At 45.3% G+C, this 71,416-nt stretch overlaps 3 protein-coding genes and 1 pseudogene across 3 annotated transcripts; 2 read left to right on the top strand and 2 right to left on the bottom strand.

Annotated features, from left to right (window-relative positions):
- Nucleotides 1–269: 269 nt before the first annotated feature.
- LOC136449740 (protein TRIGALACTOSYLDIACYLGLYCEROL 4, chloroplastic-like) lies at nucleotides 270–7,560 on the bottom strand. The gene is made up of 5 exons (XM_066449905.1): nucleotides 7,083–7,560; nucleotides 6,331–6,565; nucleotides 2,392–2,746; nucleotides 1,441–1,778; nucleotides 270–818 (listed from the first exon to the last, which is right to left on the bottom strand). Exons 1-5 carry the CDS (start codon nucleotides 7,349–7,351, stop codon nucleotides 621–623), a joined length of 1,395 nt encoding a protein of 464 aa, XP_066306002.1. The 5' UTR covers nucleotides 7,352–7,560; the 3' UTR covers nucleotides 270–620.
- A 24,717-nt stretch (nucleotides 7,561–32,277) lies between these two features.
- Nucleotides 32,278–41,368, bottom strand: LOC136449738 (uncharacterized). Its single transcript, XM_066449903.1, has 15 exons — nucleotides 40,944–41,368; nucleotides 40,639–40,736; nucleotides 39,089–39,208; nucleotides 38,461–38,550; nucleotides 38,263–38,378; nucleotides 38,092–38,191; nucleotides 37,263–37,334; nucleotides 36,986–37,033; nucleotides 36,835–36,912; nucleotides 36,627–36,746; nucleotides 36,409–36,514; nucleotides 34,730–34,893; nucleotides 32,969–33,103; nucleotides 32,627–32,757; nucleotides 32,278–32,353 (listed from the first exon to the last, which is right to left on the bottom strand). Exons 1-15 carry the CDS (start codon nucleotides 41,269–41,271, stop codon nucleotides 32,287–32,289), a joined length of 1,773 nt encoding a protein of 590 aa, XP_066306000.1. The 5' UTR covers nucleotides 41,272–41,368; the 3' UTR covers nucleotides 32,278–32,286.
- Nucleotides 41,369–41,485: 117 nt separating this feature from the next.
- LOC136449739 (T-complex protein 1 subunit beta) lies at nucleotides 41,486–45,970 on the top strand. The gene is made up of 10 exons (XM_066449904.1): nucleotides 41,486–41,693; nucleotides 42,202–42,267; nucleotides 42,399–42,510; nucleotides 42,823–42,951; nucleotides 43,404–43,475; nucleotides 43,746–43,861; nucleotides 44,032–44,108; nucleotides 44,595–45,080; nucleotides 45,178–45,493; nucleotides 45,579–45,970. Exons 1-10 carry the CDS (start codon nucleotides 41,637–41,639, stop codon nucleotides 45,723–45,725), a joined length of 1,578 nt encoding a protein of 525 aa, XP_066306001.1. The 5' UTR covers nucleotides 41,486–41,636; the 3' UTR covers nucleotides 45,726–45,970.
- A 19,490-nt stretch (nucleotides 45,971–65,460) lies between these two features.
- On the top strand, nucleotides 65,461–66,461 carry LOC136454451 (protein WALLS ARE THIN 1-like; annotated as a pseudogene).
- The last annotated feature ends 4,955 nt before the right edge of the window (nucleotides 66,462–71,416 follow it).

Here is a 71,416-nt window from a genome sequence, read left to right as displayed (position 1 = left end):
ATGTAGAAATTGAGTTGCACCGATTTTAAAGTTTTGAGGGCAAGTCACTAGAGTAAAGAGAATATACAAATTCGCTTCAGCATTCGTGACGCATAGCATCCCTCCTGGCTCCTATGAGGGCTATCACAAACCGTGACGCATAGCATCCCTCCTGGCTCCTATGAGGGCTATCACAAACAAATGCTAACGCTTCAGGATTTGTGTTGCATGATTCAACTGACTCTTGAGTTTTGTCAAAATGATGAACAAATGGATGTCTCAAAAAGGCTAATCCTTTAATTAGCTTATCCTAAACTTCATATATTTAAAATTTAAAAAATGGAGGGAACATTACTTTTGTACACCGACAAAAGGCAATCAGAAACATAATCTCACATAGGTTCACCTAGCAAGTTCACTACTCTAAAGACTCCAAACAGTATAACTTCCTTCGCAGCAAAAAAAACTGATGACTCAACCAGTAAAAGCAGGTCATAAACAGATTTTACAAGGGGGTCGATTCATCTGACCATCACGGCGTCAACCATTCATATGATCTGATCCTAGTGAAATCAGCTATGTTCGGCACTGTTCGTCCAGGAACCAGGCATTATTTTATACAAGGTTCATGATGAACAGCTTCAGGCTTCGTAGAACCGGAGCTCAACAATGGCCTCCTGATGCTTGGGTGAATACCACGCTGTGGCCTTTGCTGAACCAAGGACCTTGAGAGCCCAATCAATTGCAAAGATTGGATCATCCACGAGAACAAAATGGTCCTGGCTTCTGGGGTCAATGGCAACAGAGGATTCAACACGAAAACTGAAGGGCCCAAGTATCTGCAGCAAGAACAAGGAAGAGCTTCATTGAACACGAGAAAACTTCCATATGATACACATAATGATCATCTTGTCTATTCTTATAATTTATTGATGGTAGGCAATCAGAGAGAAATGGCCAAAAGATAACAAATCCTATGTTCTAAACTGATACCATCTATTACTACCATCATCATTGGCAATGCTGTATTCATCGTAACAAGTTTACCCCCTGGCATTTCAGTAGATGGAATTTGTTCCTCAACAAGTGTAAACAGTAGCTGAAGTCACAAGCACTAGTACTTGCATCAAACTGTAACTAATAAACCATAATTTACATTACGGCACAGAAGATAAAGAGTCAGGGTGTTTGCATATCTAAGCATAGCCTAGACTTCAAATAAGATTAAGCTCTCCTGCAAGGCAGTCATTAATATTATTAATATATAACGAAACTTTCCTGAACCATCATGATTAGTCCCAAGTACCTCAGTTTTTTTCATAACTTTCAAGTGCAATAGATTGAGATGTAAGCAGTAGCTACCAAAGTACCCATAGGAAAGAAGACAACACCCTAACCAGTGGTTAGAATTTCTAGTTAACAGGTATCAGAGAACAATGAAACGAAAAAAAAATGAATTACCTGTTGTTGAAGGGAAACAGTGACATCAGGACAAATATCGCAGAATGTCTCTACATCAGGTCTTCTAGAGAAGAAGAAATCTTGTGCAAGGCGAGAAGCACCACATAAGAACAAGGAGCCAGAGGTGATATCAAAACGGGCACTTGCCCTAGTCAAATCCAGAAAAAGCCTCTGAAAATTCCCATATTGAGCAGTGAAAGTAACAGAAGCAAAGAGGTCCGCAAAGGCAGCACATCTATTCCTTTCGTCAAACATTCTAAAAGCATTACTCTTTTGTGTTTCATCTCGTATAGCCACTCTCCTTGAACAGTCCCCCAAATATCCACTAGCTACAGCACCTGAACAAAGGAAAGGAAGGAAACTTGAGAAACATTGCTGATTACCTATAAATCCAATACAGTGCTATAAACTGATAACCATTTCACATAGCCATGCAGAGATGCACTAGATGTCAGCACCAACGGAAAACTAGGCAGTAAAGCATATAGGGAAATCAAGTCGTTCATGATACTGTATACCAGCATCTATATGAAGTGAAGGATATTATTGGCTTCCAAAGTCTTGTAATATCACACCAAAATTTTGAAAAGGCGCTAGGCACTGGTTGAGTGGCAAAGCATCGGGCTACTTGGACCCCTAGGCAGTCTAGGAAGCAATTAGACACTAGGCTTGAGTGAGGTGTCTAGTACAGTACTACCTAGGTGCCACCTAGCCACATAGGCTTGGGCTAGGTATCTGATTTTTTATACAGTGACCTCAGCAATGGGAAACAGAAGGACTAAGTTACGATCAGGTTACATTCTGGGTATCCAGGAAATGAATGGTGGTGTGTCAATGAAAAGGTTTCTGAAGCAGTTTGAGGGGCAGCAACAGAACCTCCAAAGTCCAAGCAAGTGGATGCAAGGAATTCTCATTAGGAGTATCAACATCAAATGGAAGGTGGACACTTACCAACGATACCAGTAAGAGAAACATGTGAATCCGAGAGAAATATATCATATGGCTGAACGTTTTTTAGCTTATCTTCTTTTTTCCTCCAAGCATCAATGCTTTTCTTGATGGAAATAGCCGCTTTAGCACATAGGCCAGGTAGCAGAGCAATAGGAACATCATCTGTTTTATCACCACCAAAACATTTTGGTTCCCCACTATTCTGCTGCAATAATAGATGATAACTCAATCCAGAACTGGAGCCAACTGAAGCAAGGTCAGCCGATAATGACAATGGCACATCCCAATATGCTCCCCTTTTATCAACAAATAATCCAGGCCAAGATGCTTGGAATGTAATATTATGATGAGGAAGCTGCAATAGGTAAAGAGGTGTCCTTTAATCCAAGCATTTAGAACAGTAACAATATAAACTAGTTAAGTAAACTAACAACAACAACAACATAGTCTTTCAGTCCCAAGCAAGTTGGGATATGCTAGAGTTGAAACCCACCAAGAGCCCCAAGTCATGGTTCAGGCGCTTCAATAGCTGCTTTCCAAGCACTCCTATTCAAACATAGATCTCTAGGTATATCTCAAGCTTTTAAATATCTTTTTATTGCCTCCCCCCATGTCAATTTCGGTCTTCCTATACCTCTTCTCATATTATTAGCTCGGCTTAGGACTCCACAAGGCACTGGTGCCTTTGGAGGTCTCTTTGGACATGGCCAAACCACATCAACCGATGTTGGACAAGCTTTTCTTCAATTGGTGCTACCCCTAGGCGATCACGTATATCATCGTTCCGAACTCGGTCCATTCTTGTGTGACCACAAATCCATCGCAACATACGCATTTATGCAACACTCAGTTGTTGAACATGTCGAATCTTTGTAGGCCAACATTCTGCTCCATACAACATAGCCGGTCTAATCGTCGTTCTATAAAACTTGCCTTTTAGTTTTTGTGGTACCCTCTTGTCACAGAGAATGCTAGAAGCTTGTCGCCACTTGATCCACCCTGCTTTGATTCTATGGCTAACGTCCGCATCAATATCTTCATCCCTCTGTAGCATCGATCCCAGATACCGAAATGTATCCTTCTTAGACACTACTTGACCTTCCAAACTCACATCTTCCTCCTTCTGTGCAGCTCCGCCAAAGTCGCATCTCATATATTCGGTTTTAGTTCTGCTCAATCTAAAACCTTTAGACTCAATGGTCTGCCGCCATAACTCTAGTTTCCTATTTACTCCCACCTGGCTTTCGTCCACTAACACTACATCATCAGTGAACAACATACACCAAGGGATATCCCCTTGTATGTTCCTGGTAACCTCATCCATTACCAAGGCAAAGAGATACGGGCTTAAGACTGGCCCTTGATGAAGTCCAATTTTAATCGGGAAGTAATTTGTGTTACCATCATTTGTTCGAACACTAGTCACAATATTGTTGTACATGTCCTTGATGAGGGTCACGTACTTTGATGGGACTTTATGTTTGTCCAAAACCCACCACATAACATTTCTTGGTATCTTGTCATAAGCCTTCTCCACGTCAATGAAAACCATGTGGAGGTCCTTCTTCTGCTCTCTAAACCACTCCATAACTTGTCTTATTAGAAGATTGCTTCTGTGGTTGACCTTTCGGACATGAAACCAAATTGGTTTGTTGATATCTGCGTATTCCTCGCAGGCGCTGCTCGATGACTCTCTCCCATAGCTTCATAGTGTGGCTCATCAACTTAATTCCCCGATAATTAGTACAACTTTGGATATCTCCCTTGCTCTTGTAGATTGGTACCAATATGCTTCTTCTCCACTCCTCAGGCATCTTGTTCGATCGAAAGATATTGTTGAACATCGTGGTTAGCCATACTATAGCTATATCCCCGAGACATCTCCACACCTTGATTGGGATACCATCAGGGCCCATCGCTTTGCCCCCTTTCATCCTTTTCAAGGCTTCTCTGACATCCGATTCTTGAATCCTCCGCACAAAGCGCGTATTAGTGTCATCAAACGAGTCGTCCAGCTGAACGGTGGTGTTCTCGTTCTCACCATTGAACAATTTATCAAAATACTCTTACCATCTGTGTTTGATCTCATCCTCCTTCACCAAGAGCTACTCCCTCTCATCATTTATGCGCTTGACTTGATTGAAGTCCCTTATCTTCCTATCGCGAGCCCTAGTCATCCTATAAAGTGTCATTCTCTCCTTCCTTCGTACTCAAACGTTGATAAAGTCCTCATAGGCCCGCCCCTTTGGCCTCACTCACCGCTCGTTTTGCAGTCTTCTTTGCCACCTTGTACTTCTCTATGTTGTCTGCACACCTGTCATGATACAAGCGCTTATAGCACTCCTTCTTTTCTTTAATAGCCTTTTGCACATCTTCATTCCACCACCAAGTGTCTTTCGAGTTGCATCCGCTCCCTTTGGTCACTCCAAGCACCTCTGAAGCAACCTTCTGAATGCATGTTGCCATCTTCTCCCACATACTATTTGCATCGTCCTTCATCCTTCCAAGGGCCCTCTTCAATGACCTTTTCCTTAAAGACCTTTGATGCCTCCCCTTATAATTTCCACCACTTCGTTCTAGCAACTCTAGCTTGTTTGTTCCCACGAGCTTGCACCAGAAAGCGGAAGTCAGCCACCACCAACTTGTGTTGAGCGACCACACATTCTCTAGATATCACCTTACAGTCCACGCATGTTCGTTTATCCCTCCTCATTGTAAGGACAAAGTCGATTTGACTAAAGTACTGGCCGCTACTAAAGGTCACTAAATGGTACTGTCTCTTACGAAAGAAAGTGTTAGCTATCATCAGATCAAAAGCTATAGCAAAGTCTAAGACTTCCTCTCCCTCCTGGTTCCTACTACCATATCTGAAACCCCCATGAACCGCCTCGAAACCTTGCACTTGATGTACCTACATGGCCATTAAGATCACCTCCTATAAAGAGCTTCTCGCTACTAGGGACAGCTCTAACCAAGCGATCTAAGTCTTCCCAGAAAAGCCGCTTAGCACTCTCATCATGGCCTACTTGGGGGCATACGCACTAATTACGTTTAAGACCATATCACTAATGACAAGTTTAACTAAGATGATCCTATCCCCTTGCCTTCTCACCTCCACCACACCATCCTTGAGGCTCTTATCAATCAAAACTCCTACTCCATTTTTATTTGAAGTTGTCCCTGTGTACCAGAGCTTGAAGCCGGTATTGTCCACCTCCTTCGCCTTCTGTCCCTTCTATTTAGTCTCTTGGACGCATAATATATTTACACGCCTCCTAATCGTTGTGTCCACTAACTCTCTTAACTTACCCGCAAGAGGACCCTACATTCCAGCTACCTAAACGGATCCTAGTTGGCTCGACTAGCTTCCTTACCCTTCGCACCCGCCGAGGTAGGTGTGAAGACCCTTGCTCATTTCGCACCACATCCGGGCGTCCGATGTGGCGTGCCACTAAGGATGCAACGACCCGATCCTTGCTCACTTGACACCGTGCCCAGATCGCAACACGGCGCGTCACGGGGGTGACGACCCGGCCCTTGCTCATTTAACACCATACCCGGGTTCCGACATGGCGCGTCGCTAAGAGGGTTACGCCCCAACAGGATTCTTTTGGGTTTCATCTCCATAAAAGTGGCTAAGTTTTTACATTGGCTCGCCGCGCCTAACACAACCCTCCTCCTTTACCAGGGCTTGGGACCTGCTATGCTGGGACACCAAAAGCGCCCCACCATAGGCAAAGTAAACTAAACATTCCCAAAAGAGAAAAGAAAGGGGAAAAAAACAGGATAAAACTTCCACAAGCCATTATCAACAGCTAGGTGCTCTAATCAATATACTGAAATGGAACGTGATTTATTGAGAAAACCTAGTGCAAGCAACAAGAATACCCACAAATAACTAACTGTACCAAATAGGTTAAGAGCGTTCAGATTTTTTGCCTCGTGGTGAAATATCGCTTTTCCTCGATTGCCTTTCTTGATATCAAATAGCTCCAGCAGCAAAGTGGTGTCTGGTGTGATCAAGATTTCCGTGCCTACACCTAGAGACATAACATCATGCAAGTGCTTCTTCAAATCTTTGGTCCAAGAGGCCCCTTCCTGTCGATTTGCAAATTTCTCTTTCACGACAGACACAAGCTTGTTAACATTGATTTTCTCCAAGATGGTAGAAGACCTGAACAGATCACAACAGATTGTTCGTTAACATGAGTTTGGTGAGAAACTTGTTGAACATTAAGTATAGCCTCTACTAGATATCTACATTGGGCAGGCTATTTAGTCCATTAAATTAACCAAGGAGAAACAAACAATTGGACGGTACTCCCTCTGAGCCGACAATGTTATACATAACAAACAAGAGACGGAAATGATAGCCCATTTCAGGTCACTTAAAATCAACTACTAATCAAATCGACTCACATTTCATGCACTGAAACATCAATACCAACGCATATTGATAAGGGTGGCACATAATCCTAGTGTTGACATAATGATCCAAAATTAACCAATCTAAATTCATATATGTATCAAATCCAGGGTTATCTCAATCACACTACGCACACCAAGCCCGCATTATCGTTGGCGCCTGATGCTACAAGATTGCAAGCAAAACATTGAGTGCCTCCCAACCGCAACATCCTCGGAGCAGTACAAGTATGTAAATATGTAATGGGTATGGTTCGTCACCATACCAGTTGTCCGTGATGTAGAGGATGTGGGCGTGGTTGACGGAGAGGCCGTCGCGGGTGGCGGAGAAGGTGGGGACCAGAGGGGACGCCATGAAGCGGTGGAAGAAGTCGAGCTGCTTGGGGCGGGTGACGCGGTAGCCCCGTGAGAGCCCCAGCGGCAGGGGGTCCCCCGGGACGGGGCGCACCGTGCCCTCCATCGTCACCGGGGTCTCCGCGTCCAGCTCCCACCGCCCGTCCTCGACCGACATCCATCGCATCCGCCGCAGCGACATCGGCGCCGGGCGGCGCTTTTTTGAGCCGGTGGTCCTTCCGATTTCGCGTCGGCGGTCGGCGTCGGGGTGTGCACACACAGTTGGTGGGCGAGGAGCCGGATAGGGACCTAGCCGCCAGGTGGGTAACCTTGGTCGTTGGCCCTGTTTGGCAGATGCACATGGCCGGGGCGCCGGGCTGAGGGCTCTCCCCTACCCAGCATCAGCTTAGCATGTGATTGGTTCCGGGGCCACGTGGGTTGGGTTGGATCCATCCCAGTTTTAAGGGTCCGGTTGAATCCGTATTATATTTGGGCCTCGTTTAGATTGTGAAAAATTTTTAACACGATGAATAGTAGCACTTTCATTTTATTTGACAAATATTGTCCAATCGTGGACCAACTAGGCTCAAAAGATTCATCTCGTGATTTCGAACTAAACTGTGCAATTAGTTATTTTTTTTACCTATATTTAATACTCCATACAAGCGGCTAAAAATTGATGTGATGGAGAGAGAGTGAAAAAACTTGGAATTTGGCTGGCATCTAAACAAGGCCTTGGTTCGATGGTCGGAATCATTCTAATTTTTTATTTGGTTTGAGGGATGGAATGGGTTAGGATAGATGGCATCTTTAACACCGTCACTTGCTATTTACGTGGGACCCAGCGGTTAGCCAGCTTCAACCCATCTTCCACCTCCCGTCGTTGCCCACCTAGAGGCGTAGAGCACCGCGCGGCCCCAACGCTCCGCCTCGGCGGTTAGCGCCCGCCCGCCCCGGTGGCCTGCACCTCCCCGCATCCGCTCGCCGCGCCCTAGCGAGGCCTGCGTGCGTCCGGCTTCGCATCTCGCGCCTGCGCCGTCCCGCCCCGCATCCCGAGTCCGCTCGCCGCGCGCCCAAGCCAGGCCTGCGTGCGTCCGGCCTCCACACCTTGCGCCGCCCCGCCCCGGTGGCCAGCACCGTCCCGCACCCCGCATCCGCCCTATCCAGGCCCGCCCACGTCCAAGGGAGAGAGAAGGGAAGAAACGGAGTCGCGACTACGTCGAAGTGGGTCGAGCTGGTCCGCTCGATTTGGAGAAACCAACTGAACCCGCATCCACTGGGAATATTCCCTATGCAGGTCGAACCCAACCCAGACATCCTGGAACCAAACACCTCTAAATCTAGGTTCGACCCACCCCAACCCAGTCCAACCCTCCAACCAAACACATACTTAAGGTTCTCTTTGGTTATTATTTTTTTAGTGGCTTTTCGGACAACTTAATTAAAAGCCCTATCAAATGAGCACAATGACTTCTGAAAAAAAAGTTAAACTGAAGTCTGTTTTCGTTAAGAAAATGAAGCCATTAGAATATGATTTTTCCTAGCTTCTTTATATTTTGGAGAAACCCAAGCTCTAAGGCTAAAATTTAGGGTTTATTTAACAGAGCTTCACTAGTGCAAAAAGTGAATCTACATCTGAGATTCATCCAAGTATTTGGTACAACTCCACATTTCTCTCTATCTCACTTCCATCTGGGTCCCATGCGTTAGAAAAAAGCTTTAGGCTTCTTCTTCCTCCCGACGAAAGTATTGCGCAGGAGGGAAAAAAGGCCCTCGTGCGACCGGCCAGGGACCTCGCATGGCCGTCTAGGAGGCGGGTGCGGCCGGCCAGGGGCATGCGCGGCGGGCGGCTTCGGATGCTTGCGCGGACGGGGAAGGGCGGCGCAGCGGCCAGCCTCGGATGCTCGCGCTGCCCGCCAGAGACCTCGCGTGACCGGCCAGGACGTAGGCGTAGCGGTCGGGGAAGGGTGGCGCAGCGAACGGAGGGGCCTCTCGCGGCCAGCAAGGGGCGGCACGGCGGCCGGAGGCATGCGGGCAGGCGAGGAGCGACGAGGAAGAGGACCGGAAAGAATAGAAGGAAACGTTTTTGTTCGTGTAACGAGTGGCACGGTTGGTAATTTTTCTCGACTCCACCAAACTTGGATTTGGGTAGATTCATCGTTTTGTTGGATGAGAGAATTCCTTATTTGACACTGGAAAAATGAGTCGTTCCTTTTTTGGCTCTGAAATTATCTTCGTTCCCTATTTGACACACACTTCAACTTTCATCCCTAATTTGACACTACCGTCAAATCCGTTAGCTAACGGTGTTAACTGGCTGTTAAAAAGACGTTTTTGCCCCTAGAAAAAAAAGTGGCGAAGCAAATTTGAGAGAAAAAAAAACCTGCGCCCGCCTCTTATGCATGCGCCCAGTTGCAAAAAAAGGCGCAGGTTTTTTTCCTCTCAAATTTGCTTCGCCGCTTTTTTTCTAGGGGCAAAAACGTCTTTTTAACAGCCAGTTAACACCGTTAGCTAACGGATTTGACGGTAGTGTCAAATTAGGGATGAAAGTTGAAGTGAGTGTCAAATAAGGAACGTAGAAAATTTCAGGACCAAGAAAGGAACGACTCATTTTTCCAGTGTCAAATAAGGAATTCTCTCTTGTTGGATCACATCCACGGTGGAGCTGGTGGAGCTTGAAGTGTTTGGAAAAAAATTGGATCTAGATCTAGCTTTGGTAAATCTGGAGCTGGTGGAGCTGTGCCAAACAATCCCTTAAGTTGGCCATCGTGTCAAATCAAATGTGGAGATTCTTGTGGACTTGAGGTCCTTGGGACTTCTATGCTCTAGCCTTTTTAGCTCTGCTCCACTAAAATTTATTATGGAGCAATTTAGTTTAAAGCAGGCAAATATATTTGGCATGCAGCCTAGCTCCATCTCTAAAAATAGGAGATTTCTGAGAAATGTCTTATATGCTCTTGGGCGATGTTTCTTAGACAATGCTTTTTTACATTGAACAATGTTTAGAGCGTGTTTTGACGTTTTGTAAGTATGTGTGGCAATTCACAAAATTAAGCCTATACTAGGTAACGTGCTCGTGTGTTGCTACGGGACAATAAAACTTTTGTACTAAAAACACACGAATCGCACAACAGATTATATTGCATCCCTACTATTTACAATTCCAAAAAATATATATTCTAACATCTAAATTTCTTTTTGACAAAATTAATCTACAGTTTGTTGAAAGATTACAAAGATGCCAGCCACCATGTACCCTCTAGCTATCAGATTTCGCCGTTCCTTGCCACAGCGTACTTTTAGTTTCATGAGTGTGCATGTGCCGACTCGTGGAGCCTCTATTTTGCATGTCCAGTTCTTAGCTTAAGTTGTGCCTTGCACTCAGGTCCATCTCCACCACTCAACTGTCAATACGCATTTGAAACTGGGAACAAATCCAACTATCAAAAGGATTCAATAATACTGAAGAAAATGGAAACAAAATATCAGCATGCTATGCAATGTAACTTCTGTTTTGCCAACATAAAAGAAACTTATCCGTGCTACAGGATCACACGTTCATAGTGTACAATGCCAGAAGAGCATCCTTACCAGGTTTCAAGTTTCTATATATTATGCCATTGACATGTAAACAGTCAATTGCATAGTTAATTACAGTGTGTGGTGTGTGTATCTAGTTGGCTAGGTCAAATGATGTTCAGATAAGTTTTCAATGACATTCCTGGTAGTAGCTCAATAACAATCACCATCAATGGTCCCTTCCTAGCTCCAATGAACTGCAAGAGTGCATAAACAATTATGAGAAGGTCCAAAAAATGACAATCTATGTAGCCACACAAACATGTCATTCAGACCAGGAAGTACCTTGACAAGATTCTCATGTTTCACTTTACACATTATATTTACTTCTCGACTAAAATAGCCTTCAAGTGTTGCTTTTTCTTCAGGAGTTTTTCCATGGTTAAGAACCTATCGCTACAATTTGATCACCATGCCTATTCAGAGATACAAGGAGTACAGAACTACTGAATATGACTTCAACATACTAAAAGGCAAATAAAAATAAACTAAAACAACAACTAATGCACATACTTGAAATTCAGTCCAATAAAGTAGCCAGATACATGTGAAAAATTAGGTGCGAGTATGCATGCCTCAAAAGTATCGTTACTTCCCCTTGTGGACCTTCCTAGTTTGTTCCCAACAAACATCAACTTAGGATCAACAAGCAGCTCCCTATCTTCAGGATGCCGGAGATCAAAGTAATTAGATTCTACAAAGAATTGGGCATTAGAAGAAACAAAACAATATTATAATAATAATATAATCTGTAAATAAAAAGGCAAACCGTAAGGCAGTTGTACAATAAACGCTATGTTCAGTTCATATTCAAATCAGAGGAAAATCAAAAAATATTTACCAAGCATGGTTGCTTCAGACATATATTAGTGGAGAAAGCTGAACTTAAACCACAACTTACCTTTGAGAGTCAATGCCAATATATTTCGATGGTTGGCTTTAGGACATTAGTAGTTTAAGCAGTACTGGAGCACTGCTATCAAGAATATCGCAAATGTCGGCGAAGTCATCATCGTGCCATCCAAACCAAGCATCCATCCTAGCATATTCACATGTGGCCGTTACTGATCTACCAGCAAGTAGCAAAATTTATTGAGCATAAGAACTTATTCTACATTTGATTATTTTTTTCATAGTTGCTTTGGCCACTGGTTGTGCTAAGCATCAAGCATCACTGTATGAACGGCAACCATTGATTCTTCCTGTAAAATTGCAATAATTCTGGGCAACCCAAGGAAAAAAAAAACCCCATCTTAGTTAACATATAGTCTCTGATAGCCTGATTTCACCTTTTTGGATTTGCTCATTCTAAAAACAAAACATCTCTAAAAATTAACTGGAAATTCTCTGGATGTTAGTTTTAATTATTTTGTTTTTCAGATGAAATATAGCAAAACAATATGCAGTATTCATAGTTTCCGAATTAGTTAAAACCAACTCGGATTTAGTGAGGCAATCAAAGAGATGGTCTAGAATTGAGTGTCTTACATCCTCTTTAATCTTTAGAACAATCCAAGCTAAGGGGTTGTTGAAATGACAGTCCCCTCGCTGCCTAAAGTAAAAAAACAACATTTACACATAAATAGTGATGGTGACAAAAATTGATTCATTCGTTCCAACAATAATAATCTAAAAAAGATTCCAACAATGTCTCGAGACGGTAACTAATCTATCTGAGAAAATCAAATCTTGCCAACCAAACATTTGGCTTTGACGCCAAAGAATTTTCAACCAACGGCTCAAACACTTTATAAATTGAAAGTACTAACATACAACTGAATTAACGTGTAAGACCATACTTTGTAGACAAGCGAATGTAGTTGAAACGTCCTACCTACCAGAGGAAAACAAGGATCTGTGCATTAGAATCATGTAATATACTGAAAAAGCTCATTGTTAATAGAAACTCTACACTAAATAGCGACAAGCAGGGCACAACTGACAGACTGATCTAACAAAATTTACTGTTCTGACAAAAGCTCACTGGAAAAGAAATCTACATGGCCAAAAGATTTCGAGACCAACCTAAAAACAAACATTGCATTTGCTACACAAACATTGCTTGCTCCTGCTAAGAAAAAATAAAAACAAATCATTGTTACTAACCCTTAACAACAAAATTGGTTTTACACTGTATCCCATGATAGTGCTGATTTTTTTTGACTCATTGTAATGAGAATATGAGAGTAATGTCATAGCCCAGTGTTCGAAGTGTTCTTGTAGGGGCTCTAGTGCAAGGGACACCTGAGAAAATGACACTCATGGTTTGTTAATGATTTGTTTCTGATGACACTCATGGTGACTTTGCTACGAAATTCAATCCTTCGACGGTGGCAACTATTCAATTACTGGTCTTTATAGAGATTGTAGGCAAAAATTAAAAAGAAGATATCCGAACAAAATGAAGTACTCAAACGTGGACCCAGAAGCCTTACCAACCAGCAAGGAAATCTAAAAGCTCCAGATGATTTTCAATATACTACATGCAACAATATGTTTCATCAGCCTTCTGCCTAAGCAAAATGCACCAGCAGTGAACCAGATCTTTCCTTACCTATAACCACAGAGGTAATAATGAGGCCTACACTCGATAAAAAAAACCAGTTAAACACAATGTTAAATTTTAAAAAGGTCATGAAGAAGATTAAAGGAGAGCTAACGTACTCCCCAACCCAAGGAAGGCAGATTCTGGACAACCTGCTCTTGATTTGGTTCTACTTCTCCATCACTAAAGATCAACACTCTCAACAAAGAGATATTTTCTCGACCTCGCTCTTCTAGAGCCTAATAAGAAGGCGAATACCAATCAGACTGCAAGTAGTATTATAATAAATCACTTCGCTTTGAGGAGCATAGAACAAGGATAATAATCAACGACATGCTGACATCACAGTAAAGGTAATATAAACAAACATACTATTGCACTTGACTCCTTGTAAATTCCAATGCTGTTCATGTCAACAAAAAAAATATGTTGTCGGTGCAGAAAGTGACCAACACGTAAATATTTGTAGTTTTGCCATACGTTGTGATCGGATGTGGCCTAGCACTCAATGACATAGGGTTTATACTGGTTCAGGCAATGTGCCCTACATCCAGTCTGAGTCGGTTGATGACTTTATTCCTTAGCCCAGGTGCTCAAAGTTTGCTGTGGGGTTACAAACGAGAGGGAGAAAGATGGGGGTGCGAAAGGTCCGGTCGGACTCCAAACTAAAGGGCCGAAGGTGATGGGAGCTCCTTCCCCTCTGGGGGTGGTGCCTTCCCAGCCGGCCACAAGTACAGCGGCGGCGGTGGCATCGGTGTTGGCGGTGATCCTGGTGACAACAACGGTTGGGTCGGAGGTGATCCTTGTGGCCCCTCCCCCATCGGCTACGGCAAAAGAGGAGAGGGAGATCGGGCTCCCTGCTTCGCCGGGCGGAGGGCCCCTCTACACGGCTCACCCTCCCAGTTGGAGCTAGAGGTGTTGGGGGGAGACGTTGTCAAGCCGGAGGCGAAATGTCCACCGGTGGGCCGTGAAATCGAGATAGTGGAGGTCTCCTCCGACGGCGAAGCAGGTGACATGGTGGAGCCGCCGGCACCATCGCAGGAGCTGGCGGTGGTCTAGTCATCAGCTGGGCCTTCCAGCGGGCTAGGGGCGACCGACCTAGTGTGGCCCTGCCCTGATGACCCGAGGAAGGTTCGGTTCATCCTTTGGGATGAGCAGGAGGATCAGCTCTAGGACGTGCTTGGGGGGAGAGGACTTGCGATGGAGTCCGATCTCGCCCAAACCAGGGTGAAGCTAGAGGAGGCCCTAGAGCGGGTCAAGGTCGTCCAGTACGCGGTCACGGTTGACCTACCCCGGGCCACAGAGATAAGTTTTCTACATTCATCCTTGACTCCTTGGTCTTTCGTTGGTTGCCTCAGCATGCTCGCTTCTCGTTTTGCAGGGTCTAGAGGAGATGTTGAGCCACAAGTCTCGTTTCCTCTGGGAGGAGCATGCCTGGGAGGCCGTGATGTCACAGTGGGTCACTGAGCTCGAGCGCTAGCTAGAGTCCGCCCGCTGTGAGTCCCAAGACCGGGCGGCGGAGGCGACTGAGGTGCGGGCAGCGGAACTGCTCGCGGTGGAGTGGGCGACTGCCACCGAGCGGGGGCTTGACATGATGAAGGTCCACTAGGCAGAGACCGAGGCGACACTATAGAAGTCCTTGGCAGACACCGAGGCGGCGCTCTAGAGTTCCCTGGAGGCCCTAGTGTCAGAGCGGAAGGCCTGGTCGAAGGTCGACCAGGAAGTGCTGGTGCTTCGGGGTCGGGTGCTTGAGACGGAGGAGGCGAATGCTCAGCTGCACAAGCAGGTGACTCGGCAGGAGGACTGACTTTCCATCCTTGAGAACACCCACTTCGGTATGTACCTGTTCCGCTTTTGATGTCTTGGTTTCTTCCTTTAGCTTGCTTCTGAGCTTGTCATCCTTCTTCCAAAGCTGGGCGGAAAGGTTGGGTTGCTGGAGCAAGACCTAGAGACGGCCAAGGCAACAATTGGCTAGAATGCGGAGGCGTTGGCCATGTCCCTTGAAGAGCGACATGCTCTTGAGGGGGAACTTGACTAGATGCGCAATGTTGCCCAACTCATCGTCTCGAAGGTCTTTGGGTCGGCGCCAAGTACCAGTATGCCTGCCACCAAGCTAGCGAAGGTTCCCGATGAGGTTCGGGCCCTCATCGCCGACGGGGTGTTCTACGGGACGTCAGGGGTGTTGACTTCAGTGGCGATGCACCACCCGGACCTGAACTTCGCCGCCATCTACAGTGGGTATGCCGATGGCTGGAGCGCGGAGGACATCCATGCGCTTAGGGAGAGCTTGCTGCCGCACGTACAGTTGGTGGCCGAGCAAGTCTCCACGCAGTGGGTGATGGATGCTCACCATGCGAACGCGGCCGAAGGCACGTGCCAGGAGGACGTCGCCCAGCCTGTGGATGGAGTGGAGCCCGGGTCGAAAGCGAACATCACCCCACCTCCGACCGAGCCGAATGTTGCCCAGCCAAAGGACTAGCAGCCCTACCCTCGCCGGTCGCGCCGTCAGCCGATGCCACCGAGCGGCCGTAGTAGTATTTATAGTGGAAAAAACTATCAATATATGTAAGAGATAAGTTCATGGGGAAGCCCCGATGTAAATGTTTTTGTGTATCCATGAATACAGCAACTTTGTTTTTGTGATGGAATCACTTTGTGCGGGGAAGCATGTCCCATCCGTTCCTTATTTTTACCCTAGCATAGCTCTATTTTTATTCTTCCTTTTTCGCACCTGCCCATTCGCCCCGTAGGCTGCAACCTTAAGAGCCTAGGCGTGGCCCATGAGGCTCAGCTACTCGTAACCGTAGGTAGAGGCGGGTGCGATTGGTCGGAATATTTAAAGCAAAGTTACATAAGGTAATTAAAGGAACGGACTACCCTTTTGTTTGGGTAAAAATGTATTTACCATATGATAGTAAAAAAAGAGAGGTGGTACCGCACCCCATGGAGCCCCCGAGCGACCCGGGCCGAAAGTGTTCGGGCCGGGGTGCTTTGTAGGAGCGAACGTTGAATGAAAAAAAATGGTAAGACCAAATTTTTAAGAGAAGAAACGATGTAACTGTTCGATGTTCTAATTGTTGGTGAGAACGTCGTTGTTGTCGTCCTTCAGTCGGTAGGTGCCCGGTCGAATCACTTCGGTCACCATATAGGGTCCTTCCCAAGGCGAAGAGAGTTTGTGTTTCTCCTTGGTCGATTGGTTCCTTCAAAGCATGAGGTCTCCGACCTCGAGGATCCTTCCTCTAATTTTCCTCTCGTGGTACCTATAGAGAGTTTGCTGGTAGCGAGCGGAGCGGATGACGGTCATCTCGTGGGCCTCCTCAAGCAGGTCGACTGCGTCTTGCTGAGCCTCCGTGGCTCGATCATGGTCAAAGGCCTTTACTCTTGGGGTGCCATGGTCGAGGTCGGAGGGCAGCACTGCTTCAGTTCCGTAGGCCAGGAAGAAGGGTGTGAACCCTATGGATCAGTTCGGGGTCATTCTCAGGCTCCAGAGGATCACCGGGATCTCTGCAACCCATCGCCCGGTGTATTTGTTGAGTCGGTCAAAGATGCATGGCTTAAGTCCCTAGAGGACCATGCCATTAGCACGCTCGACCTGACCGTTAGTATGTGGATGTCTGACCGAGGCCCAGTCGATCCTGATGCTGTATCCATCACTGAAGTCCAGGAACTTCTTCCCGGTGAAGTTAGTTCCATGGTCAGGGATGATACAGTTAGGAACGCTGAACCGGTAGATGATGTCGAGGAAGAATTTGATCGCCTCTTCCAAGCGGATGTTGGTGATGGGCTTGGCCTCTATCCACTTGGTAATTTTGTCGACCGCTACGAGCAGGTGAGTGAAGCCGCCTAGGCCTTTTTTGAGGGGTCCTACCATGTTGAGGCCCCAGACCATGAATGGCCAGGTGATTGGGATGGTTTGAAGCTCCTATGCCGGCAAATGGGTTTGCCGAGAGTAGAACTAGCATCCTTGACACCTACGGACGACCTCCTCTGTATCTCGTAGTGCGGTGGGCTAGTAAAAACCTTAACAAAAGGCTTTACCGACTAGCGACCTTGGAGCCACATGATGTCCGCAGATTCTAGCATGGACCTCGAGGAGGAGCTATTTCCCTTGGTTGGTAGGGATGCACTTCATGAGTACCCCGATGGACTTCGTTTGTAGAGTTTATCATCGAGCGCGACGAAGGTCTTAGCATGTCGATCGATCCATCATGCTTCAGTCCTCTCGGGCTAGAGAACCTCCTCGAGGAGATAGGCGAGTAGTGGCGCTCACTAGTCAGCTTGATCGAGTGCCATCATGGCGACGTCGACGGGCGACGCCATCATGGAGGCACTGGGGTTAGAGCCCCTGAGCGCTGGGCTGGTGTTGGAGTGCGTCTGGATCGGTCCTTCCAGGATGTGGGCGAATGGCTCGTGGAGGTCATTGACGAAGACCCCATACAGAGATGGAATCCGCCTGGCAGCCAATTTCGTGAGGAAATCAGCGGCGTCATTGTCCTTTTGGGGGACATGATGTAGCTCGATCCCCTAGAATTTGTCCTCGAGTTTGCGTACCTCCTGGTAGTATGCTTCCATGAGGGGGCTTTTATAGGAGGACTCCTTCATGACTTGGTCAATGACCAACTCCGAGTCGCCACGAACGTAGAGTAGCGTAGCACCGAGCTCGATGGCGATGCGTAGTCCGTTGATGAGGGCCTCATATTCCGTGGCATTGTTTGAGGCCAAGAAATGGAGGCGGATGGCGTAGCGGAGCCTACTCCCATCCGAGGAGATCAGAACCACTCCAGCCCCGGAGTTGGGCGCCATTACGGACCCATCGAAGTACATCGTCTAGTACTCGTGGGTGACGTCTAGGGTCGGTAGCTAGACCTCTGTCCATTCGGCGACAAAATCCACGAGAGCTTGAGACTTAATAGCGGTTGCGGACGATGTCTCCAAGTGGATATGAAGTGACGACCGTGACTTCGTGGTCAGTGAAGTAGTGCAGGAACTTCTAGGTCGCCATCAGCACAACATATAGGAGTTTTTGCACCTAGGGGTACCGAACCTTAGGGTCGGTGAGTACCTCCCCGACAAAGTATATGGGTCACTAGACCTTAAGGTGGTGTCTCGGCTCCTCCCTTTCGATGACTAGGGTGGCGCTCACCATGTGGTTGCTTACCGTGACGTAGAGGAGGAGGGGCTCTCCCTGTTTGGGAGTGACGAGGATTGGGGCTGACGTCAGCGATGCTTTGAGGCTCTCCAAAGCCTGCTGTGCTTCCTCAGTCTAGACGAAGGCATCCGTCCTTTTGAGAAGCTTGTAGAGAGGCATCCCTCGCTCGCCGAGCCAGGAGATGAATCGACTCAGGGCAACTAGACAGTCGGTGAGCCTTTGTATGCCCTTGACGTTGCGTATAGGACCCATGTTGGAGATGGCTGTGATTTTTTAGGGTTGGCCTCGATGCCGTGCTCAGACACAATGTATCCAAGCAGCTTCCCCTTTGGAACCCCGAAAACACATTTTTTGGGATTCAATTTGACGTTGAACCTTTGGAGGTTCGCGAATGTTGCGGACAAGTTTGCGATTAGGTTGCAAGCTTGAGCCATTTTGACCACTATGTCATCAACATAGACGGCGATGGTTGGTTTTGGCCGGTCGACCTGATCAGGTTGGTCGAGCGGGTCGATTTGGTCGGTGAAGCATTGCTGCATGCACCGTTGATAGGTGGCGCCATCGTTCTTCAGGCCGAAAGGCATGGTTACATAGCAGTACAAACCATATAGGGCAATGAATGAGGTTGCGAGCTGATCGAACTCTTTCATCGTGATCTGGTGATAGCTTGAGTAGGCATCCAAAAAAGAGAGGATCTCGTATCCTGAGGTGGAGTCGACTATCTGGTCTATGCACGGTAAAGGAAAGTGATCCTTTGGACATACTTTGTTGAGGCCAGTGTAATCAATGCACATTCTCCATTTCCCGGTCTTCTTTTTAACAAGAACAGGATTGGCAAGCCAGTCGGAGTGGTATACCTCTCTGATGAATCCAGCTGCCAGGAGTTTGGCAATCTCTTTGCCTATGGCCCTACGCCTCTCGTTGTCGAAGTGATGTAGGCGCTGCTTGGTGGGCTTTGAGCCTAGGATGAGGTGTAGTGCGTGCTCGGCGACGTCCCGTGGTATGCCCGCCATGTCCGAAAGTTTCCATGTGAAGACATCACAATTGGCGCATAGGAAGTCGATGAGCTCGCATTCCTATTTGGCCGGGAGCTGGGTCCCAATCCGCACCGTCTTGTTTGGGTCAGTGGGGTCGAGTCCCACTGCCTTAGTTTCCTCGAGTGGACGGAAGGCCGTCAAGGAGGTTAGTTTGTTGTAGTCTAGGACTGCTGGGGTCGATGACTCCTCGAGCCACGGGAGCTCGGATGAGTTGATGATGGCCGTGGCGAGCTCGAAATGCTCATGGTCGCACGTGAAGGTGTGCAAGAAGGTGCTACCCACAGTGATGACGTCGTTCGGTCCTGGCATCTTCAGCTTCAGGTAGGTGTAGTTAGGGACCGCTATGAACTTGGCGTAGCATGGCCGCCCCAAGATGGCATGGTAAGACCCCAGGAAGTCCACCGCCTTGAAGGTTAGGACCTCCGAGCGAAAGTTGGCTCGGTCGCTAAATGTGACGGGCAGGTCGATCTGCCCGAGTGGGTATGCCTACATCCCTAGGATTACACCATGGAAGGGAGAGCTCACTGAGCGGAGCTCCAACCGGGGGATGCACATGGCTTCGAGGGTGTCAACGTAGAGGATGTTGAGGCCGCTGCCTCCGTCCATCAGCACCTTAGTGAAGTGCTTCTTGCGGACGATGGGGTCGACGACAAGCGAGTAGCGCCCCAGTCTAGCGTTGTGGGATAGATGGTCCCTCTGATCAAAAGTGATCAGAGATTCTGACCAGCGGAGGAAGGTGGGCACGGTCGTTTCGGCGACGCATGCCTCTCTATAGCGCACTTTGTGCTGGTGCTTGGAGTAGATGGCATCGGACCCCCGACGATCATGATGCATTCCTCAGGATAGGGAAAGCCATCCCCATCCTTGCTCACCGCGCTCCCTTTCTTGGCTGCTGCCTCCTTGCCCTTTCCTTCTTTTGGCCCACCAGCCTATCGTAGGAAGCGCTTGAGGAGCTCGCAGTCCTTGTAGAGGTGTTTGATGGGGTAAGCGTGGTTGGTGCAGGGGCTATCCATGAGCTTGTTGAAGTGGTCAGGCAGACCCTACTGGGGCTGCTTGCCTGTGCGATCAGCCGCGACGACCAACACAAAGTTGGTCGGTGGGCGACGATCCTTCTTGTTCTTCTTGCCCCTCTGCGTGGAGGGGCCCTCATCTTGGTCCTCGCGCATGGCCTTGCCTTTGTCTCGGCCTCCGTTGAAGACCGCTCCGACCGCCTCCTCACCGGAGGCATGGTTCATGGTGACATTGAGCAGGTCATGGGTGGTTTGGGGCTTTAGACAGCCAAGCTTGTGGATCAGGGACTCGTAGGTTGTCCCGGAGAGGAATGCGCTAATGACGTCCGCATCGATGACATTAGGAAGGGAGTTGCATCGTTTGGAGAACATGTGGATGTAATCCCGCAAGGACTCACTAGGCTGCTGCTGGTAGCTCTTGAGGTCTTAGGAGTTCCCAGGGCGAACATACGTCCCCTGGAAGTTCCCGACGAAGATCCTCTTGAGGTCTGCCTAGTCGCGGATGCTGTGATGCAAGAGGAATTCAAGCCATGCTCGAACATGTTCCCCCATGCAGATGGGGAGGTATCGAATGATGAAGTAGTCATCATCCACTCCACCGGCTCAATAGGCGAGTCAGAAGTCTTTGAGCCATAAACTGGGATTCGTCTCCCCGGTATATTTGGCAATGTTGGTGGGCGGTCGGAAGCGTTGTGGGAACGACGTTCTCTAGATGCGTTGGCCAAAGACCCGTGGTCCTAGGCCATCTGGGCTAGGACTCCGATCGTCTGGGCGGCGACCATGCCTAGGGTGCGTTTCACCGCTCCCCTCGATGGTCCGGCCAGGGCTCGAGCCGCCTGCTCTCACCACCGCCCGATGGACGTCATCATCATGCCGGGCCCAACGCCGGCTGTTGATGACGCTGCGAGCGTCTTGGTTGGGCCCGAGGCATTCGCGCATAGGTGGCCGGTGTGGAGCGAGCGCAAGGTTAGGCCATGGCGTAGCTACGCCCTCCTATTTCACGCCTGGTGGCTGCAGCGGCGAGCGGATGGAGCGATTCGTCTGGTGCATCCCCACTCCCCTAGTGGGGAGAGAGGCCGCGAGTCAGTGCCGTGATGCAGAGCTCTCCGCCTGTTGAACGGCGGTGGTTTCCACCAGTTGTGGCAGAACCTCCTAAATTATAGGATCCACATACACTTGTCACTGTCCAACGACCATTGACAACAATGCATATGTTCCTGGTAACTTAAGAAGTCTGTCGGGTGTCCTCGGGGAACCCCGAATCATCCACGATTTCCGAGCAGGATCACGTTACAGAGTCATTGCAGTATTACAACATTTATTCAAATATCAGCACCAGAGTAAAAACAGCGGAAGTCTTACGATAACATAGTTTACAAACCAGTTGTTTCAAACCTTACAAACTAAGTTCGATAATTATTACAAACCATAGTAGTAGTGGAGTGGCATAATTAACATATACATAACACACAAAATAAACATCCTGCCCAAGGATCACACATTTACTTCTCATCGTTAGAACGAACGATAGTCATGCAGCATGATCCAAAACAGATCTGCTCATGAGGCTCACCTGCAACAAGGGTCAACGAACCCTGAGTACAAAAGTACTCAACAAGACTTAACCGAAATATTAACTGATAACTTAGGAATGCAGGCTCAGGGATTCAAGGTATAGCTTTAACAATGATCAAAGTTCTTTTGCATAAAAGCTCTTTTAACAACATTCTTTATAAAGAAAACTTCTTAAGAATTATATACAAAGCTAACACGATCCGCACTAAGATCATGAAACTTCATATCCAACACCTTCACAAGACTTATTCAAGTTCTAGTTATTAATACTACGATGATGAACAGTGAGTTGAGTCTCCATAACCGAGGAGCAACGACGATTCGAACCGATTATAAACCCGGCTGGGGATTCCAGACCACACGACATATGCAGGTCCCCGACCTACATATACCAACCTACCCTCGGATCCTCTAAAACAAGAACGGGTTCGCGCCACCCGAGAATACAGTACTCCACCATTCCAGCCCATGGCCACGTGGGTACACGCTATTCCCGCCATCTCTCCACTCCCAGTGCGCGAGTAGCCATTCTCGTAATGGAATTGCCAAGTTCAGGCTTACCGGAGTATGTGGTTAGTACTACAAATTCTCACCTCATGCAATTCAATAATGGGCGTGCCTTAATCGACACAGGCGGAAAGAACCCGCTCACAAGACCTCCATGTCTGGTGGCTCACATTCACCGAGTCCGCCCGGTCTAGATTTATTACTCCACATTCCCATATCATATGCTAACATATTTAACCAATGTCTCATTTAAAACTTGCAGGTGGCAGGTAGTCACCCGACTTTCATCGTTCTACGCATAGCTAAGCAAAACTAGGCATATACGAATTTAAAACTGGTAATATGGTAAATATGGAATAACAAGGGTGGTAATGCACCAATTAGGCTTTTACTTAACTCCTAATCACTTAATGCAGTAACAGAAAGCAAAAGCGAAATTAATTTGTAAAACACAAGGTAGGGTTGTATGCATCCGGGGCTTGCCTTCGTTGACTGAAAAGTCCGGTTCCTGCGACGTTACACAAGTATTCGATCCGACCTCAACAGACAGATTAACCTCCTCAATAACTTGATTAACTACCACGTGTTCACCTTCGTCCACTACACGTAATAACAATGCCATGTTTAACATGATGCGGAATACGAAATATGATGCTCGATGATGGATACAAAAATTAACAATTTGAATACAACTTTTCTTCGCGGTACAGTTGCAAGTCAAACAAACTAAATCTTTTTCGTAACACATACATCAACTGCCAAGGATCATTATCAACAAATGACCCAAGGTCATCACTCAATCCAAAATTACAAACAAAACCTAAATCACTAAAGGTTACTATTTGCTTTTATGAATTAATTATTTAATTCAAAATTATGAAATAAATCAACTTATTCTAATTGAGCTCAAAATTTTAGTAAATATTCATTACATGATAACTAAGTGGCAAAACAAATTTCATAATTTTTTGACAAGTAAATAAGCCTAGAAAAATCATGGAAATCCATTTATTAATAAATTGAGCATTTTTATCACATTCAAAAAGTACTGAAAAACATTATTTCATATTTTTCTTAAATACTTTACATCACAGAGAAGTCACACAAAAATTTTCATAATTTTTGGAGCTCTAAATAAATCTACACAAAAATAACAAAAACATACACTATTCATTCAAATCTGAAAATAGAAAAATCCATTTGAACGCTGAGTCACTGACAACCCGACCCCACCTGTCATCCCTAACCTCCGACGTTGACCATGGCAGCGACGGCTCTGACCAGCGATTCCTCGCCGACGGTGAGATCACCGGCGACGGCAAGGGTACTAACATGATCACTACGTCACAGCGCATCGATCTAAGGCACTAACGCGACCAATTACGGACCGAACCGAGTACTACATCGACCATGGCGGACGCGGTGGCACGGCAGCGCTACGCCGGCGGTGTAAGACCTGTGAAGCTAAAAAGGATGGCTCAGGAAGCTTTAGCAGCTCACCCCAAACGCAACTGAGTAGAGCACAAGGCCGGAGGAGTAACGGAGAGGTGAGTCGACATTCCGAGCAAGCACGGCGGAGCTGATCGTCGTCGGTGACGATGTTCCGGGAGCTGTGGTGGTCAAAACGAGAAACCAATGGGTCATGGAGTACCATAGCATCGCGGCGAAGATGAAGCAAGACTCAGCAGGGGCAGATGCGTACCGTGGAGCTCTAGCCACGGCGAAGCGCTCGCGACGGGGACGCTGCCGGCCGCGAGGAAGAAAAGCGCGCACCGCGAGTTTCTGGTGAAGACAAGCCACAAGGACTGGTTTGCTGGACGCGCAAGGAACTAGCGGAGCTGGGACATGCTTTGCTGCGATGGCGTGGGCGCTGGTTCGACGGCAAAAGCTCGACGGAGCTGCGGTGGCGGTGACTGGAAAACAGAGGAAAGGAGCGGGGGCAAACGGCGACGGCCAGGGCTAAATAGAGTGGCTCAGAAGCACAAGGAAGCCACGCAGGAGACTTCTCCGTGCCAGCGCGAAGCCGAGGACATCCACGCGCGCGCCTGGAAGCGAACCGAAGGTCGCCGGCGGTGTAGCTACTGCGGTGAATACTGTTCACAGTATTTACAAGTTTGCCATTCGCCAAAATTCACAAATTACTCTCAAATTTTCATAACAACTCAAAAATCTCCAAAAAAAAGTTGTTCAAAATCAAAAGTTCTACAACTTTGCTTTTATAACCATCTTCTAATTCGGTCTAGTTTTTGAAATGAACTTTTGAATTTAAATGGGGAAAATTAACGAATTACGCCTTTTCAAATTACTCAAAATTTTTCTAAACAACTTGAAAAACTCCAAAAATAAACTTTGCTTAACTTGTCAAGCACTACACTTTTGCTTTAAGGCTCAACCCCAAAATATGCTTAGATTTTGAAATGGATTTTTAGGGTAGGGTTTAAATGCTGAAAAGCGGGGTTTTCTGAAAAAAAAATTCAATTCCAACCCAATTTTGAACTTGAGTCAAACAATACAATTCAACACTCATAACACAAATGTAAACTTGTTTTAGTGAATGCATATCAAAGTTTGCAATATGACCAAATGCCTTGCAATGCATATGATGACATGCCATGTTTTTAATATTTAAACACCCAAGGTGTTACACCAGTGCCTGGAGGTTCCGGTGGATCGCCTGTTCCTGGGGGTCGTCTGGCTTGGGAGGCCGCGCAGAAGCATCACCACCGCGGTGATGTTCTGGCCAGCCCGAGTGAACTATGGGGGATCATTCCCCCCGTCGATGATGTTGCGCTGAACCTGGCAGGCATGACCCCGAGCGCCGCTCGCCGAGTTACGCGCATAGGGCGCAACATGGTGTGCCGAGTGCGTCGGTGCAAGTGGCGGCTGGTTCTGTCGCCTTTGTCGTAGCTCCTCGCTGTGCTCCTACGCACATGCAAGGGCCTCCTCATGAGGGTCCAGAGGGGTGTGGGTCTGTAGAGACTCTGCTACCACCGCCGGCTGTCCCAGGGCATCCACCATACCACACTCCTAGGACAGAGGGTAGCTAGGTGCCACGACATTGCCGATGCTAGAGCCGTCACTCTCAATGTCGTCATCCGGGAGCTCGTGGAAAGAGGCTGGAGCATAGCTCGCCATCCCCATGAATTCGGATGTGAGAGGGGGCGACGCCAGCATCCTTCAGAGCCCCCGAGCGTACGCGTCCGCTGGGGACGCGAGGCCGTAGGGGAACCGGTCACATGGCGATCGTGGCAGGGACGGCGGGGTCCCCCAGAGAATCAACGGAAGATAGTAAATAGCGAGTAAATAACAGTATGTATGTTACTCACAACGAGGCTTGAGCCCAGCGCGGGCTCAGAGCGAAGCGCAAGCGCCTCATTGTTGAAGTCATCGGGAGTCCCGGAGCTGACGGAGGGGCCCCCCCGATGGGCATCGGAACAAGTGCCTTCTCGTGAAGGTAAGCATGCCGAGCTGGTCAGCGATAAAGTTCAGGCTTCCGAAGAGGAAGGTCTAGGACAGCTCAAAGATGGGTGGAACCCACATCCCAACAGGTGGGAGTGCGGGAAACTCCTACGTGCGCTAAGTATTTGAGCGTGTGCTCTGTGTAGCTTTAGAGTGTCTAAAGCTAGCATAGGGTGAATCAATCATTAGTTGTTCGAATCGTGTGTGTGTTTGAGTTGTCCATGTTTGAGAGTCGTCCTTATTGGGAGAGAGCGCATCCCCTTTTATAGATGAAGGGGATGGCCTTACAAGTGAAAGAGAGAAAGAGTGTATGTATGCTACTAAGTCTTGTTGCCCACGCCGTCAGGTACAAGATGATTGTAGGCGCCCACAACACTGTTGATGTTGGACGCATGTGGGAGGTTTCACCGTATTCGCCATGTATGGCAAATGACGGCGCCCACAACACTGCTTGGGTTCGGACATGCCTAGAAAGTTGCAGGGCATCCTTCTGACATGCCCTGTTGGTACTGTCCTGTAGGTGTACAAGGTACGGTCCTCGGTATTATGGTTGACTTGAGCGCCCTGCCTTACTTGCTCTGCCCGTTTTCTAGGTCCTCACCGAGTGGGCGTCCCCGGTCGGTTGGTCCCAGTCGGCTCCGGCTGCGCCAGTTGAAGAAGAGCTGTAAGCAGAGATCTTGTGCATCCCCGGTCGGAGACGCGGGTCGGAGTCAGAAGCGAGTGCTGTTCTGCTGTTCCTCCTCGGCCAGGCCTTCCGGTCAGAGAGGCGGGCTGGAGTCGGAAGCGAGCGTTGTTCCTCCTTGGGCAGGCCTTCCGGAGAGGTGGGCTGGAGTCGGAAGCGAGCGTCGTTCCTCTTCGGCCAGGCCTTCCGGTCGGAGAGGCGGGTCGGACGCGGAAGCGAGGCCTTTCAGTTGGAGAGGCGGGCCAGGGTCGGAGGCGAGCGTCGTTCCTCTTCGGCCAGGCCTTTCGGTCAGAGAGGCGGGTCGGGGTCGGAGGCGAGCACAGTTTTTTTTTTTGGCCAGGCCTTCCGGTCGGAGACTGGATCGCCCTTCTGGCCTGTTGTTTAGGTATTTTGGGCCGGCCCCGGAGTTGCGTGTAGTTCGGAACGTCGTTTGCTGGGCTGAGCTTTTGCTGGGAAGCAGGTCCATGAGGGACCCCGGGTTTATGAACCCGACACTTGCAGTCCAACAAGAAATAATATGATGGAGTGGTTTCCTTAATATATACCTATTGTTGTTATCTTCTGCATAAGAGAGGACATCTAGAAGGCTGGAAGAAATAGAAATATGGACATGTCATAGAGAAACAGTAGCAAATGCAATTGCTCCTGCTTGCAGAAATTGAATTTCCCCTGCCTAAGTTTTTGTTCATGTCCACTTGTCTAATCTTTGTAATGCAAAATTAAGGGGGATTTCAGCAAACACTCCCATCCTGTACTACATAAGCTTCCCTCCCCTCTAAGATATCATATGCAACCATCTGTGGTTCAAAATTGAAAGGTACCTTAATTCTACTGGATTTCGGCAGATATAGCCAAATCACGCCAAGTATTGCATTTAAGTTTGCAATCACGTGCACACTCTAGAAATTCAAAGAGATACATATGCTACGTAATAAGGAGCACATCATGTAATTCATCCAAATGATAACTCACGACTCAGAACAACTTCTCACCTGGCTAGTGTGCGCATGGACAGGCGGGTTTTGAACGGACCATGTTGATCGTCATGGAAGTGAGGGTGCTGCAGTTACAGGAACCGTGTGGCAGGCTGAAACAGCGGCGCTGGGGTGAGGGGTTCCAAGGACACCTCCTATGTGGCACCAGCACCACGAGAAAGAGGAACCGCTCCTTCCTGCAATGGAAAAAACAACAAACACCAATTATACATGCTGAGTAGATCATATGTTATTTAATGCCAACATAATTGTCAGGTACTTGCATCGTGTTTGAGAGAGGATGAAGACAACCAGAGATGGTCCCTTGAGCACGTGCACAAGATTCTTTATTTGCTATTCTATAAGACAAGCAATATAAAAATGGCATGTGTTAGGCATTTCATCAAATGCAAAGAAGACATAGGACCTTGAGTCATGGATGAACAAATAATTAAACAATTTATATATTCACAAATCGTAATGTGTAGAAAACATGGTCTGTTTCTATGGACGAATAATTAAACTGTAGACACTATTGAGATGCCAGAACTAATTCAGTAGTCAGTACATAGTTTAGCTGGAGGTATGGGTACAAATCATTACGGCAATCATGACGAGACAAAATTACCAGTAATTTTGCTATTATGAACTGAGCGAAAGGTGCATAGCAACAGTACCTGCTTGCCTCTGCTAGTAGATTTACCAAACTATCCAATTGCTTCTGTTGGATTCGCAAGGTAGTTCATCCCTAAACCCTCCATCACTACAGAGCAAATCAACAGAACCAAGACCAACAGTAGGGGCGGATCCAGTAAAAGGACACGATGGACATATGCACACTTGATAACTTTTGTAGAAAATCAAATTTGGTAGACTTGATATTAGATCAGATCTGAGTACACCAAATAGCTTAAGTTAGGGTTTGGGTCCTCGGCTTCGGACGGACCAGAGAGCAGGGAAGGGATGGGCGTACCTGTTGGATGCTCGTCACCGGCGAAAGGTCCGGCGAAGACATGGCGAAGGGCCCAACGAAAACCTGGGCACCTAGCGTAGGGCTGCCGTGATGGTCTGCCGTCGCCACGAGAGAGAGTGCGCGCGGGCCCTGCGCCCTGGTGGCCGGCGGCGGGAGGCCTGTATTGCCGTGCCAGAGGTAGGCGGTCTGGCGTCCTTGGGCGGCGCCCTCGCCTGGTGGGCGGCTCCCTCACCTGGTGGGCTGGTGCCTTGTCCGTGGGGGAGACATCGAGGAGGAGGAGTCGCGCGTGTGCGAGAGGAGGCGTTGAGGCAGTGGGGGCGTCGCGTGGGGTGGGAGGCGACGTCGGGGGCGAGGGGGAGGCAAAATTTTTTTCGCACGGACGGGCAGGGCGACGACGCAAAATTTTGTCGCACGGGGAGGGCAGGAAGGTGAGGCGAAGTTTCCAAAACAGTATCTTTAGTCTTTTTAGTTGTGAGCTTACTTCCTCAATCAAAAAAACATATCTCGTCTCTTTTGAAGAAATCAAAGAAGTACGAGTATTTATGATGAACAATAAATATTTTTAGACTTATAGTAAAATATATTTTTATAATAAACATAGTTAGATTTATAAATATTGATACTATTTTTATAAATCTAGTTAAAAACTTGAAAATAATGATTATTCAAAAAGCGAGATGTGCATTCGAAAATATGTGAGAAACAACCTCAGCCAACCAGGAGCCGGATTCAATGACTTTATAGAGCAAAGTCACGTTGTAACTTTCCCTTAATCTCCATCCTCCATCTAAGATGATAGTTCGTAGCAAAAATGCCTAGCGGCAGCTCACTCTCATGAGTAAAACTGGCAACCAACATAGTAATATTGCTAAACAGCACAAATAACTTTATACTAAGTTTTTTGGACATTTTGTATGTACACAAGTACACAACTTTAGCTTTTTGCAGTCCAATGCAGTACATTTTAGCTCACAGCATGCAATAATCTACTGCATGCAGCCATGGATCTTTCATATTAAAAAAAAAAAATTAGAGTGTAAACTACACTTGTTTGCATACACATAAGTGTGTGCAGATGTCTTCTTGCTATTTTCTTCCTTGCCTCAAATTTAGATTTCAATTTCTTAGTTTTTTTTTTCTTCCGCAGTCCTCTCAAAATTCATTACCATGCGAGGGTAACGAAAAAAGAGATTTCTGACCGATGATGTTACTATTCAAATTAACTTGCACTTTTTTGGGTTTCTAACTTATTTTGGACAACTGTGAGGTGATAAACATGATAACTACGGACTAAATGTGTGGTTCACTCGAAAATTGCTCCGAATTAAAATTTTGCATGTGTTCATCAGACTATCAAGGCATCAAATGAGACTCGTTCATTTGATATTTGATCCTTACGACGAAGACATGTTTAGTACTCTCTCTATTTTAAATTATTAGACGTTTTACTTTTCTAGATTCATAGCTTTTGCTATACATTTAGATATACACTATGTCTAGATTCATAATAAAAGCAACGTAACTTGAAAAGTCAAAACGTCTTATAATTTGAAACGGATGAAGCAAATAATTTAATTGCCAACAAGGAGGGCTAGATATGCGAATCAGTTCTTGGTCAATAGGCGTTTCAAATGTTTCTAAATCAACTCCTCGCCCACCAAAGAAAGAGAGATGCTACATCAATTCAATAAGTAAAGATTGCTGTTATTCCCTTCGTAAGATTTTCAGGTCACATAGCGCTTCCCAATTCCAATGGACGAGCTCATCTATGTTTTCTAATCTTTATCATTAGTAAATAAATTAATAATTATCAGTATATTATATTATTACTTAGTAATTATAATGGCAAGATTAGTTTTGATGTGTTAATATAGTGACTAATATTGTTTTGTGTGCCGATTAGGATAGTACCAGTGCTAATTAACATATTTTATGTTTAATTAGTGATTATCATGACAAGATTAGTGTTTATTCTATTCTGAATTGTAAGCCATTCTAGCTGTTTTTAGGCTCATAGCTTTTCGTATGCATCTAGACATACATCATATCTAGGTGCATAGCTAAAGCTATATGCATAGAAAAGCTAGAAAGAGTAGTGTATAATTAGTTATCGTTATTTTTAATTAATATAATTAGTCAACTATTCACTTCTCATCCATCCAACAAAAAATAAAAGCTTGTCTTATCTATCTAGCCAAACAGGAAGTATTGATGAGCTCATCCTGAATCTATGGATGGTCAAATCCCATCAAACTCTGCCCAAACCAAACTCACAAAATCTCGTCTTGCGTAGCATCAAATGGGGTGATTTATCACTTATCTTTAGTTCTTTACCTTGTCATACTTCACTTCACACTTTACATATACAATGCAAACATGTACACCAAAACAGGTCACTGTGCCTCCCCAAATGGAACTCTTTTGGTTGGCTACGACAAACAAACTGACTATCGGACCAATCATTCAGCATGCTATAACTAAAGATTTACTTATACATGCATACAATCATACAAGATGTATTGATTAATTTGTTCAAAACGACAATTGTTACTGTCTAGCCATAGCAGCCATAATCACAATGATCACGTTCTCTCTTCCCTGCCTAATCTCCACATTGTGACTTGAACGGACGTTCAATGATCTTCGATGGCCTTTCCCCCCAGAATAGGAATGGGCATCATGTGCAAGTGTCTGAGACATTTTTCAAGAATCAACAAGTTAATAGTAAAACAAAAATAGCGATCATGAGTTTACAATAATATATATGATAATATGCAATCAATGCTCATTTATGTTGATTTCAATTTCAAACAAAACACAAATAAACCATTAATACTATACTTCATATTGTCGCAAAAAATTACTACACTTCATATTGATGTAGTACATACTAGTGGCTAGTAGCTTAGTCGGAACACCCTCCTTGCTCACTCTCCACCATTCTCCTTGCTCGCTCTCCATCATTTACTCTTCTTTCTCTTTTATGTATGCTTGCATCACTCTCTTTTCTTCTACCTCTACTTGGATGATTGATAACTGTAAGGTCACCACCCTAATGGAAAAATATGGCCACAATATTCCTCCTACCCGCATAGCATGTCTTAGTAGCTTAGTCAGAACACCCTCCTTGCTCGCTCTCCATCACCATTCTCCTTGCTCATTCTCCATCATTTACTCTTCTTGATCTCTTATGTATGCTTGCATCACTCTTTTCTTCTACCTCTACTTGGATGATTGATAACTGTAAAGTCACCACCCTAATGGAAAAATATGGCCACAATATTCGTCCTACCGGCATAGCATGTCTTATATTCTTTTCACAAGCTCCAAGGTAGCTGCCTATCCACAAGCAGCATCTTCTATTGCTCTAATTAGTCTTCAGTCATTGTAAAGAAAATTGACATTCTTGAATCTAAACCAATAAACATGACAATAGCAAAATGCCAAAGGTAACAGCACAGCAGATAGTATGGAGCTGTGTATTTACCTGTTCTTGAGATTGGAAATACATGAATGGAGTATAGTGTAGAAAATTTGAACCCTTGATGTGTATATATCAGCATAATCTACAGCAAATGCAAAATTAGTTGCATTCAGTTTGGAGTCCATACGACATTTTTCCTCACTGTCAAAAAAATTATAGCCACTCACTTTTCAATTTGCCTGGTCAGATGACTCTTATCCCATAGGCCAGCACGTGACAACCAACCCCATCTTAAGAGGAAAAAGAAAAAACATACTTGCCTTAGCTTACTTTTCTAACAATTAAAGAGATAAATACCATGAAATTTATGAACAAGACCGATAATTGATTACAGGGAAGTTAAAATCATATGAATTGGAAATCAGAAGCAGAAATAGGTGCAATGACGTTTCAAAGCAGTTATTTATGTAAGAAATATATGGGATAATAGATCTGAACACCCAGATTTGAAGGATTTCCCAAATTCGCTACAAGAATAAGAATTTACATAGTGATTGATGTACCTTTTATTGAAAAGTTCTCCATCTGCTTCTAGCATTGGCCCAATCTTTTCATCTAATCTTTGCATAACAATGAGCAACTTTTGCATACTTTCCGTAAGCTCCTGGTCATCCATACAAGTTGCAGCAAGCGTCTGAAAAAAATGTATCAGTGCAAGCATCTCGAGAACTTAACAAAATCCCTGAGTCCTAGAAACTAAGCCAAAATCACCAGATTATCTTAATTTTTGGTTAAGATGTATAAAAATTCATACATGACAGCAGTGCACTGCTGAAAGTAATACAAATGTTAAAGTTTCAAACATCTGAAAAGGACATTCAACATGCTGGAGTTCACTCTAGTACCTGTGCAGGACGTGAATTAGAGCGCCTCTGCAGAGCCAGGCGAAGCTGGTTAAAAAGATCCCCCACACTTTCTTTTTGTTGTATAAGTGTAACAAGCTTTTCTTTCTGATCATGGCTTTTGACCAGTGCATCAAACTGCAAACACAGAAGAGGAAATTGGTCAACAAGAGGCTACAACTCGATTGGCTACATAGCACCGACAGCATAACAAATTGTGGCCTATCTTGCTTCCACATTAATTCAGAATCAACAGATGCATATACTTGATAATGGTCAGTATAAGTGTGTCATCAGCATATTGGAATTAAGGTGCAGTGTGCAGTTTGGTTGATGCAGTGATAACGTAAATGTAAATGGTAACAGATCACACTGTAATCAGTGACGGAATGGGCGATCCCATTGATTGTTTGGTTTCCCCATGTAATGTATCTGTTACCATGTGGAAGAAAAACAATTTGAATGAACCTTCCTGAAACTCATCAGGTCTATGGCAACAATGTGCTCCGTCGTTCCTGTTCTTTGCCATTGCAGAGGCAGGGTGGCAGGATTTTGGGATGGCGGACTCGCGATCCTCATAAAGGATTGCTGCAAAGCGCAGCAGCAGCGGCCCTCTTCTTACACGCGCCGCCGGCTGAGGCCGCATGTCTGCAGAGCATGATGGCGGCATTTCCTGTCCTGCGTGCGCCGTCGGTCGTGGCGCATGGCAGCCGCGGCGATCGCCGGTGAAAGCAGGAAGCTAGCACCTAGGAGGGATGGAAGCGGGAAGATGGAACGGGCGGAGTCATCATCTTCCTTAGCACCGTCAGTTTTTTTTTCTTTTCTTTTGTAATCGGAACCTGTAGCGTTATCTGTTTATGGTCAAAAGGGATCGTGATTGAATAGGACTGGTATCCTATACTGTGGAAATGGATTTACAGATTTCATGAAATAAACAAATGTAAGGGAATCTTATCGCAGCATGATCTGACAACGCCCAAAAATCACTGAACAAACAGCAACTAAATGGTATAAATGGTGCAGGCTGCTTCATGTAGTTATACCATCATATCACCAGTAGATAGTTTTATGCTTATGCAAGTAGTTTTTCTTCGGACACGCAGAAGAGCCGGGTGCCATTTCATTAAATAGGAAAAAAAGGTACAAAGAAAAAACACTCAAAGATGATGCCCTAACCTCAAAGGCCACCAGAAGTCTACAATGGCGGAATGTAAAATAAACGCACCACGTACAACAGAAAGATGGCCACAGCACATCACTACAGCACACAGTTAGAACCAGGGAGGGAGGACTATATTAGCCCCAAGACCATGTTCCTAAGATCCCTAGTCCCAGCAGCACACCGGGCAGCTCCTTATTCAATCACCGTCCTAACCACCATATCATAGGAGTGGCATTGTTAAAAATGCAGTTGTTATGATGCTTCCACGGCTCCCAAGCAGCAAGGACAATAAGAGCGTATAGGCACCAACTAAACTAAAACTGATCCAAGAAGTCACCCCATATGAAATTACAAGGCAAGGCAAATCTAAGAGTCCTGATACAGTTACTCAAAATGAAATGAATTAAAGATCTTTTTGTCCAAAAATTCCTTTTAAGAAATTGGAAATGCAATGTGAGATGGAAAAATACTAGACAGAATCAATAAATGTTCAAGAGAAAGTTTCATCCTGCTAGTCGGAAATAAAAATGCTACTGTAATGCCTAATGATCTACACATTGTCATTATTTTTTTAATTAGTGAGAGAAGGTAAGCAAACTAACCTCATCCTCTAGTTCTCTGCAGATTAATGCTGTCCTCCATCGTAAATGAACTTTTGACTGGCTTACATCTGTGTAAATATGGTCCCCAACATATAATATCTCATCCCCATGAATGTCTAGTGATTTCTCAACCATCTGAGCACTACCACCAGAATATAAGCCACCTAAATACCCATTTTCATAAAAGGGGTAGCAAGTCAGTCACAAAACTGGCAGTGGATAATAGACAAGAGCATATCGAAGAAAGAAACTAGGTTGCAGGATATAGTCTAGTGACATAAGCAATCAAGCATAAAAGTTGGCGTAGCTCTCTTGTTTTATTCCCCAATCCAAACTCTCCCTTCTCCATTTCAGAATAAAAATGAAAAAAAATCATATCTGCACTAAAGAAAGAGAAGATCCAAGCACCAAAATGGGAAAATAACATGGTGCCTGCACATCAGAACACCCAACTTCTGCACAACAAAGACCAACATGTGGTTCTGCTGTTGATAAGCAATGATGTTACAACTTTCGCTAAAAAAAGGAACAAGTCCACTTTTTGGCCCCTCAACTCTTGAGTTTGTCTAATTTTGACCCCACCTACAAAACCAGGTAATCTTGGCACCTCAACTACCAATACCGTTCAATTTTGGCCCCTCAGCCTAGTTTTGGTAGTTTTCCGATAACTCGGGCCCAGCATGGGCCCACATGTAAGACACTCCATCTTTCTCTCTCTCTCCCTCCTTTTCTCACCACCACTGTCCCCATCTCCTTCCCTCCTCTGTCTATCTGCCACTGCCGCCTCTCTCCCACTCCACCGTCCACGGCACCACGTCCAACTGTACCAAAGGAGACATGCTCTCAGAGCCGTCCACCTCCTCTTTATCTTCTCCACCAGTCCTCCATCGCAGCCTCCTTCCCTCATCCAGCGCACAGCGAGATTGCCCTCACAGCTGTCCCCACGTCCGATGGTGCTCCATGGCATGGGGGTGCCCTTTCCCTCTCTTGGCCACCCAGGGCATGCAGGCCATGGGTGGAAACTTGAATTGGCGTAGCTGCATCGAGCTCGGCCATGGCACGTCTCCTCTGTCTCTCCATCTCTCTGGTGATGAGCAAGGGACAGTCTGTGGCAGCACACAGGTACGAGGCGGCGGGGTGGTCTGCACACAGCAGAGGTGAGTGCAGCGGCGCAAAAGCAAGCACTCTGGACATAGCTATGGGAAGTGGCGTTGGGAGAGAGGGAGGTGGGGAGGGAGAGATGGAGCATATGACAGGTGGGCCCAAGCTAATTGAAAACCATCATAACCAGACCGAGGGGTAAAGACTGAACAGCATTGAAAGTTGAGGTGCCAAATTTACTAGTTTTGTAGTTTGGGGTTAAAAATAGACAAACATAAGAGTTGAGGAGCCAAAAATGGAGTTGTTCCCAAAAAATATGATGTCAGAACTATAAATCATCTTAATTAGATAGGGAAGCTACCATGAAAGAATGCCCCCCTCCTTAATTAATTTTTTTCCTTTAAGTTTCATTTTTGGTTTCCGTTCATTGAGTTTTGAAGAAAAATGAACATAATGCTACAGCATAATACATATTCACAGTTTGAAACGAAACATGTTCCTTCACAGTGACAGAAAAAGAATTATTGGAGGTTCTATGAGTTACTGGTTCACAACAGTAACGGCGCGAAGAATTTGACCTGACTTTACTTTAAAACAGGGGCGCATCAGTCCATCATCTGTTACAACCTCATATAATGGATGTGAAAACTGGAAAAACTCTGGCTTCCTTGCGGAGACTATAACCTATAGTAAGAAAGAATCAATGGATATTAATGAAGTTTCCAGTATGTTGTAAGCAATGACTGTTAAACAGTCACTTCTACAAAGCTGGTATAAGGGAGAGAGATAAACTTACCATTTCAAAAAGATCTCTCCATCCCACATCATTAGGAAGAAAGCGATTGAATGCATGATTCATCATTTTGTTTGTATAATGGTAATCTGAATTAGTAATGAGAAGCAACTTTTTTCCAGCCTGATAGATTGGAAAGCCAGCATATAAGTACAATGGTTCTATTACTTTGAATTGATCATACGGCACCATAAGGTGGAACTGTGCTAACCTGTCTTTGATCAAGAAGAGCTAAAGGAAGTTCTGGATCAGGCTCTACAAACCGCTCAGGCTCAGCCATTATTTCTCTCTACATTTCAACCAGCTAAAGAAGTTTTCATAAAAAAATAATAATAATCATATTATGATTAACTGAAGAGTACCTTAAGTTGGCCTTCTACATGTGCTCGAAACAGTGCTTTGGAAACAGCCTGGAAAAAAGGTACACCAAACTTCGTTTATTACATAGCAAAAGTGGACAAGGACAAAAGTTCCACAAGTCAGAAGAGACATTGCTTGGTGGGCAGACCTTTTTCTTTCTTTCTGTTTCTGTATAGACTAATTCTTTTACTTTATTTTTAATATAATATAATAAAAGCAGGTCTCTACGCTGATGTAATTCCTTCAAAGAGACGAAAAGGAAACAGCAGTGCTCATTACATTGTACAGTCCTTTGTAATCCAATGGCCCAAGTTCAGCTGGCACCAATCCCTGATCTAACTTGTCGACCATCTGAAGAAAATAGTAATATCCAGGTTCAGTCCAAACTTGAGAAATGTTTAGTGTGAGAGATCACATGCAAATTCAGAATGTCTACATAATCATTGGAAAAACACTACAACTACTCCCTGAATGAATCAAAACAGGATTGATTGTGTTGACGTGTATTGATTGGGAATAAATACATTTAGATTTCTGAGCACACATCATGTTTCTTTGATGGGCTCCTAATTGTGATTTATTCTGCCGAGGACAAATCAAAAGCCAATGTATTACCAACTTCTGTTTGATGCTACTCAGACCCCACTACTAACAAACGGAAGGATCATAATCTGGTTGTTAGATCATCAAGAGACATGTCTACACATACATCTATATATTAAATTAATTTCCAAATCAGTGAGGTAAAATATGGCCAAACTCCAAGTCCTTAGAAGTTAGAAGGCAAAGGCGCGGTTATTCAAGGATGAAAGAGCAGAGAACACCAAACTACTAGCAAAAATATTTCAGTTGGCTTGCTTAGCATAGTATCTCATCTGAACTTGTACCATTTCTGCAACTCTTGCCAAGTCTTTAGCTAATCTAGACAAATACTTAGCTTCTGGAAAATATAACTCAGTCACTTGCAAATCAACAGAGAAACCATTAGCTCCCTGGGTATGCTAATGAGAAAGATGGACATGGACTTAAATAGTTGAGATGTCGAGTGACATCATATCACATAAACATTGAAATGACTATATCATATAAAAGGAAGAGGTAAGGAAACCTGCATGAACATGACAGCTTCTGAAACAGAGAAAAGGGTGTTAAGGAACTCCCATCGACTTTCTTTCCGCAGGTCCACCAATTCTCTTCCATATATTTCACTATTCAAAGACATGAATTAGAGTTCTCATCTCTGGAGCCCAGAAACTTTGACGAAATGTGATACCTATACCTCACAGCACGAGTGGAAAGCATCTGGGTACCATGCATGGCCCTCTTAACATAGCCAAATCGATCAGCTTTAACCAAGTTTCCCTTCTCTTTATCAATAACAAGACCTCCTATGACCTGTGACACAGCAATTGTATCACTACTAGAGGTGATGTATGTGCTTCAAGGTATTATGAAAGAAGTGCACAGCAGGAACTACCAGGTCAGGGTCAAATTTAAGGTCATCTACTGGGAAACCCATGCTCTTGAGGTTGTCCATCCCATAGTCATATGCACGTCCTTCCCAGGCCTGCAGAAATGTTATGTGATTACCATAATACTTGCATTGAGCAAAATTATACTAGCTCCAATCGAAATATAAGCCCTAGGTTTTATCCTATGTCAAACTATTATTTTAACTTTGACCATCAATAGCTAAAATTCATATACATGGACAATATAAGACTGATGTTAGTAGATTCATCATGAAAAAATACTCTCGCAATGTATAACCCTTCATATTTGAATTTGACACAGCATATTTACATAGAAATTAAGTCAGTGTACTAATGTGAATATAGGGATTGGGGGAAATATTTATATCTAAAATCATCTACATTACAACACATTGAAAACTCACAGCAACTAACCCCTGACATGAACTTTATGAACCAAAAATTAAAGGAAAAACAACTTTAATTGGCACTTGAAAATTTAGATCACTCATACGCTATCCTTTGGAGTTACCGGTCAAATCAGCTCAACATATTTACAGAGTTTTCTAAAAGTGCAACCCCTGGTATCAGAAAAGTTTATAGGCGAATCAAGAAAATGGGGCCATGAAGTACCATCACATTGTAATGAATTAATGTATAATCCATATCGTAGCCAACCACACTGATAGATCGAAGATTTAGTGTCCTGGTGCAGAAAATTCCGCGAGGAGAGTGTCTTACTGAAAACGGGGCCTGCATTTTTAGCAAACTGATGTTAGTATTGTTTTCGGAAGGCTGACTGGTTTTGTCATCGTGATGATACTCAAACAAGATATGATTGGCAAAGGGGCAACCAAAAATGGAAGTTCAAGAACAAAGTGCTAGAATGTTAGCAGATAGAATATAACTGCAAAATTAATTTTGATTTACAATGAAAATAGTATTAACGAGTTTGACTATAGCTTGTCTTTCAAAAGAACATATGCTTTTGTCTATTCCTCATTTCCTTGGAACGTGTGATCAATGTATTCACTAAAGTTATATTCCACTGAATGTTGGAGCTTTTGTTGCTAGAAAGGCATGTCTCTTGTATCTTAATCATAAAAAAGGGAACGCCCTGTCAAGAACCATCATGCAAAAAAAAATTATCAAACCATTTGACAACAGTTATCTTGGGATGCATTTTATAGTAAATCTTTTTTTTTTCTCGAGAACGCGGGAGAGCTGTGTATCTTTGTATTAAGACGAAAGAGGGTCCAGAACCCTTACAACACACACCCACACACCCTTGATTTTTTGCTTGTGAATTTGTGATTACATTAGCGCCCTTTTCTTACAAGCATTTTACAGTAAATCTTAAAATAGTCAAAAAACATATAGTTTTGTCGAGTCCTTTCCCAACAAAAAAGGCCATAAAACAATTTCAAAGCAATGGATACATCTAACAACTTTGAAAACTGAAAGGTCAATGCAAGAGAAAATTTTCCTTTCACCAATAAGAGAACCCTCATTCGCTTCTGCCAGGAAGAAAAAAGGGCCATTGATGCTTCACAGGTTTTCGATAACCATCTCTTTTTGCCATTACTTGATGGTCAAAAATCATAAACCTCAACTGCCACATTAGTTTTTTTGATAAAAATAAAGGTCGTGTATTTGACTGAACATGAGATTGTGAGACCATTGCCACAATTTACTGTCAGGGATCGTGATGATTGCATCCACTACAAGCCAACACTTTGATTCTCACCTGCCAGAAACTATAAATGCCTACAATAGTAGAGGTTACACCAGGCATGAAGAGTAGTGACTTATTCTTACACATGACAACTGGCTCTTAGTCGACTAAATTCTAAACACATGAGTGGTCAAACATCTCTCGCTCGTGGAATTCTAGTGGTAATGACATTTAAAGGAAAAAGGTGCGTAACAGAGTGGAGGTAAAAAAATGCTACTACAATTTTATGATGGTAAGGGTATGAGAGGAAGGCCCTTATTCCTTAAGTGGATAGTTATAATCTTTTCTCTAAATTCCACAACATAACACAGTTGTATAGGTTACTGATAACTAAACATGCATTGGTGACAACATCAATGAGTTCTGCACAGGGAACATGAATAGAAACAGAAGATGCATACCGAGCATCAACAAGGACAAGATAATGCTTAAAAGGATAGAACCTTACTGCAATTCCCAAGTCATGAAGCAATGTTTCAGCTTCTCCAGCTTCTTTCCAAGCTATCTCCTCAATAGGACCATGCAAAGTTGACCTGCCGTTCCCACCTAAAGTTAAAGCAGCTATGAGAAATTACAAAGTTATCATGATCCAATTTTGATGATGTTGCGGTATATTCCAATTAGCCATTAGGAGAGAAGCTGTCTACTTATAACCACGTATAGTGGCCCATGCAATAGTATAGTATCACCCACGAATCAACATCGATTACCCGCATGAACATGAACTCAAAATTAAGGAGATCCAGAGCTCACCAAGCGCCTCGAGGCGCTCCCTCCGCACGTTCAAATCCCCCCTGGTGCTCTCCCCGAGGTAGTCCACCTCCGAGAGCCCCGACGAGGTGACCGAGAAGTAGGACTCCTCCTCGTCCTCGAGCCCGTCCTCCTCGTCCCGCTCCCCCTCCACCGCAACCGGCCTACTGGCGTCGAGCGCGCGGCACCGGAGACAGATGGGAGGGCGGAGGCGGGGGGGAGCTCTGAGCAGGCTTTGTGGCCGCTGTGTATGTACAGAGAACTGCGGAAGCGACGGCCGTGGCGGGGCCCGGAGACAGAGGAGGCGCACGAGCTCGGCGGCGCCCGCCATTGCTTATTGCGTGCGCGGCGGCGGCGGCTGTAGCCGTTTGGTGAGGACGATGGACGAGAGCCTGCGCGATGACCGGATGGGAAAGTGAGGAGTGGGGCCGGGTAGAATGTCGACGAAAAAGGGAAGCCGGGTCCCAGATATCAATTCAGCTTTCTAAAAAAACTATCAATTCAGCCCATGAAACCGCTACCGCCGGCCCAGCCCACGGAATGCTCAGAAGCAGCGGCATCTCCATCCACCCTCAGGTCGGCTAAACCCCAACGCCGCCGCCTTCCGCGGCTCGGGGATCGGCTGTTTTTCTCTCCCGACCACATCTACATAGCACCACCGGTCGTTCCAAGTGAGCTCCAACCCCCTGCGTGTAGATGGAGAGGGTGCTCAAGGATGACGCCGTCCAGGAGAAGGGCGAGCGCGCCAGGATGGTAAGACTGCTGTAATCCGTGCGGTTTCTTTGTTAGGTTAGGTTTAGTTGTTTCGTTCTGCGGCGCTTCCCCAGCTTGAGTGATGGCATGATCTGTGGGAATTATCAAACCAGAAACCTTAGTGGCGCTGACGCCTAGTCTTTCTAGGGTATTTTGGTTGCTGTTCTCTTGGGGTGCTTTACTGGCGCAAGTGCTTCACTACTCTTGTGCGGTTAGTTTCAGTGGGTGTTCTGTAAATGAGTACAGTTCCGTGCTTCTGCTACTCATTTGGGAACTTTTAACGGCTTAGGTTTTTCTTTTCTTTTTGAATTATTGGATGATGTTTTTTACTGAAAAGAAATTTAGGTGAGCGGCAAAGGAATACACTGATATTGTTTACACTTCAGCTTGTAAAATGAATAGAATGTGTGTGGGTTGGGGGAGGGTCCACAACGAATGACACTTTGATCTGTGTACCTTCTGATTCTTCTGAATGGAGGCAGTATTTGCTAACGCCATGTCCTTGCAGGCATCGTTTATTGGGGCCATGGCAATAGCGGATTTGATTAAGACCACATTGGGACCAAAAGGAATGGTATGCTTTTGAAACATATTGTTTTTGTCTTGCAGAGAAACCCTGCACTTTACATGAATGATACCAGTTTTTCACTCGTTATAGTTTTTCTTGTTGAAAATTTGCAAGTGCCATTTTTTTTGCTTATGTAGGACAAGATCCTGCAATCAACTGGCAGAGGGCGTAATGTTACTGTTACAAATGATGGGGCTACCATTCTGAAGTCGCTTCACATTGACAATCCTGCTGCAAAGGTCCTTGTTGGTATCCTTTGTCAATTTGATTACTGCTTGACGATAGTGTTGGTAAGGTGGTAATAGGAACCCCCCGCCCCCAACCTAAATTAATTACATGGCATGCCATTTTAGCATGTTTTGGGTCCACCCAATGATCCAAACAAGTAGAACTTGCAACCTAGTTGGGGTTGAGGACTTGAGGTTTTATAATTTCTCTTGATCTTTCATGGTATTGATCTTAAACTTCATATTGTACTTGTGACCTCATTGGGCCCTCTTTTGTACAATTCATTTTTTTTCCTTCTGAAAGAAAGGCCAGTTACTCCTTAATGATTGTTAGACATCTCGAAAGTTCAAGATGATGAAGTTGGTGATGGGACAACTTCTGTCGTTGTTCTAGCTGGAGAACTTTTGAAGGAGGCTGAGAAGTTAATTAACATGAAAATTCATCCGATGACTATTATTGCAGGTATTACTTGCTGAATGCGTTCTGGTTAATAGTATGCTTTTCCATCCTTCACATTGGAAAGCTTGGTAATTATTGTAGCAGGTCATGGTACTTGGTTTTGCTTGCATCAATCCCATAGTAACAAATCAAATAGATCAGGCATACAATACAAGGTCTAAGGATGGATTCTGCTGTTAAGCCATTCAAAATTTGAGATGCGCCTTCCTTCTTTTTTACAATTCACGTTTTCATATTAATCTACCAATTTTTTTTTAGTAATAGTAATGTATTGGCAGTGCACTGATGTTCTGATTCTAATCTGTCTTGGGTAGCCTGTTTTATACCGAGCTAACTAGTATGCATTCTGGAGCACTACCAGTATGCATTCTAGAGCACTGCTGCAAAACTGCAACCATTGTACTTTATGACGGGATTCAAAGTCTCCAATGGTTAATTCATTTTGTAAATTTTAGGGTACAGAATGGCTCTCGAATGTGCCAGAGATACTTTGCTACAAAAGACCATGGACAACAAAGAAAATACAGGTGAATTATTTTCCCAATCTCATGGTTAGAAAGCATAATTTTTCAGTATTCATAAGACATCGGCTTATTTGAGCCATTATTTTCCTTAACAATATATATGTATTTTGCATAGCACATAGGATTTGACGTCATTGAGAATTTGTTATGTTGGAGTAATATTCAATCTCATATAAATTCAAATTCACTTCCTCTTGCATCTCATGGATTCTCTCAGGAATATGCCATCATGCTCATCAATCTCATGACAATATCCTTTTCCTTCTTCTGCAGATAAGTTCAGAACTGATCTCATGAATATTGCTATGACTACTCTTAGTTCAAAAATACTTTCCCAAGACAAGGAGTACTTTGCTGAACTTGCGGTTGATGCTGTCTTGAGGCTTAAGGTATACAAATAGTTTAATGAAAGTTGGTTATCATTTACGTTAAACTCTGATATCTTTATCTGTAGAATTTTAACTCTTGAAAAAGTATGGTTCATACTTCATAGCTACTCAGTCATGTTGTTATTCGATGATGTTATAGTATTGACTGGTTTCTATCTGAATGGTGGTAGGGTAGCACCAACTTGGAATCTATTCAAATTCTGAAGAAACCTGGAGGATCTCTTAAGGATTCCTTTTTGGACGAAGGGTATGTATTTATGGAAAAATTATCAATTGATTCTTTTGACCACACAGCACTGGGCTGCATGCAAATTCTTTCACCTAGCACCATGTTCTCCTTTCTTTCTGTCAATTAATCAGTCCAACCTAAGAGCCCAATTCAATTAATTTCTGTTTTTTATCAATAATCTAACCAGTTAGCATTAACGCTACATTTTCTAAATGATCAATTGCTCATTTACCAGCCAAATAAAGTAGGAATATCGATTTGACATTTTGGCTACTTAACTAGTCCTTAATCAAACATGTGCCATTTTTTCTATCAACTGCATGTTCTTTCATTAATTATATTTTTGGAAAGTGTTTCATGACTTGTGTTAATCTCATCATTGATAGTCTTTAATCTAATAGTTTCTAATCAGGTAGTAGTTTCAAAGTAGTTCTTGCAGGTATCTATGTAATAGTTCCCAACAGAAAATGATCCTAATATTTATGTGCTTGTTTCTATATATAGGTTCATTCTTGACAAGAAAATTGGCATTGGGCAGCCAAAGCGCATTGAGAATGCCAAAATTTTGGTTGCAAACACTGCTATGGACACAGATAAAGTTAAGATATATGGAGCACGGGTCCGGGTGGATTCAATGTCTAAGGTTGCAGATATCGAAGCTGCTGAGAAGCAGAAAATGAGACAGAAAGTCCAAAAGATCATAGCTCACGGAATCAACTGTTTCGTCAACAGACAGTTAATCTATAACTTCCCTGAGGAACTCTTTGCTGACGCTGGCATACTTGCAATTGAGCATGCTGACTTTGAGGGAATTGAACGGCTAGCTCTTGTTACTGGTGGTGAGATCGCATCAACTTTTGATAACCCAGAGTCTGTTAAGCTTGGTCACTGCAAGGTCATTGAAGAGATTATGATTGGGGAGGACAGGCTAATTCATTTCTCTGGGGTTGCGATGGGGCAGGCTTGCACCATTGTCCTAAGGGGGGCTAGGTATGTCTTGTTTTTAACTACTTATCATGTAGGACTACTTTGTTCCATTTATGCATTTCAACTTTCCATAAATTGATTTGCTTTTGCATCCCTGCAGTGAGCATGTACTTGATGAGGCTGAGAGGTCCTTGCATGATGCCTTGTGTGTGCTGTCCCAGACAGTAAATGATACCCGTGTCTTGTTTGGAGGCGGATGGCCTGAGATGGTGATGGCCAAAGAAGTAGATGAACTTGCAAGGAAGACCCCTGGGAAGAAATCTCATGCTATTGATGCTTTCTCGCGTGCTCTGCAAGCCATCCCAACAATCATAGCTGATAATGCTGGTTTGGATAGCGCTGAGTTGATCTCTCAGCTCCGAGCTGAGCACCACAAAGAGAACTGCACTGCTGGAGTTGATGTCATCACAGGCACCGTAAGTTCACAAAGACGAGAGTTTTCCGTTCATAACAAATTATCTATTACAGAATCTGATACTAGTTAAATTGTGTGGTCCGCAGGTTGGGGACATGCAAAAGCTGGGGATTCAAGAGTCGTTCAAGGTGAAGCAGGCCATCCTTCTGTCTGCGACAGAGGCCGCTGAGATGATCCTCAGGGTCGATGAGATCATAACCTGTGCCCCGCGCAGAAGAGAGGATAGGATGTGATTAGACATGCTGTTTTTCGATGTAGTGGGGATGCTTGTTACCCTAGTTTTGAGGGGTATTATGGTTCAGGGGCGTTCAAGTTGGTCAGATTTCGAGTGTTTTTGGCCCCTAAGAAATTGGGACTTGTTATTTGGTTGAAACAATCAACCTTAGGCTTGTGTTCTAGATTCTCATGCTGTACCATTTGGCAGCGAAGTACGTCGTACGATATGCTTGTGTCATCTGCCTCTACATGTTTTTCTATTCCTTTTTTTTTGACGTAAGAATGAGCTTGTCTTTGTTTCTGGGAGGGTTGCTACTTCTGGAGTTCTGGTGTTGTTCTGAGCGTCAGGACAGGGTGCCAATTGACCTTCAATGGTCATGTGTTAATGTTACCAGAAGACACTCTTCATATACATATATACAGAATATGCATTCTGTAGCTTAAGGCCGTAGCATGACATGGCTATAATCCTATGTTGAAGAAGTGGCATGTAGATGTCTTAAGATTTAAAGGACGTCTTCTTTAGTAATACTTTAAATTCCTTTAATTGCTACAAAATAAATTTCATACACTCATACTGAAAGGTATTTGCAATACAAATCTATATTAATATAACTGAGACACTACTCGTGCATATACTCTCTTTATACCTGAATAAATCAACTTAGTTGTCCTAAATCAAACTTTTTTAAGTTCAACTAATTTTAAATAAAAGAGTACTAACATCTTTGACCTCAAAGTAAAGTATGAAAATATATTTCATGTTCTAACTATACTAGTTTTATGTAACAAATATTAGTTTTTTTGTGCAAAATTTGGCTTAATTTTAAAAAAATTATCTTAGGACAAATGATTGAGTATTTATATCTCTTATAAAAATCAAATCCACTATCTTTTAATCTTTAGAGCAACTCTAAGGGGCTCTCTATATCCTTTCTAAATGCCAGGAATAGAGATTTTGGTGAAAAACTATCCTCCAACAGCTTCTCTAAATGGTTATCTAAATATAGCCATCTTCTATTTCGGATTTTTCGCTAACCAAAAATAGAAGACGAGAATGACTCTCCAGAGTGTGCATCTCATATAGAAAAACTGTCGGAGAGTGGAAAGATATAGAAAATGATTTTTATGCAAATGATTCCAAATGATGATTTAGAGAGTGGAATTTAGAAAGCCATTTGGAGAATCATTTGCATAAAAGTTGTTTTCTATATCTTTTCACTCTGCACTCTAGAGAGTCATTCTCGTTTTTCTATCTTTGGCTTGCTAGAAATCCGGAATAGAAAGTGACTATATTTGGATAACTAATTAAAAAAGCTATTGGAGGTTATTTTTTTCATCAAAATCTCTATTCCTAGCAATTAGGAACGATATAAAGTCTGTTGGAGTTGCTTTTACATGCAAGCTATCCATATATCATATCCTACTAAGTGCCACATTCTCCTCCTAATAAGCTACAACATCTGCTACACTAAATGTAATTACTATTTTCAGTCTATCAACATACAAGACATTCATGTTGTACTATTTATTTGGCCGTCATATTCTCCTATTATTTCATCTAATAGGGTTTTATTTAAACTTTTAATTAGCTTACCCAGTTTGCAACATATCTTCTGTAAACCACTTCATATTAACTGGACATTTCTGGCGTCGCCGTTGGTGGCCGATCTTCCATTCAGCTGCCGCCACCGCACACCACAGGCACAAGCGAAAACTGCGCTACTCAGGCTGCGCGTGTGGTCGGTAGTGGAGTCATCAACAACCGGCCCGCACTGCACGCGGGCAGCAAGAGAGTCATCGGGTCGGCGTCTCCAGCCTGTCCGGTGGTCTCTCAGGCGACGATCACGGAGCCGCGGAGGTGAAGCGAAGTGCGGCGAGGGCGCGGCCAGTTACCGGATCATTGAACAGGTAGAGCTTCTGTTCACCTGTTGCTCCATCTAAGCATAAGCCCTTCTGCCCGTGCATAGATTGTCCCTTGCAACCACAGTTAGCTGTTTGGTCTAGTAATCCATTTTGCTGCTAGAACTGCACCAATCTTGCCCATAAGGTGTCTGAAACAATGCCTGGATGAGCACCACTGAAAATTGGCGTTCCTTTTGCACACTAGGTGCTCAAACAAAATGCTGAGGCAGCAAGAACCCGTGTATAGAAGCCAAAATGGCAGCATAGGGGGTTAACATGCAACATTCACATTCAAAGAGTTTGAACTGAAAGGTGCAAAGAAAATGGGAATTCCCTTGATCGGCACTCAAAATTGCTAGTTTTGTAACTATCCAGATTGGGATGCTCAAATTGCAAGTCCAGTGTGGCAATTTGTGGTTTCAGTTGCAATATATTCAGCATTTAGATCAGCATGGCATTTACATACTGCTTTTGTTTGATGTGATTTGCACATTAGCCTGTGTATTTTGCTGCATAGTGTCTCGATGTTACTCACTGATACCTATTGTAATTGGGAGGTAGCATATTGCCCACAAATTTGTTTTCTGCTTCGAGAACTAGTACAATCAGTGCTTGTCAATTGCTATTCATATTTTCTTAAACAAGCATCACCACTGGAGATTGAAAGCTGTCAACTTTGGACTTGCCAACCGTTGGCGGTCCTTAACTCACACTTTTAATGCCAATATTTATATAAAATCCATCCAAATGAACACCAAACTTAGAAATAGAGCTCATAATTAACAAAGTTCCACGAGTTTCGGTGATTCATCAATTGCAGAAGGACATATCGGGATAACACAAGAAACGTGTCAAAAGTACACAAAAAAATAAGGCATAACATCACCTGACATGAGCCCAAGGGGAGAAGGCCCACTTACCAGGCAAATCAGGGCCTAATGAGGTGGAGAAAAAAGGCCAAAACCCATATCAAATCAACTCCAAACAACGCAAAACTTTGCAGGACCTACCTAGAGGCTCAAAAGAAGCATCCCACCTAAGATGAGGCCATTTGGGCACAGTTGGGGCGGTGGCACCACTGGTGCGCCCGCACCACCACTGGGGCCTCTCGGGCCCATCTTTCGCGTGTTGACATATGCCGCCTTACCCACGTCGGTTCCTAGGGTGTCGTCTAGGTTCAGTGCACCTAGACGACGGTTTGGAGGTCGGTTTGGTGCTTTCCATGAAGGGATGAAGCATTTTCCAAGGAACCCCCTCCTCTCCACCTATAAAAGGAGGCCTCTCCCCTCCTCATATCATCATCAAGGAAGAAACACAACACAAGAGACAACACCATGTGACAAGAAGAGAAGAGCTACACTCCTATTTTTAGTTTTAGCTAAGTTTAGTATAGGGAGTGAGTGAGGAAGAGAAAGAGATGGAGAAGTACTGGAATTGTCGGATACCTCCACTTGTGTACCGGGGCCCCTTTGTACACCAAGCGGAACAAATGCCGGGAATGTCGGCTCCCTGTTCACTTGTACCTCGACGAATCTAGTACTATTTGGAGTGCAAGGTTCGTGTTTATCTTTGGTGGTGAGTTCTACTTTAAGTTAGTCTTGTTCATTATTTACTTGCAGGTTCGCCCATGCTTTTTCTAAGTAGCATCTTCTTTATACCGTGCCTACAGGGTGTCATTTATTTGATGGAATCGTCCGGCTAGAAACAGGGCTCTTCTGTCGTAGAGGCCTCGTCAAGTGCTTCCACTCCGCCAAAAAAAGAATATGATATAAAAAAGATAAGCGGATAAAAGTGTCCCACCAAGACACCGATGAAAGGCTTTGCAATGAATTCAGCAAGTGTATCATTGATGAAGAACTCGTCAAACTATCGAAAGATATGTTCTAAGAGTACATACCACACCTCTGGGCGCCCGGGCCGACCGACAGGCTGAGGGCAATGGAGACAATCCGTTCCGTACAGAACAAAGGCGGTGATCCATTCTAAAAAGGGAGGAAGAGAGAGATCTCTCGTTAGGTCTTGGTGATGACTGCTGGAGGGGGAGTACGAGAAGGAGGACATTTGGCTGCTATCAGTCGGCTGGCGAGCCTAACCCTACAGGGTTGGTTTTGTTCAATACATAGGTAGGGCCGACTACACCACCTCAGTAGCTGGGACTGGAATTGCTTACAATGCATCTCATTTGGCCACTGACTGAATTCGATGTAGGGCCAGTGTATAAAGACCGGCTTATCTCTCTTAAGACTTAGTCCACTTTGTACTATAATCAGATTTTCTAGTTTGCAAGTAGGTGTGCCAGCTGTAACAAAAACTTATGGCTTAGGTGGATTTCTTTAGTCAGTCCTTCTGCAAGACCAACATACTTTCCTGGAGAACCAGTAAAAACTTCTGCCACAAAGAACGGTTGTGATAAGAACCGCTCGATTTTTCGTGCTCTTGCTACAGTTAAACGATCCTCCTCCGATAATTCATCCAATCCAAGAATTGCGATAATGTCGTGAAGTTCTTTGTAACGTTGTAAAGTTTCCTTAACTCTTTGCGCAGTTTTATAATGTTCGTTGCCAACGATTCGAGGCTGTAAAGGTCCTTCCCCCTTTGGAAGGCTGTGGGCGAGGAGGGATTCGAACCCCCGACACCGTGGTTCGTAGCCATGTGCTCTAATCCTCTGAGCTACAGGCCCACCCCGTCTCCACTGGATCTCTTCACGGGGATACCCCAAAAGGGACCTTCTTCTCCTCAGCCATTTCATTTAGGGTTAAGAAGATGGGAAAGCGCCTTTCTCTTTATAAGAACAGTGCGTTCTGAGGTGTGAAGTGGGAGAGAGGGGATGATTGAGGTTTTGAATAAGACGACCTTTGTGTTTTGGATTTGGATCTTTTTCGTATTTCAAAATAGTGAAAAAGTCAAATAAGAGGTGTTAAGCTTTTTATCATTCTGGCATTGAGCTATTTTGCCGTAGGACCTTCCCTACAGTATCGTCACCACAGTAGAGTTTAACCACCAAATTTTGGATGGATTGGTGTGGTTCCTCTACGCCTAGGACACCAGAATATCAAACCATGAACGAGAAAAGGCATGAGAGAAATATTGGCTAGTAATTGTGAAGCCCCAATTCGTCTTTGTGACGAATACTCTAGTAGAGGGCCCTAATAAAGATGGATAACCCTGATCACGCTAGAGTAGTAGTCAATAGCGTAGACGTGGTGTCTAGGCTAGAGACTACCTTCGTTTGCTTCGTACTCTACGGTCGAGGGGTTGGCGGCAGGTGGTGACAGTCATGTCCGTCCCTTGTAATCCCCCACGTCCGGGTACGGCATAGAGCTGTAGGCCGGCAACGCTTGGCAAACCAAGTGTTATCCGATGCCCGAAGTAAGTCTATAGTGGTAAAGCTATCTTAACTTAGGTTCTCTATCATTAGAAAACCTCACTACCCAAGCTATCTTTCTTCTTATTCTTGTTATCTTGGGTGAACTAGCTTAAGAGACTCTTACACCTTCGTTCCTCGTGGAAATACGATACCCTGAATACTTCTGAGTGAAATGCTACAACGGTAATTCCGTGCGTTTGCGGATTATTTCTGTATGCGTTAAGAAATACAAACACCAACATGATCCTGTCTCCTTAATAAAATCTATAGAACAATTGATTGATAAAACTTTCACTGTCTTTGAACCAAGTTTTCCTAAATTCCTCTCTTTTCTTTCCCTTGGAATGCAATGGGTTCAAATGTTATTTTGTGGATTTGTTTTTGCAAATCAATTGATTCTTTTAGAATTTTCTCTAGGTATATAGCAAAATATGTTCAGTAAATGACACAATACATGAGTTAGTGTATTGTGATCGTTTCGTGATCCTTTCAGACTTCTGTTGTTAAAGACAGGTTCTGTTCCTTCAGTACTTTTCTCATGGAAGAAAGTGTAGAAAGGTGCTCTAGAGTCAGAACAATTGTCAAATCCAGCAGAGAAGCTGAATCCGTGCACCAAAGAAGATCAGGATAGGGATAGCACTCCGGAATGCATTGGGATGGTCAGAAGGGGAGGTGATGCGGCCCGAGTCAAAGCCTTGCTCGCGGTTGATGAGTCAGACTGCTGGCATCTTCTCCACTGGTGGTGCCCTTGCTTTGTGGGTGCTGTGCCGCCTTCATTACGGTCATGACTCCGATCCATCTAATCACCTGCTTTTAAGTATTTTTGTTCTGCCATTCAATGCATCGTAGCAGCCGATAAACCTTGTTTGTTGTCTCCTCACTTCCTCAGTGTGCTTCGAGAGAATCAGAGGTTAAACCTTTGTGCTGCCTGACCCATGCGTATATTGTTCAGGTCCGAAAATAACAGTCCCAAGGAGCCTCAGGTGGGCGTCATGCGGAGCGATCTCAATGAGCTTAACATCAGCCCTGCTTGTGCGGTCCTTCAGCCCGGAGTGCGAACCTCAGAATATAGCTGCTTACGACAAACCTGAACGCAATGAATAGCATCAACAAGGTTCAGGCCACTGCTACCTCTCCCTATCAAATTATGTGGTTTGTTTGATTCAGTCGAGGATATACTTGTATTTCCCTTTGTATGATACGTATTTTATGCATCATATCGCCATGTTGAGTGAAGAACTACTTGCCTTTTTGTTTTGCTACTATATGCAGACCAGCACGGGTTTGTGTGTGAGGTGTAGAATCAATGTTGATACCTGTTGCGAAACTGCAAACCGATACTACTTTACCTTTGTGGCTGTCTTATGTCAAATCCTTTCTCTTGGACTAAGTTTTCTATAAAAAATATATTAACATCAAATATGCTCAAATAAATATGATATATGGAGAATTTAGGTCTTGATTAAATCCAAGGCGTAAAGTTCTGGGGTGTCACATCGGGTGTCACAAAGGGGTGTCACATGGGGTTTTCGGATACTAATAAAAAAACAAATTACGGAATCTGTCAGTAATCCGCGAGATGAATTTATTATACCTAATTAATCCGTCATTAGCGCATGTGTTACTGTAGCACCACGTTGTCAAATCATGGACTAATTAGGCTTAAAATATTCGTCTCACAAATTGGTCGCAAACTGTGCAATTAGTTATGTTTTTAGTCTATATTTAATACTTCATGCATGTGTCTAAACATTCGATGGGACATGGAGTAAACTTTAGGGGAAGAAACTAAGGCCCTGTTTGGTTGGGCTTTTGGCTTTGGCTTTTGGCCCCAAAAGCCAAAAGCCCAACCAAAGGGGCTGCTTTTGGAGGGTGCTTTTTCAGAAGCAGCTGCTTTTCCGTAATTCATTTTTGAAAGCTGGGTTGACCCTGCTTTTGGCTTTTGGCTTTCTGCTTTTCGAAATTGGTGGAATAAAAAGCTCTTCCATAGTTGTTTCAAGAGAGATAAAGATAAAAGGTATATTTTATACTTGTTTAACCAAACAGCTTTCAGCTTTTCTACAGCTCACAGCCCACAGCAGCTTTTCCACAGCTCACAGCCCACAGCAGCTTTTTCCCACAGCCACAGCTCAACCAAACAGGGCCTAAGCAAGGCCTTAATAATGGAAATGCTATGACGAGGATGTCCGCTCGTCCAGACGTTTCCATTCGCGAGCCGCAACATCAGCCCAACAGCCCAATAGTTGTAGCTCCTCATCCGTTCGCCCCTAACCCTAGCCTGCTGTTTCCATTCTTTGGGAAAAAAATCACCGCTCTTTGCCGCGCGCCTTGGCATTCTCCATGGCGGCCGGGGACCCGACGCCCAGCATCTCCACCGTGCCCGAGCGCGGTCGCCTGCCTTCCTCCCTCTCCATCGCGCCTCTCGGCCGCTTGCCTTCCTCCCTCTCCACTGCGTCTCACCGGTCGCCTTCTCCACCGGAGTAGCGACAGCTCGCGCCAGACCCGCTACAGCCTTCTCCACCGGAGCAGTGACAGCTCGCGCCAGCATGAGATCGGGAGCACCACCATCCAGCGCCGCGCCGCCATCCACCTCATCCGTCACGGAAGGGGGGGGGGGCATGGGAGGCCTATGCCTGCGCCCCTATCCACCTCGCGCCGTCGACAGGAAGGGGAGGCTTGCGAGTTCCCCACCAGGTATGCCATGGTCGCCGGCGACGCTATGTTTTAAATGTTTCAGGGCGTTTTTCAGACATGTTGCAAGCCTATGTTTCAAATATTTTAGTTGTTTCGGATATATGTTTCAAGTGTTTCGTATGGATTTTGCAAAAGTAGATCAAGATGTGGCATATGTTCCAATGGTTGTATACGTATGTTGCAAGCGTTTGTTCTCAATGTTTCATCTATTTTTTATATATACGTGGCAAGCGTGTCTATCTAGATATTATATTTGTTTCACACATATGTTCCAAGTCTTTTTCTGGATGTTGCATAATATTTGCAATGGTTTAAGTGATTTTCAGGTGTTTTTGCAAGTGTTTAAGAGGCATGTTTCAAGTGTTTCATCTGTCTTTTTTTTACGTTGCAACTGTTGCATCTGAATGTTTTAAAAGTAGATCGGGGTGTTGCACATGGGGATGCACGTGGGAAGAGGGAGGGGGCGTGAGCTCCCCGCGCGCGGGCCCGCTGTTGAGGCGCTCGCTCGTAAGTCTGACGCTGGTAGGGGGCGCTCACTAGCTTGCTGCACGGGTACCATCCGACGCTAGCGCTCTAGATCGGACCGTCCGGGTGCTAGTAAGTCCGATTTAATAAAGCTAATTTGATGTTGTAGACCGTGCATTTTTTTAATAAATTTGGTCAAAGTTAGATAACTTTAATGGTCCTGTTTGGCTTACCTTAAATTTGGCTTGTTCGACTTCTTTTTTCAGCCGAAACAATGTTTTTTCTCTCACAATATTTCAGCCAGAATAGTATTTTTCAGCTAATTTCAGTCAAGTTTCAGCAAGCCGAACGGTGCCAATATAGGATGAGTTGAAGTAATGTGAAACAAAATGAGTAAATTGTTCTCATCTTCACGTCACATGTGTTTATAGAATTAGCAAAGTTATGCGGAGCACTTTTGGCTTGACAATATTTGCTTGAAAAAAAAGGAAATACGTCAATCAGAGATGTGCAGATTGATATCGCGACTGCTAAACCAAATCCGAGTACAAGAGAGAAGAGACCCCACTGTTTCCTGTATGTATTGGTCGAATTAGATTCGTGCTTGCAGTAGTACTTGAGTCTGCACGCTTTGATTTCTCTCGTCCCCTTCACGTAATCAAATCACGTAGCCACAGGCTTTCCACGTACTTGCGGCTAGCGTTTCCACAGTGCCCGAACGAATCTGCAAGCTGCCTGGTTGTCCGGCGCACAGCAATGTGCTGGCGAACGACGTGGTGCCTGCCCGGCCCGGCGCCGCCGCTGCGCGCGGACTGCGCCGACGAAGGCTACGAGGAGCTGCCGGTGTCACTGCCGCCGCACGTACCGCGGGGGCTGTCCAGGGACGACGCGCCGATCGCAGGCAGGGAGGCCACGACGTTCGCGGTGGAGCACGTGGTGGCGCCGGCGTCCAACGTCGGCTTCGGCATCGAAGGAGGGGCGTGGCTCGCATTGGTCTGCGCGTCGTCCGTCTACGCAAAGGTGGCCGGTCCTTCCCAGTCGTAGGATACTACTGATCTAGCCGGGTTGTAGGCGTAGCGGTTTAATTTGCAAGTCGTGTCAGGTGTTCGATTACACAATTTACCATCTGTTGGCATCTAGAATTCGCCTAAAAAACTCAGGTTTGCATGGAAAAACCGGTCTGGCCGGTTTTCAAAAACCGATCCGGCAGGTTTTGTAACTTCATTGAATTGCAATATGGACTTCATTGTTGTGTTTTTTCAACTTTGTTGAATTGCGGAATGAACTTCGCTCTTACATTTCTCTTATTGAGACGATCGAGATGTATATACAGAACATCTAATTTAGAGTCTGGGTGAGAAAATTATGATTCCAAATAGATTTACATACGGGAAAAACTAGCAAGTGAAGATGCTAAGGAAAGAGTATACGTGGATGAAGAGTCCCTCCCCCTCCTCCTCACTCAACATGCCGAAAGCCACCTCGGCGCCAACAACCACCCAACCTGTCCGTCCTCCTTTCCCATTCCTCCTCCCCCAGCGTCACTAGCATCACATCTGCCCCATCCGCCCACTTCCCTTACATTACCCCTTCTACCCTGGGCGTGCATCCACGAGTCGGACCAAACTTTGCCGTTAGGAGAACGAGATCATCTCTGATGACTTAGACTTAGATCTCGACTGCCCCCTTGCCACCGACCAGCCCTTACCTCGAGGCTGCATGTCAGGCCCCTTAGGCTGGCTCCTCCCCCACTGTAGAGCCACCGCATGCCCCGAGATGAAGCAGGGCCCCTCAGTATAGCTAGGAGACAATCCTAATAGCCATACTTGCCTAGCCTTTTTCACCACAAACAAGCTTCTTAAACAATTGTAGTAGAAAGGTTAACACTACTACTAGAGCACTCAAACAAACTAGAGGTTAGCAACTACAACTAACTAGTTGAGCCACATAGGAAAACTACTCTAACTACTCTACTCAACTAGAGAGGCTACTGCTACAACTATACAAGCAACTGCAGCTACAACTACACAAGCACAAGTATATGAATGTAAATTACAAGTGTAGAGAAGTAAACCACATGGGCAAGTGAGAGACAATGGTTCATCCTCGAGGTTCGATTGCTTCCTGGTAACCTACGCCCTTGTTGAGGCGAGTCCTTCGATTGTTGCTTCGCAAGCTAAGCAAGCTTTTCAAGCTTGACCGTCACCGTGGGTGCCTCAAGAAGGCAACCAATCAAGACACTCCAACTAGCCTCTATGATTCCACTAGAGTTGCCCTTTGTGAATCTCCCGCAGGGTGAGCACAAAACCCCTCACAATCAACTCAATCAGAGCCACCAAATGCATTAGAACACTCTCAATCTGTCACAAATGTGATCTTTAGTTAGCAAAGTGAGTGGAGTGTGTTGCTCAAACTCTCAAGGGTGTAAGCATCAACAAGGGGTTCCAAGAGAGTGGCCTTGGTCGGCCACAAGGTCTATTTATAAGGCCACAACCCAAACTAGTTGTTGCCACTTTGTAGCAATAAAAACGTGTGCACTAGATAGCTTGGTGGTGTACCGGATAGCTCCACTGGTGAAGGGTCAAGATGGCGGACTAGAGGGGGGGGGTGAATAGTCTTTTCTAAAATTAATCGCGTCGGCTAACCGATATAAGTGCGGAATTAAAACAATCGGTCTAGCCAAAACTACACCTCTTTATATATGTTCACTAGCACCTAGCAAAGATAACAATTATGCAACTAAGGTGCCGGGCTAGCTAGAGCTCTCCTAAACAATTCTAGGAGCAAGGTTATACAAACCTATGCCACTAGTACTTTAAGCAACAAGGGAGCTCTTACACATGCTAGTAAGCAAAAGCACAAAGCTAACTAAGCTCACTAGCAATGCTCAATAACAAGGCAACCAATGCCTAATTAGAGAGCGCAAATACTTAGCTACACAAACTAAGCAATGTGACTAACAAGGTTACTAAAACCAAATTAGCCACGTAAGGGAGCTACTTCTATGGTACACAAGCAAGAAGGTAATTAGCAAGCTACACAAGCTATCTAATTACAAGAGCAACTACACAAGCTTAATATGTATAAAAGTAATTGCAAGCTTGTGTAATGGGGATGTAAACCAACGGGAAGAACAAGGTTGACACGATGATTTTTCTCCCGAGGTTCACGTGTTTGCCAACACGCTAGTCCCCGTTGTGTCGACCGCTCACTTGGTGGTTCGACGGCTAATTAGCATCACCCGCTAAGCCCGCACGTCGGGTGCCGCAAGAACCTACCCCTTGAGTGAGGGTAGCTCAATGACACGCTTTACTAGAGTTGCTCTTCGCGGCTCCCGCGGGGCGAGCACAATGCCCCTCACAAGCACTTCTCCGGAGCGCTGCACAAGCTTCTTGCGCGCTTCGACGGAGACCACCACCAAGCCGTCTAGGAGGTGGCAACCTCCAAGAGTAACAAGCACCACCGGCTTGCAACTCGATCACCTAGTGCCACTCGATGCAACCTCATGATGCAATCGCACTAGAATCGCTCACTCACACAATCGGATGATCGCTATCAAGTATGTGTGAGATGGAGGGCTCCTAAGCACTCTCAAGTATGGACACAAAGTCCCCCAAGGTGCTCCACTCCAGCCATGGCCGAAGGCCACTTCTATTTATAGCCCCAAGGGCTAAACTAGCCATTACCCCTTCACTGGGCAATGGTCGGGCCGACCGGATGCTCCGGTCGTGTTGACCGGACGCTGGACCTCAGCGTCCGGTCGCCCGCAGACGGCCACGTGTCCCGGTTCCAACGGTCACTTGACTTGATCGGACGCAGCAGCTTTCAACTGACTGGACGCTGAACCCCCAGCGTCCAGTCGTTTCCAGTAAGGTACCGACCTCGACCAGACGCGTCCGGTCACACATGATCGGACGTAGCCAGCGTCCGGTCACACTCTAGCTTCTGCTACACTCCACGTCAGCGCGACCGGACGCAGACAGACAGCGTCCGGTGCATTTGGATCCAGCGTCCGGTCACTTGACCGACGCTGGCATCTCCTCCATTCTCTTCACCCTTGCTCAAGTGTGCTAACCACAAGAATTTGCATCCGGCGTAATAGAAAATAGGCATTCCATTTTCCCGAAAGTGCCGAATCCCGCCGAGCTTGCTCGGTGGGAGGGAGAGAGAGACCCAAAACCCATCTCACCCCTGCAAACACCACCTCCTTTGTAAATGTGCCAACACCACCAAGTGTATGTGTGTTAGCTTTTCACAATCATTTCCCAAAGGATGTTAGCCACTTAACTTGCCACGCCACTCGATCCTAGCGACAATGCAAAGTTAGATCACTCAAGTGGCACTAGATGACCGATATGCAAACAAGTTTGCTCCTCTTGATAGTACGGCCATCTATCCTAAACCCGGTCATGAACTTCTCTACACACCTATGACCGATGAAATGAAATGCCCTAGGTTATACCTTTGCCTTGCGCATTCCATTCCATCTCCTTCAATGTTGATGCAACACATGCACCAACACGATCAACAATGATATGATCCACTTCATATCATCACATGATCATATTGGTTCATCGATCTTGACTTTACTTGCTCTTCACCGTTGCCATCGTCCATCGGCGCCAAGTCTTGCTCAAGCTTCACCGCCACGCGATCCATCACTCCAAAGCCTTCGACTTGCCCTTCACGCTTGCAACCGGTCCATCAAGCCAAGTCTTGTCTTGATCTTCTCCACCTTGATCACATGACTCATTGTCATGTCTCATGTGCATTTAAGCTCCTTCATCATCACATGTGTGAGCTTTGCAACATCTCCAAGCCATTTTCACCTTCATGGCATATGTTGCTCACACACATGTACCTATGGACTAATCACCTGTGTATCTCACATAAACACAATTAGTTCACCTAGGTTGTCACTCAATTACCAAAACCAAACAAGGACCTTTCAACTGGTGCAGCTGAGAGCTCCCAATGGCCCAATTCCAACATGACTGAAAAACTAATCGTTGTACTGTTCACTCACCGATGAGTTGTCTGGTGTAGCACCAGACAGCTCTGGTTAGTACATCGGTTAAAGTGAGCTAAAACATGCCTAGTGGACCGAAGATCTGGTGAGCGCATTTGAAAAACTCGTGTTCCCAGTTAGCACTGTTGCCAAGCTCCGGTGCCTCATCTCTAGTGAGCACAGGAAGTTAACGTGATTGCGCTGAAAATCGGCCTGTGTCAGTGCACTATGAGATAGATCTGGTGAAAACCTCTCTGCCTAGTGGACCGAAGATCCGGTGAGCGCATTTGAAAAACTCGTGTTCCTAGTTGGCACTGTTGCCAAGCTCCGGTGCCTCATCTCTAGTGAGCACAGGAAGTTAACGTGATTGCGCTGAAAATCGGCCTGTGTCAGTGCACTATGAGATAGATCTAGTGAAAACCTCTCCGGTGACTACTGGAGCAATCCGGTGAGTGCTAAAAAGACTCACCAAGTGCAGCTTAAACCATTGGTGAGATTGATCTAATAAAATGGGGACATGAGGAGGTCGGGCAACCCATGCACTACACCACAGCCTAAATATAGCATCACACGGTGGGTCGTTATAAGCCATTTCAACGACTTACGGTCCGACGTTATAAACTTATAGTGTCAGATATATTAGCCGTTGATACTGGCGACGCTAAAAATCTATAACGTCGGACCGACTTTTAACGTCGAACCGTCTGACTTTATATAAAAGATATAACGTCGGACTGTCTGACGTCTTTTCTAAACTTATAACGTCGCACTATCTGATGATATAGGTTTATAGCGACTCACTGTCCCTCACTATGCATACAAGTAAACAACACATAATATCTGTACTGTTTAGCTGTTAACCATATAATCAACACTGCCATGTCATACATTCAAACAATACAGTCAAGAACACATAAACTGGACCAAGATAGAGCTCACAAGTTATATTAAAGTCATCATGATGTGTCATGCCATTTTACACATAATTCATGGCATACAAAAGCTAAGATGAAATAAGTTTGGCCAAATGCCATGCTAGACTAGGCAACCCATGTCTCATAGTTTGCTTTCACTCTTTACAAAATGATCCACCTCTAGTAAGGCCAAACAAAAGTTATCATCTATAGCTAAAATGTCCAAAACACGTCGTCATGAGCACTTTGATCCAATCATTGGCTGCAGTCCACTTCCAGCTATTTCCTCCCACCACCTGTAAATAAAAGTTGAAATTCATAAAAAAAGGCACAACATAAAACTTCATAAGATACTTTGATTTGTCATCCTAGATCAGTTAATAACTTTACTCAGTTTTCCATTAACACAATCAGCATGCTTGCCAAGCTTTGCGACTAGCTTAAAATGTATTTTGGGCAAAGGTTAAGATTGCTAGATCACTAGAAAGACAAGCTGAAGGCAATGCAACAAGTTCAATTAAAAGTGCTTAAAGAATATGGAACAAGCTAAAAAAAGGCTACATAAAGTATACAATACACTAATCACTAGGATCAATACTAACTTCATATCTCTTGTTAGTTACAGAACCTATAAACTGAATATGTTGCCTTATAACTATGGTCCTTCTGACTTTTTTGTTGGGTTTAAAATTTTGGCACGTCAATGAATATATTCTAAACATTTTAAAATCAGCACACTCACAATATACTTGGGAATAGTGCACAAGTAAATTTTTCACATCTAAGAAAATATGTAAGTTCTTCACTACTAAATTACACTAACACAATCCTAAAATTTTAAAATGTTGGCTAAGTTAGAGCTTTACAGACCTGTTCCATGGGATGATTTTTTAGACTTGCAGACCTTGAGCTGTTAGAAATATCAATGATTAGAAAATCTGGGCACTCATTACATATGAAAAAAACAAACAATGACAAGTTGTGTTTGTTACCCTTTTATATGGCCAAGCAATTGCCATGTCCTTAGCATCAGCCATCTCTTCCACACCAGGATATGGGCGAGGTAGCTTTGCATCCCTTTTCATCACACATCTGATAACAACTAGACAGTGCTTCTTTCCAAGAGCTTGTCCTGCGTGCACGGTGACAGGATTAACTGAAATAATTGTTCCCTTGGCCACAGGTTCATCTCTCTGGAGTGCATAGAGTATAATTTCATTGCCGATCTGAAGCAAACAATGTATTTATGAGAATTGTATACATTAAAAAATCACCATTGGACTAGAAGAAAAAAAATTGAAAAGCGATGAGAACATTACAAGGTCGTCATGTGAGATGTGATTTGCATCACCATTCCTTGATGTGCCTGCACCGTCAGGGCTACACTGAGGGGACTGAACAACCGGGTCTGTAGGAATGGGGCTAGACTGAGGGGGCTGAACAACTGTGGTTGTAGGAATGGGGCTAGAGTGATGGTGCTGCATAAATGAGGCTGCGGGAGATGTGTTGGGCTGCACAACTGGGGAGCTGCTGGACCGGTGGGGCTGCTGGACTGGTGGGGCTAAGTTAGTCCTACGCACAAGCACGTATTCATACTCATTAGAGTTATTTGCATAGGCAACATCTTCATGAAATTCAGCAACTTGATTTGTCTCAACATAATTTTCTTCAGATCTTGGGCTCTATAAACATAAAAGTGGGAAGTTAGAGACATTCTGGAACAACACATGAACTTAGGGTGCAAATATTTATGAGTAATGCATATATATTCTCAGTACTTAGAGACAAGTGACTTGGTAACATATTAATGATCTTGTAGTAATGCATCTTCTATGTAAATCAGGACTGAAGCAAGGCTAATACCAATATGAGCCAATTATCTAGCCATAGAATCAAGGACTGATAATTGAAATGAGAGAATGTACAAATAATTTACCTCATGGTGACGTGAGTTAGAGCCATTTTGGTGTGTAGTAATCGAATAAGAAATCGGAGTTGGGTATATTTCTTGCAAGTAGGGAATAGATCCTTGCTATTCTCTTCAACCAGCTTTTGAATAGCAACTAGTCCCTCACAAGGATCTAGATCAGGACTATTTTTCTCAAAATCACCTCTATCATCTAAGCCACCTGCTAAGTCCCTAAGCAAACCAGAGATATCATCATCTTCATCAGGATCATCCATAACCTCAACACCATCAACATCAATGTCACAGTTCTCATGATTCACAGACGGGGTGGGTTCTCCATGTAAATTCCATGTTCTATACCCTTTTAGAAACCCATCACATATTAAGTGTTCATGGACTTCACTAGCCTCATATCAGAAAGAGTTGGAACACTTTCTACAAGGACAAAGTATCTTGCTACCAACAGCTGCATTACTAAATGCAAAAGCTAAGAAACGGTTTACCCCCTGCAAATATGCCTTGCCATGCCTACATGAAAGTTTATGTTAAAAAGCCACTCAGCCTATGTATACCCCTTTCAATATCTATTAAGTTACTGTATTTACCTAGCATCATCATCAATCCAAGATTTATCCATCAACCTTTACTAGAGGGAACCAGAAGCTGACCAAACAAACTCTAAAAATATAAACACAAGAATAGATCATGGATCGATCTAGGCAAAACAAGATATATATATATAAGCAACAGATCAACACGGCAGACTGGGAATGAATGAAGAATTAGCAGCTAGGCAAAAACCTGTGAATGGTGCGGCTTTTATTAGGGCAGAGCCCGCCTCAAGCAACCACGACTACGACCTCCAAGGAGCACCTTCTTCTTGTACGCCTCAGGCAATCACGACTAGGAGCACCTTCTTCTTGTATGCCTCAGGCAATCACGACTACAGCCTGCTGCTCCAGTAGAGGAAATTACACATCCATGATTTAGTTAGTAAAATGAAAGTGAGCAGTCGATAGCAGCAAACATAGTATAGAAGGAGATCATGGCTCTCTTAATTTGGATCTGGCAGTGTTGTGGGACACATGGGGAGAGGAGGAACCAGGAGGGGGTGGGGGCACTTTCCACGAGAAGAGGAGGAACCAGGAGGGGGTTGGGGCGCTGTCCGGGAAGGGGACTGGGGCCGACGAAGGGGCGAGCTGAGGTCACCGGCTGTGCTCACCTGGACACGGCGTCGTTGGGGGTCGCCGACGGGAAGAACTGCGCTGAGGTCACCGGCCTGCACTGAGGTCACCGGCCTGAGCTGTGGACGCCGACGGGATGGAGGGGCCGAGGTGAGGGAGGCCGATCGGAGGGCTGCAGGCGGCCGGCAGAGGCCCGACAGGAGGCCGGCGGCGGCGGCAGAGGCCAGGCAGGCGGCCGGCGGCGGCGGAGGGCTGAGGGACGCGGCTCGCGCCGGCAGCGGCGCGACACTTCTGTTTCGCGAAGCAGCAAGCCCGCGGCGCTTCTGTCCGTGTGGTGCGTGGCGTTCCTGCTCGGCGGGCGTCGGGCGGCAGGCGGCGCTTGGCGGCGGGCGGTGGGCGCCAGGGCCCTGGCGGCGGCGGGCGGGCGGATTGGCGCAGGATGGGGTAGCGCTTGGCGGCGGGCGGGCGGATTGGCGCGGGATGGGGTAGCGCTTGGCGGCGGGCGGCGCGACCTCGAGCCCTCGATGTGAAGTGGCGGCGGCCGGGGCTTGCGCGCTCGATGCGGACAGAGATTGGGGATTTGTTTTTTTTTGAGGCGAGGGTGATGAGCGCTAATAGGGGATAGGCTGTTGGCGGGCTGGATTGGCGGGCTCCAATTTTTTTCTGACAATGTGGGTCACATAAAATTTGGGCGGGAATTGGGCCAATATACTCCGCGCTAGGGCAGCCAATTCGTTGCAACGGACGGTGGGTCGCTAAAAGTAATATATAACGTCGGACCATCCAAAGTTAAATAGAATTAACGTCGGATAGGCTGTGGTAAAAAACGAGATATAACGACACACCGTCCGTTACCGATCTTTAACGTCCGACCTTCCGACGTTAAATCGAAACTTTTAACGTCCCCCCACCGACGCTAATTTTGGGTTGTGGTGTAGTGATGGTGGGGTCAGCCATCCTCATGTGGGGCCAACTTGCTTCATTTTATTCCATTTTGTTCCTAAAATCAAATAATCAATTAATTAGGATATATTATGCATGCATAGATCTTGGTTTACCTCTGATACGTATACATGTTGGTGGTCAAAGAGTGTTGTATTTTTGCATTAGTGATCATAAACATTGAACTGGTCCCATTTTCAACCCTATCTAGGCCGTCAAAACATCCACCAAATTGAAATACTGTTGCACTACCTTATGCAAGGTTTTTTTGTGTCGTTGAAAATAGTAATGCATACTTGAAAACTTCTTGAAGGATGTGGAGACTCCAGGTAAACCTGTTAATGGCCTCGAAACCAAGCCACATCCGGGCCAATCCGTTTTATAATTAGACATCAGCCCACCACCCTGCATTCCTTTCTCCCGTACCATTTTTCTTTTCTCCGAAACCAACTGACCAGACCGTAAGTATAAACAAAGCCAAATTAGTCAAACCATTTCCTCAAACTGTGATTCCAAATCATAGCAAAACCTGCGAATTGAATCTCTTTATCCTCGCTCCGGCCTCCAAGGTTATTATATATTAGAGTAAAATACACTAGAGGTACATTAATTTTTGGTGAAGTGTCATCTAGGTCCATCAACTTTGAAACTGCATTTTTGGGTCCATTAACTTTCGTTTTGTGTCATCTAGGTCCATCAGCTCTGACTCTTGCATTTTTGGTCCATAAACTTTTAAAATGGTTCACTGCAGGTCCACACATGCATGCAAGCACGTCGGCTTTTTACGTCGGTGGAGCCATGCCTGCACTCGCCGCCGTCGCTCGTGTGCCGGACATGCATGTGTGTTTTCCTGCTCGAATCATGACAGGGTTAGTGCATTTCGGCCCAGCTAACCGGCTAAGCGGCCCTGTGGTGTCGCGCCACCTTGCTGCTGGTTCTCCGCGGCGCGGCGTACCTGCAGGAGCGGAAGAACTTTATCGTCCATGCGCAGCCGCTGCTTCATCATGGACATCATCGCCGGGCTAGACGCCGCTGTCAAGGACGGCGTCGACGTGCTGTCCTTCTCCATCGGCACCTACTCGGGCATGCAGTTCAACTACGACTCCATCGCCATCGCCACGTTCAAGGCCATAGAGCGCGGCATCTTCGTTAGCTGCGCCGCGGGCAACGCGGGGCCGGACCCGGCACGGTCGGCAATGGCGCGCCGTGCATGCTCACCGTCGCCGCGGGCACCGGCAAGGTGGTGCTCTGAGAGAGCAGGGGCCTGAGCGGCCACATCGAGGCCGGTCAGACCGTGGCGGCGTACGACGGCATGGGCATGATCGCTCCCGTAGTCCACGGACCGCTCGTCGCGCGAGCTAACAATGGCGGACGCCGGGGAGGGGCGGCGGGTGTGTGGCATGCCGGAGAAGGCGCAGCTGCACGTGGCGATGCTGGCGCTGCAGTTCGGCTACGCGGGGTTCCGCGTGGTGTCGCGGCTGGCGCTCATCATGGGCATCAACAAGCTCGTCTTCCCCGTCTTCCGCAACATCATCGCGCTCTGCCTCCTCGTCCCCTTCGCCTACTTTCTCGAGAAGTACGCCGGCCGTACTACTGCCACTGCACTGCTGCAATAATGCATGCCTGCCTGTGCTCGCAAAGATGATGATGATGATGTTTATGAACTGCCTGCTGCAGGAAGGACAGGCCGCAGCTGACCCTCAACTTCGTCATCCAGTTCTTCCTCCTCGCGCTCTGCGGGTAAGCCACACCAACATGTGCATGCATGCTGCATCGTAGCAAGCAGCTGATAAATCCTAGTAGTAATTGTGACGACGATGAAATTATTCACAAATCGGTCGATATGGTTAATACGTTGTCAGCATCACTGCGAACCAAGGGTTCTACCTGCTGGGCCTGGACAACACGTCGCCGACGTTCGCGTCCGCCATCCAGAACTCGGTCCCGGCCGTCACCTTCGCCATGGCCGCGGCGCTGCGGATCGAGAAGGTCCGGCTGGAACGCCGCGACGGCGTGGCCAAGGTGGCCGGCACGCTGGCGTGCGTGGCGGGCGCGTCCGTCATCACGCTCTACAAGGGCCCCACCATCTTCGGCCCCACGACCAGCGGCGGCGGCGGCCGTGGCCGGCGACAAGAACTGGACGCTGGGATGCGTGTACCTGATCGGGCACTTCCTGTCGTGGTCGGGGTGGCTGGTGCTGCAGGCCCCCGTGCTGAAGAAGTACCCGGCGCGGCTGTCCGTCACCTCCTACACCTGTTTCTTCGGCGTCATCCAGTTCCTCACCATCGCCGCCTTCATGGAGAGGGACGCCGACGCTTGGAAGTTCCACTCCGGATCCGAGCTTAGCCAGGCCGAAATGCATTAACCCTGTCATGACTTGAGCGACGGCGGCGAGTGCAGGCATGGCTCCACCGACGCAAAAAGCCGACGTGCGTGCATGCATGTGTAGACCTACAGTGAACTATTTTAAAAGTTCATGGACAAAAAATATAAGAGTCAAAGCTGATGGACCTAGATGACACAAAACGAAAGTTAATGGACCCAAAAATACAGTTTCAAAGTTGATGGACCTAGATAACACTTCACCGAAAATTAATGGACCTCCGGTGTATTTTACTCTATATATTACATGGTCACCCAGTCCATGCAAACGCCTGCATCCCTGCCCCTTTCTTTGGTCGGCACCACCATGTGCTCCATGTACAGTGACACAACCCCAGGTGAGGCGAGCGCCGACGTGTGCATCTAGTGCCTTAGCGACGTTGGTGGCCGGAACAAGCGACAGTACTCTTCGGCATCGGGATGCAGCAAGCAACAAGTGGAAGAAGAAGCAGGTAGGAGCACACAACAATTGCCATTTCTGCCCAGCAGGTGCATCAATGGCAGCAACAAGGTCATCAGCAGCGACGATGAGCGCGCCTTTGTGGCTGGGATGAACGTAGTGATGTGAGGAGGGTCATGGGCCACAGTGAGCACCAGGTCCATCCATCCATGGTTGGGATGAGCGTGACTGGTGCTAGCCGTCAAAGCCAGTTGGGTTGAAACCAAGGTTCGAGCTATGGTTCCAGACCATTAGCAAACTGGGATGTTTAGGCTAAATCCAAAACAAACCAATCCACTGTAATCACAAACCTAGATCCAACCAGCCCACTAGCTTTCTCAGACCACTTCTCACCAAATTAAACCAGCACCGTAGAAAACCAGACCATGCAACCTAGTTTGAGTCCAAACCATTACCATCTTTAATTATAGGAGAGGAGATATTTGTTATGAAATATTCTTGAATTATCTTCATAGAAAACAAAGAAGATTCTAAACATGCTTCATGGTTCTTCATGGCAAGTATAAAATATTCTAGAATTAGTTTTTTTGGAAAAAAATATATAGATACTAGTTAGGTATGAGGACAGGGCATCCTCAATTCTTTCTCTTAGAGGTCGTCAGTGCCAGGGGTCGTCAGTGCCAGGTATGACACCGAGTACTAGTGCGTGGGAATCCATTGCTTTAAGGGTTAGGTCATGCACTCTAGCGACCACCACAATTGTGAGGCTTTCCGTACAAAGAATGGTGCTCGTCGTTATCTATGACAACTTTGACATGGTATATAGATCATTAATACTTCTTCTGTCATGTGGGGCTGACATTACAGCCGCCGGCCTCGGATATGAGGTGCAGCCAGGGCTGCCCCCAAGGGCGCGCATGGCTAGCAGGAACCCGAGGAGGCTTAGGCGGCTGAGTAATTTAGCAATTAAGGAGTGGTTGAGATATTAGAGTTAAGGCTAGAAGTTAATGTAGGGCTAGAATCAAGGAGCTAGCCTCCTACATGTATCCAGCCAATTTATCAGGTGACCTGATCTTGGACTTAGCCAAGTAAGGCTTGCCAGAAGGATGTATGGAGCTCAAGTTTAAAATTTAAAAATTCTCCACCTTAGGTGAAGTGTACACACTTAGGCTTCGTTGGCGAAGTCAGATGATCATCATCCATGACTTATGCAAAGAGGATATTAGTACTGATATATGCGCCGCAAGGTGCAATATATACATTGTAGTCCCCGAGCCTGACAGTAGGTGAAGAAGACACCTGGTGTCAGGATCAAATAATTTCAATGATCACTTAGTCAAAACAACCAATTCCTAGCTTAGTCGAGCACACAACTAGTCTCCAGCTTAGCTAAAAACCCAGTAAGAAGAAAAACAATACATTCACAGCAAGGTGAAGTGTACACACTTAGTCCCCGAGCCTGCTATAAGATAGAAAACATATTGTAGCAGGATCAAAGAGTTAAGTGTAAAGGATGAAATTCCCGCACTTAGCACTGGACATATGGGGTAAAACTTGATAATATCGAGCGGTAAAACGTGGAGAAAAATGAAAAGTGCTTAGCATTGGATTGCTGCGATAGATATATTTATCAAAGCCCCTGACGTGCCGCCCAAGATCAGCACCCTAATCTAGACAACATGGAAAACCTTGATATCACACATGACATGCAGCGTCGGCAAAACGTAGTAAGCTAATAAGCGAATCGGTAGACGAACCCCCAGCATAACTGACGATCACAACGATAGACAATCCGATCAGTTGGTTCGTGAAGAATCAAGTACCGAGCAGCCCAACCAACTGGTTAGCGGCGAAGTGAGCGCTGAGTAGAAGAGAATGCCGAAAGGTCCGACCAACTGGTCGATAACGAAGTCATGAATCTAGTGGTCCGACCAGTTGATCGGCGGAGAAATTTGAAGGCCAGATGGTGCGACCACCCAGACGATGATCCTTCAATACAAATATGTAGGACGGCTAGTACATGATTTAAAAATAAAATATATAAACTCGGTGATGAAGAAAACATAGCGGAGTTTATCGGGAGCAATGTATCGGTGAATTTTATACCACATAGAGCAGTTTATGTTTATTTGGACTTTGTTCATATTTGTTAAAAGAATAAAGTCCTTAAAATTTGGAGAGTACTAAGCACTTAAAGATGGAGAAAAATAGGAGAGGACAAAGAGCATTGGAGAACCGTGGCGAAAATGGAGAACTGCTGCGAAAATTGGAGACCATGACAAAAATTGGAGACCGTGGCGAAATTTGGAGACCGTGGAGAAATTTGGAGACCGTGGCGAAATTTGGAGACCGTAGAGAAATTTGGAGACCGGGTGCAAAATTTGGAGACCGTGGAGAAATTTGGAGACCGTAGAGAAATTTGGAGACCATGGCGAAATTTGAAGACCGTGGAGAAATTTGAAGACCGTGAAGAAATGTGGAGACCGTGGCAAAATTTGGAGACCGTGGAGAAATCCGAAGGCCAGATGGTGCGACCACCCAGACGATGATCCTACAATACAAATATGTAGGACGACTAGTACATGATTTAAAAATAAAATATATGAACTCGGTGATGAAGGAAACAGAGCAGAGTTTATCGGGAACAATGTATTGGTGAATTTTATACCCCGTAGAGCAGTTTATGTTTATTTGGACTTTGTTCATATTTGTTAAAAGAATAAAGTTCTTAAAATTTGGAGAGTGCTGAGCACTTAAAGATAGAGAAAAATTGGAGAGGACGAAGAGCATTGGAGAACCGTGGGCAAACTAGAGAACCACGGCGAAAATTGGAGACCGTGATGAAAATTGGAGACCGTGGCGAAATTTGGAGACCGTGGAGAAATTTGGAGACTGTGGCGAAATTTGGAGACCTTGGAGAAATTTGGAGACTGTGCCGATGATCCAAGTCATGGATCCGACCGTGAAGATCTAGCCCGACTTAGGAAAGGCCATGGAGCTCGGGAAAGTGACCATCTGGTTGGCCATGGAATCAGCACGCACACCCCCTACCTGACGTGCCACTGTCGATGAAATCTAGTCGGTAGTCTACCGAGGGGTATACCCACGGTAGTAGATGATCGGTGGAGGTGTGCATAATAGGAACCAGATGGTGACACAGGTGCAAAGACAACGGTTTAGACAGGTTTAGGCCATCTAATCGAGTAATACTTTACGTCATGTGTCTTTGGTTGATTGTATTGAATATGAGATGAATTCAAGGGGGTCCCTACCCGCCTTATATAGTCTAGGGGTAGGGTTACAAGTTGGTTTAGGCCTAGATCTATTGGGTTATATAGTAAGTATTTACAAGGAATATGATATCTATAATATCCGAAAAGATCTTCCTTCATTACCAAGATGTCTTCTGATTGCCTTGCGGTGCATGCCGACTAGAACTGGGCACTGTAGGCCTTGATCTTATGGGTTGGACCTCCCCTGGTGGTGCAGCCTATGTCCATTACCGTGGGTACCTAGGGTTATACCCGCCACACTTTTCAATTGCTCCTGACTACCCGAGGGCTAACTCTTCCGTGTTGCTCTCCTTTTTCTTTCCCTTCCTTAACCACAGTATGCACCCGTATTTCATATGGACTGAGATCATGACATATGTACTTCCTCCAAAACCACATCATTGCAGTTACTTTGAAGGAACACTACTTCGTCAACCTGTTGTGGATTTCTTGTTCGAACACCAGAATATTTTCAAGGAGAATATTTTGTATCAAGAGCGATATGGTGGTGTAACTTGGCAAAGATGCTAGTCAACAACCTCAATACCAGCACATGCCGAGCAGCGTCACCATGTGGTAGCTGTTCCACAGGGGCCCTCGGTTTCATCGCAGCACCATAGGCCATTAACCAACCCACTTTACCAACTTACACGTGGTGAAAGTAGTGGGGTCATAGACCATAGAATAAGAGGAGTATTGCAAGGGAAGATTTAGGCAACAAGGATTCCTTTCACAACAAGGAACAAGGAAATCAAATCCCACGATGGATTTAATTCAAGTAGACTCAAGTGCTCTGTTGGGACATCCACAATTAGTTGATGCAATGTCCTCTGTTATCCAATCTTGACTGTTATGCTTGCATCTGATTGGTTGCCTTTTTTTGGTAACCCACTTTATGTCATCTTGAAACCCTAATCACATTTAACGAGGCCTAAGGGTAGATCGGCGTAATAACACAACAAAATAAATAACATGCACATTCCAAACACCCTGATGATAGTACAACATACAGGCACTCCCATTCTCCACACATCGTTTGCCTACTACGACTAGATGATCCCAACAACTATAGATGAAATACAACGGAAAGATTACAATACTAGAGGACAACGATGAAAGGCACCACTAACTACGAGTACATCTCCCCAAGGCAACTAATCTACTTTGTCGGACCACATAGCTTCACTCCTAGGCTCGATGGATTCTTCTATCGCCCCGTCTATGGATCTGCCTCCTCTCTTAGGGGTGGCTGAGTGAGGGGAAGTG

The sequence above is a fragment of the Miscanthus floridulus genome, chromosome 5, assembly GCF_019320115.1.
Source record: "Miscanthus floridulus cultivar M001 chromosome 5, ASM1932011v1, whole genome shotgun sequence".
Taxonomy (NCBI): Eukaryota; Viridiplantae; Streptophyta; class Magnoliopsida; order Poales; family Poaceae; genus Miscanthus; species Miscanthus floridulus.
Note: the sequence above shows the minus strand (reverse complement) of the source record. Positions and strands in the feature narration are given on the sequence as shown.

What these genes read in the sequence shown, in the direction of transcription:
- LOC136449740 (XM_066449905.1), bottom strand. Translation starts at nt 7,351, where the DNA reads ATGTCGCTGCGGCGGATGCGATGGATGTCGGTCGAGGACGGGCGGTGG. An exon ending in AAGCGATATTTCACCACGAG is followed by an intron (nt 2,747 to 6,330) that starts GCAAAAAATCTG and finishes TACCTATTGCAG; the next exon opens with CTTCCTCATCATAATATTAC. An exon ending in TTCTCTTACTGGTATCGTTG is followed by an intron (nt 1,779 to 2,391) that starts GTAAGTGTCCAC and finishes TCCTTTGTTCAG; the next exon opens with GTGCTGTAGCTAGTGGATAT.
- LOC136449738 (XM_066449903.1), bottom strand. Translation starts at nt 41,271, where the DNA reads ATGGCGGGCGCCGCCGAGCTCGTGCGCCTCCTCTGTCTCCGGGCCCCG. An exon ending in TTCATGACTTGGGAATTGCA is followed by an intron (nt 39,209 to 40,638) that starts GTAAGGTTCTAT and finishes CTAAAAATGCAG; the next exon opens with GCCCCGTTTTCAGTAAGACA. An exon ending in TAATTCATTACAATGTGATG is followed by an intron (nt 38,551 to 39,088) that starts GTACTTCATGGC and finishes ACATTTCTGCAG; the next exon opens with GCCTGGGAAGGACGTGCATA.
- LOC136449739 (XM_066449904.1), top strand. Translation starts at nt 41,637, where the DNA reads ATGGAGAGGGTGCTCAAGGATGACGCCGTCCAGGAGAAGGGCGAGCGC. An exon ending in AGGGCGAGCGCGCCAGGATG is followed by an intron (nt 41,694 to 42,201) that starts GTAAGACTGCTG and finishes ATGTCCTTGCAG; the next exon opens with GCATCGTTTATTGGGGCCAT. An exon ending in GGACAACAAAGAAAATACAG is followed by an intron (nt 43,476 to 43,745) that starts GTGAATTATTTT and finishes CTTCTTCTGCAG; the next exon opens with ATAAGTTCAGAACTGATCTC.